Below are 58,948 nucleotides of genomic sequence, written 5' to 3' on the forward strand. Positions count from 1 at the left end.
AGAGCATACAGGCGACACACCTGGGACCGCTATGCTACTGCAGACCTTTTCTAAGTGTTTGAAATATTTAATAAAAGACTTTAAATGTCTCCTTCTGTACTGCCAGCTTATTGAAACAGAAATCATTTAGCCCTGGCCAGTTTGGCTCAGCGGTTAGAGCGTCGGCCTGCAGTCCGGAGAGACCCGGGTTCGGTTCCCGCTAAGGGCACGTACTTCGGTTGCAGTTTGTCCCCGGCCCTGGTTGGTCGTGCGGGTGGCAGCCATTCGATGTGTCCCTTTCACATCGATGTTTCTCTCTCTCTCTCCCTCCCACTCTATCTGTACAAAAAATGGAGAAATATCCTCGGGTGAGGATTAAAAAAATAAAAAATAAAAATGAAACAGAATTCATTTATGTTCTTCCCCAAAATAAATTGTGGTTGGGAAAACTTTAGTATTTTGTAGTTTAGTTTTTACATTGTCAGCATGGTTTGCACATGTCTGGTAACATCCGCCTCTGTATATAATTTTTTAAATGTCCAACAATCTTTTATAATGAAAGATTTTTCTAATCCTTTCCCTTTCAGTTTGGGGTTTTCATTGACCATAATTTTATTTTAGTTTCTGTGTTTGTTGTTCACATACCCAAACATGTATGGGTAATGGATTTTTTTTTAAAGCAAAATAGATATTTTTAAAATATCACAAAAAATCCTACACACACATGCATAAAATATACATACATATGCATATATGTGCATCCTGATTCCCAATCCACTTTTCTCATTCTGCATACTTCAGCAGCTGAAACTGTAAAAGAATCAACTCCTTGATACCTCCTAAAGATATGATGTCTGCTCTTGCTTTAAGAATGAAAACTCCTGCCCTGGCCGGTTTGGCTCAGCGGTTAGAGCGTTGGCCTGTGGTCCGGAGAGACCCGGGTTCGGTTCCCGCTAAGGGCATGTACCTCAGTTGCAGTTTGTCCCCGGCCCTGGTTGGTCGTGCGGGTGGCAGCCACTCGATGTGTCCCTTTCACATCGATGTTTCTCTCTCTCTCTCCCTCCTGCTCTATCTGAACAAAGAATGAAAAAGTGTCCTCGGGTGAGGATAAAAAAAAAAAAAGAATGAAAACTCCTGCCCTGGCCGGTTTGGTTCAGCAGTTGGAGCATCGGCCTCCAGACCAGAGAGTCCTGGGTTCAGTTCCCGCTAGGGGCATGTACCAAAAAAAAAAATGAACACTTAAAAAAATGATAACAGTTTCATGTCCTCCTTTCCAAAGGACAAAATGAACACATGGGACTACATCAAACTAAAAAGCTTCTGCACAGCAAAAAAAACAACCATCAAAATGGAAAGACAACCCACTTTATGGGAGAGCATAATTGCCAACGATACATCAGATAAGGGGTTAATTTCCAAAATATATAGAGTGCTCATACAACTCAAAAAACAAAGACAAAGAACCCAATTAAAAATGGGCAGAGGGCCCTGGCCGGTTTGGCTCAGCGGTTAGAGCGTTGGCCTGCGGTCCGGAGAGACCCAGGTTCGGTTCCCTCTAAGGGCACGTACCTTGGTTGCAGTTTGTCCCCGGCCCTGGTTGGGTCGTGTGGGTGGCAACCACTCGATGTGTCGCTTTCACGTCGATGTTTCTCTCTTTCTCTCTCCCTCTCACTCTATCTGAACAAAATAAACAAAATATCGAAAAATGTCCTCGGGTGAGGATAAAAAAAAAAAAAATGGGCAGAGGAACTAAATAGACACCCCTCCAAACAAGACATACAAATGGCCAAAAGACATATGAAGAAATGCTCAACATCACTAATCATCAGAGAGATGCAAATTAAAACAACAATGAGGTATCAAACAACAAGTGTTGGTGAGGGTGTGGAGAAAAGAGGACTCTAGTACACTGCTGGTGGGAATGCAGACTGGTACAGCCACTATGGAAAACAATATGGTGTTACCTCAAAAAATTAAAAAATTGAGCCCTGGCCGGTTTGGCTCAGCGGTTAGAGCGTCGACCTGCGGTCCTGAGAGACCCGGTTTCGGTTCCCGCTAAGGGCGCGGACCTTGGACCTCGGTTGCAGTTTGTCCCCGGCCTTGGTCGGTTGTGCGGGTGGCAGCCACTCGATGTGTTCCTTTCACATCGATGTTTCTCTCTCTCTGTTCCTCTCTCTCCCTCCCACTATACCTGAACAAAAAATGGAAAAATGTCCTCGGGTGAGGAAAAAAAAAATTAAAAATTGAACTGCCATTTGACCCAGTGATCCCAATTCTAGGAATATACCCTAAGAAACCTGAAACACCAATCAGAAAGAATAGATGTACCCCCATGTTCACAGCAGCACTATTTATAATAGCTAAGATTTGGAAACAGCCCAAGTGTCCATCAGTAGATAAATAGATTAAAAAAGCTGTGATACATATATACACAATGGAGTACTCTGTAGCTGTAAGAAAGAAAGATCTCTTATCCTTTGAGGCGACATGGAGGAACCTGGAAAGTATTATCCTAAGCAAACAAACCAAGCAAAAAAAGACAAATACCACATGATCTCACTTATTTGTGGAATATAATGAACCTAACAGTCTGAGGAATGGGGTAGTCCCAGAGACGTGGAAGTGGGGTACAGACTGACAATCCCCAGAAGAGGGGGTGGTGGGGGAGAGATAAACCACAGAACTTATATGCATGTATGCATGAACAATGAACATGGACAACAAGCTGGGGACAGGGCGGGAATGGATGGGGAGAGGGAATCAGTGGGGGGGAAAGGAGATACATCTGTAACAAAGATAAATTAATTAAAAAAATTTAAAAAGTTAAAAAAAAAAGATTGAAAACTCCTGTTTCGTGTCACAGATCCAGAGACATAGAAGGGAGTATGGTTCAGACTGCCAAACCTCAGAGGAGAGGGGCAGGGGGAGGAGGGATGAGATAAAGCAAAGAACTTATATGATGTATGCGTAACCAATGGACATAGACAACAATGCTTGGCGAGGGGCGGGATAAGGAGGAGGTGTCTGGTAGGGAGGAGGGAATGCATCTGTAACAAAAATAAATTTATTTAAAAAACTCCCCTCTCGTCCACTAGGTGGATTTTAGCCAAAGATCCTGCTTCAAAGGTAGTGTACCAACCACATTCAAACTGCTAACTGTAAGCTTTAGAGAGTCCACAGGGTGGCACTAGATACCTTTAATCAAAGCCCATAACCTAGCAAGCTGTTTCTAGAAAACAGGGACAGAGAAGAGCCTCTGGCATCAGCCAAGATTAAAAATTTAAGCTAATATTGAAGACATCTTGCTCCTTTCTGGAGGAAGGGCTGCCAGCCAAAACACATAAAGCTCTAATTATACTTAAAGACATCCAAAATGCCAACAGAAGTTATATAGACTACCCATGGTGGTGCATATTACTTCCAATGGCAAATTTACTCTGCTCCTCTGGACCTGCTCATTACAAGTATCTGACATCTTAACATGTTTACATATACTCTCTCCTAATACACACACCTCAATCTCTCTATCTCATCCCTCTCACACAGGCACACACATATACACACAATGGAGTATTTTCAGGTGATTGGGGAGAGAGATGTTGTTAAGGACTTATAATCACATCCCTATTAAATAATATTTACATTTCACAATAGTTGCCTTTCTTTTTGTGAATTCTCAATTTTCGACAGTTTATGAGTATCCCACAAATGGGCATAAAACTTGAGCTCTCAACTCAGGTGATAAAAATCTTAAAACTCATCCCAAAAAAGATCTATTTCTTATCTCTCTACAATCTTATATCAATTTATAACAGATTGGGCAAGTTCACTGCTAGTCTTTTACAGACAGGCAATTTTAAAGGATAATGCCCAGAGCTTAACCTTGAATAGATTTTCAGTGAACAGATAAGCCTCAGAAATGTCTGTAAAAAAGAGCTGAGAAGTTCCACTGGTTTAAGACTTTTTTCCCTTAATGCCCATTATTATGGTTTTCTTTTAAGCTAAAAATCTCTTGGAGATGATTTAATAAAATGTGCTGATGTCTTGAGTATTTTAAAACACACGGAGTCAATGTGATCTATTCAGTTCATTCAGAAACTCTTTTTTTGTGTGCAGACAAGAATTTTTCCCACGGCAGTAAGTGTATGTGTCTTGCATCCCGATTAAACCATAACAGCACCTTCCGGGCCTATAATTTATTCTTTAAAATGAACATTTAAGTTCAAAAGCACATTGCATTGTAAACCGGAGTGCTTAATGACCATACCCCAATAATATATTGTATTTTAAAGCTAATTACAAGAGTATTTTATACGTGAAATACCCAAAAGATTAATGGGTATATATATGCCTGTTGATATGTATTTATTATCCAGAAGCGTCAGTTACGATCCCGCTAAGCTCAACTTTTCTCCGAATTTGAAGGGAAGATAAAATTATAAATATATCAATAAAATGAAGAACACACTCCAGTGTCAGGCCACCTCCTGTGACATGGGGAGGGGGTAAGGTAGTGTGGGCTGCTAGGTCAATTCTGCAAGCCCAGGAGCTGACAAGACTCTGCCTGGGGTCAAGTCCACAGCAGATTATGTGCAGACTGATGAATGGTGAACCCACGGCCACCACACATCAGCATTGAAAACACCACCTCCGTGCTGACAGTGTGCCTTTCTCCTCGGTCTCCAACTCACAACCCAACAATCTGCAGACAAGACTCAGAAACTGTTTTATTAAATTGAACACAAAATGCCTGTTACAATAACGTCAAGCCTTTATCAGAAATCAGTACATGGTGAGGATACACAGCCAAAACAAGCCATCAACATCAGCAGTGTAAATTTTAAATAACTTTTTGATTTCTATATTCAATATGCAGAAGAAATAAAACCAAAAGAGCAATTTCACAATTCACAGTTGATTGGTTTTAATCCCACAACACTTTTGTCCGTTCTGTCGCCCCAGCACAGAAAAGATTTCCACTGCGGTGACTGGCACTTAGCCCCAACAGCATACACAGATGTTAAGCCCCTGTAGGACATTTAGAAATAATTTTAGGAAACAATCCCAATTTCACAGTTTTGGCTGGCATTTTTTTTTTTTTTTTTAGCTATATCCTTTACCAGACACATTTTTAGTGAAATAGCAAAACTGTTTTAAAAGCTTGCCATGCCATTAAATGAAGGGTTCTAACATCTCCCTTGGTTTTCCATGATTTTATTCTCTAATTTAAAACAACAACTGCACTAAAATGCAACCTTAACAGTGAAAGCAAAGTCATTTTTGCTTTTGGATCTAGAGCAGACATCCAAGAGAGGCGATGTATTGTCTTAGCAGATACATGAAATGCTTTAGAGCAGTCTGACATACTTTAGTAAGGCATTTCAAAGCAGACACACCATACCCAAATTAAATCATTGTGGGCAGCCAAGGATACCACAAGTGAACATCAACTAACACAGAATCAACATGAAATCCTTATAAAATGACACACGAATTCACAAAACCACAGAAAGGTGCTCAAGTACCAAAAGAAGGCAAACAATGACCAGCCACTCTTAAGAGTTTTGTTCCCTTAATGCCAGATTTGCAGAGTAGAAATAAACTTTACATGTTCTTTGCCCTAAGATAATATTGTTCATTCTGACACATGGGGTTACTTTTCCTTAAAAAAATAGATCATGTAGAGAATATACATATAATCAGTGATACAGAACATTTATTTTCACTAGTGAGGGGGTCACTTAAGCACTTACATAGAAAGAGTTATGAGTGAATCATGAAAGTCATTGAAATGCAAAAATAAATCGGATAAAACCTGCATTGGTTAGTATTCAACAACAAAGTGATATTTTTTAGCTATTCCATTGGCCTAATAAGGAACCAAGCCCATAAAAAATTCATTAAGTTCAAAAAGTCATGATATGCCTAAAAATGAAAGTCTAATTAATAAAAATACATATTTTTATTTTAAGGGCCCCAAAGGAAGTGTTATTTTAGAAGCCATGAACCTTATCAAACTAGGACAAGAATGTGAATCGAGAGCGCTGGAGTTTCCATCCCAACACAGCCACTACCCTTCATGCCCTGGAGGGAGCAAGTCACTGAGATTCTTTGTCCACAAAAAAATTGGTATAATAAAGGCATACGTCAAAAAAATTTTTTTCCAAACAGTACTAAAGCTAAAGGTGGTTACTGAGGCTCACAATTTCAACAACTCATTGGACAATACAATCATTTCCAGTCCTGCTAATTATGGCTAAAGAAAGCATGGGCAATTACCATTCTCAGGGAACTCAAAGATTTTAGATAAGTAATGGTTTTAACTTTCCAAACTACTTAATCTGCGGTTCTAGAGTTTTTTAAAACAGCTAATCGTCTGTGGGTTTGACGCTCTACTTCTGGTAGAACAGGTGCAAGTGCTGAAGGAAGTGTGGTACCACGAGAAAAGCAGCAGCAGCTTGAAATGAGGTATAAGCTGATTTAATAAACCCCAATCAGTAACTCACAATTCTTTAAAGAAGCTGCATAGTTCAGCAAACAACAAGGATAAGGGAGAAAGTCTTATCATGAAACTTTAAGACATATGACAATGAAGCATTTAAAATGACCAACAGGAGAAAACTTCAGTTTGAAAGTTGTCTTCCCTCACTCTAAGCACATACAAAATCAGAAACTGAAGGCCACAGTCCAAAGAAGTGTATGTTCATTGGCTCAGGCTATCAACATCATGAGTTCAAGGAACGTAAAATCTAAATTTATGATTGAGATGCTGTTTTTAAAAGATATTGATATTTAAACAAATATTAAACTCTAGTTAATGACACCTATTCTGAAGTGTTTAGGGGAAATGTAGTATCTGAAATTTACATTGAAATGTGTATTTAAAATAAACTGTGGAATGATGGATGAACAGGGAGATGGACAGAGGTGGTAATACAAGTATATAAAAGTGATTGTAGAATCTAGTGGTGGGTATATTGTAAAATTTTTTCAACTATGATATGTGTTTGAACATTTTCATAATAAAATGTTAAATTTCTACAATAAAATTAATTTAGCAGTGTGTTTTACAGACTCAAAGTACTCAGCAATTTTAAATTTTTAAAATTTAAAGCAGGGAAATTTTTGCTTTAAAAGGCCTCAGATCTGATTTATGAAGATGCTTCTTTTAATGTAGAGACAAAGTAATACAATTACTATTTATTGTACATGACAATATCTTCCCACACTTCATCTGCAATACATAATTCTCTCCTCTCTATAGAAGACACAAGTTTGAAAAAGAACACTGAAGTTTTACAAACATCAGTGTCAAGCTTCCCAATCCACCACACCACCATCCACTAAATATAAATGTAAGACAGATAAAAGTGAAAAATAATCTATGACTGTTGCCAGCCTATGACAACTGAATTCATTTTCAGGATATACGGTTCCTGATCAATACTAATAACAGTTTAACTCATTATCAAATTGAGACTGCATTAAGGAAAAAAAAATATGTAGTACACAGAATTCACACAGACCTTTGCTATTCCAAGCTTCTGTATTGAATGAACTGTGATTAATGGCAATAATTCTGTCATCTCTTCTCTCTGTGAAATGCTAAAACTTGCTAAAGGCACTCATATCTGGGCTTAATAAAGACAGGGTCACATGGGACCATAAGCCAGTATCTTTTTTATTTTTTTGGTAGCTACCCAGAAAGGGAGTTTACAAATGACCCTCCCATTCATAATGGGAAGAAAACGTCAAGAAAGCTATCAGAAGAAATGTTGTATGGGAAGCTATTTACACACCTATTTGTCCATCCAGTTAGATTGATAACTCACAACAGTAGGGATCCACCACCAAAAATAATAATAAAAGCAACAACAAAGCACTACTATGTATGAAACTCCTGAACAGCAATTTGGCTGGTTAAAAAAAAAAAAAAAAAAAAAGTGCTAAGGAAGAATATTTTTAAACATCTCTTCAACAGCCTGCATTAAACTTTTGCCTGTACTGACAAGACAGCTCTCTATTTCTAAAGTAACTCTATCATCCTTACATGCCTCACCAAGTTCTTCACAGAGTACTTCCAGCCCAAGTTCTGACACTGAGGAAACCAAACAGATTAGGTTCCACATCCACCGTTCCTAGGCCACTCTGGAGAGGATGCTATGCAGGATGACATGTCTCCCCTGACATAAGCAAACTCATTTTACATAGGTCACTGGGCAGCCCTCAAACTGGCATTGCTCCTCATTCCAACCAATTCAGGAGTGAAGGAATCATAAATCCCACAGCTAATCCTTAACATCTCTACAGAGGAAGATATATATATATAAACATTCGTTCCAAGTGTAGCTTAGTTAGGTAGCCATGGCAGGTGCACCAGTGGCATAGAACAGCTCTGCAAAATAAAGTGGAAGATCTCATGCTTCCTTTTAACTGTTCAGGTCAGAGGGACATAAGGATGACCTCAGCCACGTTTCTTCACTCAGTCTCAGGGTTTCAAAAACCTAAATGGTTTTCCAAGTGTACCAGCCCATTAGAAGGGGAAATAGTAAGGAAGAACATTTTCAAAATGGATGGTATACAAAAAGTATTCACTATGGAATTCAGTGCAATAAGAGACAGGCAGACAAATGTAATAAACAACATGCACATATTTACAAGTTGCAGTACATGATATACAAAGACAAGATCAACAAAGTATTTTCTGTTCAATGTGGAGTCAAAAGCAATACATGGCACATTCGGTTTTGTAGCTTCACTTTTTGAAAAAAACACTTCAAAGGCATATACAATCCAATTTTTTTAATTGGGACATGGAATTTTCCCTTTACAACTTCTTGTCCTCAATATCTTAGAAGAGTTTCTATCATCTTCTAACATTGATTTTGAATGACAATTTACACAAAGATATTCACAGAGCAAAGAGACTTGATGCCATGAGTTCTTGCAGATGATTACTGAAATCTACTTAATTTAACTGACTACAGATTTTCCGTTGTTTAGGCCTCGGTCCATCCTTGTAGACAGCATGTAAAAGACACAAACATCATTCCTGGGGAGCACAGGGTGCAGATTCTAAAGCACATTACAGAGTAGGACTGGACTTCACACATGAAATCAACAGAGATCACAGGTCACTGACTGCAGTAGTAACAACCTTCTTTGACAGGGCAAAAACACTGCCTATAAGGAATGCGAGAGTATGAGAAACTGTACGATGCAGAGATGTATTTATCTAGGCATTTCCTTTCTGACAGCCTCTGTCACCCTTGTTTCACCTATAGAACACAGAACGTTGCAAGGTAACAAGCCCAGAACACAACCCACTGTCATGGGGATTTGTAGGGGCTAATTTTAGGGGGGATGTGTATATAACCTCTATAAATGATCATGGAAGTTATTTATGAACTTCCTAGAGTTTAGAAATTAAGGAGCAAACTGAGTTATCGTAGGCAATATGGTAGCTAAAGTGTCATATAAAACAAACACATAGCTCTTTTTTAGTGCAAAGAAATATAGCAAGTAAGAAATAACACTATAAATCTCTTTTCTTTAAAAGAAAATGTGTTTATGCATTCCTAACATCCATTAAGGGCACTGGGAGACTGGAGACCTGAATACAAAAGGCCAGGAAAAAACACCAAGGCCTTAAATCCACTACTTTGCATGTATAATAAAATTGTTAAGTAGTGAGAGAGAGGAAAACCCTTCCTTTAATTTTATTTGCAAAGGAAAAAGTGAAAGTAGATGAATATCATTTTTACAAAATGTAAATTTTTATCCACAATCTGTTTCTGTATCTGAAATAAGAATTCAATGAAATCTCTATGGTATCACATAAAAGAATATACCTATAGTTTTATGTGTGTGTGTGTGTGTATGTATATAAATACACATACAGAGAGAAGGGAAAATGGGATTTTTAAATAATAGAACCTAGTGGCCAGCACTGTAATATTAAAATCTACTAAAAAGTTATATTTAGCAGCAAAATGAATAAATACTGACCAAAAACAAGTTCTAAATTGCCCTAAACTAATCAGCTGTATTTTATAGATTACTGCACAAAGGGTTATTATACTAAGAGTCACAGGTCTAGATAGACTCTCAACCGAACATTACTTTATTCTTCTGTTTGGGGGAGAGAAAAATTATTAAATAATTTTACTTTTCTAATACCATCCCTTCAATAGAAGAGTAACCTGCTACTGTATCAGAGGTAAACACAAATCTGAATTTTAAATATAGGTCCAGAATGTTCAAAAATCATTTAGAAGTATTAAAGAAAAGGAATAATGATTATAATTTTCCTTCTCTCATCTCTTTGCATATAGAATTCTCAAGAAAAAACAGGAGTTTGATATTTTTTAATTAGCAATATAAGCAATCAAGTGTGAATTGACCATAGTGCAAAGATACGGCTCAATATAAACTTCCATGTTGCATTTCAAAAGAAGTATGGATGAGCACCGGTCTTATCCATGTAAATATAGTAAGTAGATAAAATACAATTAATGAAAGTTCATAGAGTACACCATTAGTTAATCTAGACATACAATGGAGCTTTATTTTAAAAACAAAATACAAAACTAATAATACTGCTGTAATCATCAGATACCAAGTAATCTATAATGTATTTCTATTGACTTCAAGAAAGCTGAATTAGAAAGAATAAAATCCAAGTTGATGTATTTTTCTCCTAGAAATGATGATACTGAAATTTTATTAACTTTTTTAAATGTCCTCTCTATCTATGAAACAGAAAGGTAGTGGTATTTTTCAGGACAGCCAACTAACAAGACAGAGATGAATGTAAGTAAAATACAAGGATCAGTTTATCTACAAAGTCTGCCAAATCAAATACCCAGAGATCTAAACTTATGACTGAGGCCATCATATAAGTAACAAGTCACTATCAATGAAGTAACTCTAAATTGAGAAGTCAAACACATCTTTACATTTTCTAAAACCAGCTGAAAAATATTTTTTTTAAAAAAATATCATATCTATCTTAAATTCATTGGATATTCAAATGTGGGGCTTGGAAATCCCACAACATAGCTGGGACATGAAAATTAGCTTACTAGACAAGTTAATTCAACTCGAGAGGGAAAAAGGAAGAGGGAAGAAGGGGCCTTTAAACGTGCGAAATCCGTAACTGGAAGTGAAGTTTCACTGTTTGGAAGTCCACAAGCACAGCGGAAGTGTCTGAATCCAAGACAACCTTCATCTCAATCATGGGAAGACAAGATAAAGGGGGACGTCCTGGGAAAGACTCTAATGCAGTCTGTAATAGTACATCCTACCAACAAGACACTGAGTGGAGGTGGTGGTTCCGAAGAAGCCTTGGAAACTGAAATTTCTGCTTACCTGTTTTTACTGTGATCTTAAGAACTCAATAAAATCCTTTCCTTAATAGTACATAAAACTAAAATGGCAAAAGAGGATGAGATTTTTAAATAGTTAAAGCTCTAAGTGGTCAGGCTACTAACTGACCAGAACTTGGTCAAGATAAAAAATTATTTTTCGTGGGGTACGAGGTCACATGCTCTAAGTGACTCAACACAATTGACCTAGAAAAGCATCATGACCTAAGAAGCCCATTCTTGTCGTTCCCCAGTTTTGACATCTCACGGTACCACTGCAGGTTACATGTATTAACATTAAGCAGAGGAATGTACTCATATCAAAAGGACCACAAAGCAGGGCATGTTGACAAAAGGCAAATACCAGGCAGGACGAGCTGCTCTATCTGAATACAACAATCACTATACATAGCCCAGATTCTCCATCTCATTCCTGTACCGCTGTTCAGACACCTTGCTTTTATGCTGCTTGCTCTCTAAATGATGCCGGAATTCCACCTCTTCGCCAGCCCCAACGTTGCACATTGAGCAGTAAAACTGGCCACTTGGAGTGACACACATGGCCAGATCACGTGGAATTCTCTGCCGAGAGCGGCGATTGAAGTACGGACCTGCTAAAGCAAAAGATAAAAGTGATGTGTTCACTTCAAAATAGTCACTAAGTGAATGACAACAGTCTGATCAATCATCATTGTAATCTGTATTTCTAACTTAAAATTATAAAATTCACAGATTTCTAGCTTTAAATGAATGTGAAGTTAACGGACTTTTTAAATTACAATTTTATACAGGTTTGATACAGAAGTACGGAACGTCAGGCCCATGGGGAGCATCAATACCAGCGAATACATAGCCTCACCAAATTAGCCTGACCAAATACAGCAGGCTAATTTTTAAGTTGATTATTTTGTATGCCGCTTGAATGATATAAATATCCAAATGGCCGTGGCAGAAAAAAGGTCCCCCACCCCTGATTATTGTTAAAAAGTTACTGTAGCCCTGGCCGGTTTGGCTCAGCGGTTAGAGCGTCAGCCTGCGGTCCGGAGAGACCCGGGTTCGGTTCCCGCTAAGGGCACGTACTTCGGTTGCAGTTTGTCCCCGGCCATGGTTGGTCGTGCGGGTGGCAGCCACTCAATGTGTCCCTTTCACATCGATGTTTCCCTCTCTCTCTCTTCCTCTCTCTCCCTCCCACTCTGTCTGTACAAAAAATGCCAAAATGTCCTCGGATGAGGATAAAAAATAAAAAAAAATAAAATAAAAATAAAAACATTAAAAAAAAAAAAAAAAAAAAAAGTTACTGTAGAGCCAAACCCAAATTCTAAATGACGACATCTCTAAAAAGTAAATACAACTTTTAAAATGATTTAATTTCCCAGCATTATATGAAGTTTCATAATTATGTTAACTTTTTAATCCAAAAATTCTATTTCTAAGAATTATCCCAAGAATATATTAAGATATTTTGCATAAATATTTATTAACAAGGACATTTATTTCATCAGTATTTATAAAAAGCTTTGCAGGGGAGATGTCGGGAAAGAAGAATTCCAAAAACACAATTCGAAAAATTATGATTAAGAAAACCGTGCAGTCACTAAAAATAATAGAAACATTTTAATTACATGAAAATGTGATTATAATATGCTATTAAGTAAAACAAGAATATCACAAAATATAATCACATTTCTATTTTAAAGAAGTAATATGTAGAAGGAGTGGAATGACATATAAAAATGCTGATGTAATTATTGATCATTTTATTGTCTTTTTACAAAACTGACTTCCTTAAAACAACAATGAGGTATCACCTCACACCTGTCAGAATGGCCGCCATCAACAAATCATCAAACAAGTTCTGGTGAGGGTGTGGAGAAAAGGGGACTCTAGTGCACTGCTGGTGGGAATGCAGACTGGTGTAGCCACAATGGAAAACAATATGGTGTTACCTCAAAAAGTTAAAAATTGAACTGCCATTTGACCCAGTGATCCCACTTCTAGGAATATACCCTAAGAAGCCTGAAACACCAATCAGAAAGAATATATGCACCCCCATGTTCATAGCAGCACTATTTATAATAGCTAAGATCTGGAAACAGCCCAAGTACCCATCAGTAGACGAGTGGATAAAAAAGCTGTGGTACATATACACAATGGAGTACTATGCAGATGTAAGAAAGAAAGATCTCTTATCCTTTGAGACGACATGGAGGGACCTGGAAAGTATTATCCTAAGTGAAACAAGCCAAGCAGAAAAAGACAAATACCACATGATCTCACTTATTTATGGAATATAATGAACATAACAGTCTGAGGAATAGGGTAGACCCAGAAACATGGAAGTAGGGTATAGACTGACAATCCCCAGAAGAGGGGATGGAGGGGGGAGGGAAGAGATAAACCACAGAACTCATATGTATGTATGCATAACCAATGGTCATGGACACAATGCTGGGGACAGGGCGGGGGAGATGGGGAGGAGGGTGTCAATGGGGTAAAAAAGGAGAAACATCTGTAACAAAAATAAAATTAAAAATAAAATAAAATAAAATGTAAAAAATATAAAAATAAAATAAAATGTCAAAAATAAAACTGACTTCTTAAGTTAGACCATTAACTTATTAATTTTATGCTTTTCTACTATAATAAATATTTAAGGCTTTTCTCAAAATATTACTTTTACTGCATCCTACAAATTTTGGGGGGAGGACCCTACAAATGTAATATATTTTATTACTATTTGGTTCTAAAATTTCTTTACATTGATTTTTTAGAGAGAGAGAAAGAGACAGAGATAGAAACATCAATGAGAGAGAATTGGCTGCTTCCTGCACGCCCCCAACTAGGGATTGAGCCCAAAACCCGGGCTTGTGCCTTGACCAGGAATTGAACTGAGACCTCTCAGTCCATGGGACCTCTCAATCCACTGAGCCACAATGGCTGAGCTGGTTCTAAAAAATTTTAATATTTCATATAATTTCTTCTTTGACTCATGAGTTATTTCAAAGCGTTTTTAAATTTCCAAACAACTAAAAATTTTGTAGGTTTTTAAATATTTTTGTTATTGACATCTCACCTAATTGTTCTCTGGTCTGACCTAAAGTTTATTTCATCTAATATTAATACAGCTATCTCAGCTTCCTTCATTTCAGCCTTTATTTTTTCTTTATTGACTTTAGAGAAAGGGGAAGGGAGAGGGAGATAGAGAGATAGAAACATTGCTGAGAGAGAACATGACTGGCCGCCTCCTGCATGCCCCCCACTGGGGACTGGACCCACAACCCAGGCATGTGCCCTGACTGGGAATCAAACTGGCGACCTCTTGGTACATGGGTCAATGCTCAGTCACTGAGCCACCCCATCCGGGCAGCCTTTTTTTAATCTAATCTTATAACCTCTGTCTTTTAACTGAGAATTTAGTAAATTTACATTTATTGTAATTACTGATATGTGTTTAGGCTTTTGCTAATTATATTACATTATTGTTTCTATATGTCCCTATCTTCTATGCTTCATTTTTCCAATTACCTTTCTTTGTTTTTTGTTTGTTTTACTGTTCACCTGAATAACCACATACTGTTCACCTGGTATATGTATGCACTGGAGCCTGGGGGGTGGGGGTGGGGGTGGGGGACAGAAAACATCCCTAAAAACTGGTTGTTCTGAACTGAAAGTGTATATCAGAATCACAGAGGAAGCATTTTCAAAACATATGTATGTCTGGGTCCTACTCCAAATTTACTAATTGAAATCTCTAATTCTAATTCACTACCCTGGTTAAACATCACTGCTATAATGTTTTTTCTTTTCCCTAATAAATATGGATTTAATACAGTACAACTTTAAACCAAATAGCTCATTTTTATAATGCATTTTATATATATTCAGCTGGCAAATACCAGAAGAAATATAAAGGAACTATAATGAAAGATCTTAAAACTTAAACTATAGTTTAAAATAAAAATAAATAATATATTAAATAGAAAATAAATAAGACCTGAAATAAACACCAGCTTGAAAAGCTACTAGACCGATTCAAACAAAACAGCTTACCCCAAATCTCAGGGCTATCTATTACCATTCAAAGAAATAAAAATAAAGGAAACCATTTGCAGTAGGTAGCCAAGGTCTGTAGAAATCCACTGGATACCTGAATTATTCTGTACTGTATACATATTTCTCCTATTAGGCATCATTTTATATTCATTTCCTTCTTTCCGGGTCCTCCGTTGACCAGCCTCTGATGATTCCCTGGAGAAAAGAAATTTTAAAAGAGTGAGACTTCTAAACAGGGATCCATTTCAACACTTTCTCTCTACAGATAGTGAGCCTCACACAACACTTTGGCCTCAGAGAAAATGGCAATACCTACGAGAATGAGTTACTCTGAGCTTCCGCCAGCCGCAGTCTCTTGGCATGATTCTTCCCTTGATAGTGAGCCTGAGCCACAGCCGGAGAACTAAAGGAGGCATCACAGAGCTTACAGTAATCATTCTCTGTGGCCAGGATCACTCTGCCTCCCGGCTTGAAGGAGCCCGTCTGACATCAAAGACATAAGGAACAAGGTTAAAAACAATCTGGAGCTATTCCCTTCTTCACCTCAAAGTTCCTTCTAAGGCTAGGAGACACTTAATCATGGCTTTGCAGGACAACCATCAATGTACCAAAATAATGAATGGCTCATACTATCTCCAATGATTTAAAAAAAAAAAGTTTAAAAACTCAGCATGGAAGATTTAGGGCAGTATAGGTAAGGCCTAAAATCACATTATTAGAAAAAGTAAAGTCAGCCCAGAATCCATCAACAAGCATTTTCTGAGCACCTACTGTTTATAGGGCTTGCTACCTAATACAGACACATATTTAAAAAGTGAGCCCCTACACAAAGAGTCTACAAGTTAGCTACAGATAAAACATAATTAGGAAAATACAACCAGCAGATCCAAAACAACTGTATTCAGGTTGGGAAACAGTGCCTGAAAGACAGTATGCACTCAATAAACATAAACAGTATGCACTCAATAAAAAATGACAAACTAGATTCTGTCTGGAGGAGAAAAAAATATATACAGGCATCTGGAAATCATATCATCTCAGGACCAGCTGAAAGAAATAGCACTGTTTCACCTGAAAGAGAAGATTTTCTGGAGACAGATAGCTGTCTTCAAGCATCACAGAGGGCTATGCTATGAAAGAAGGCTAAGGCTGTTTGTTCAAGGGTGGAGCTGGCTGAACGCAGTCCCCAGCAGTGAGCAGCCATCCAGTTCTAGAGCAGCCTTCCAGAAACCGTAGTGACAACTGCACTGCCTGATGATCATTCTGGGAATTTTCCTGTCTTCTGATTCTGTGTTTAACATACCTCATTTACCCCCGCAAATTCTTGAGTATGGAGGAATAGCTGTTATCCATACTTTAAGTACTGGAAAACTGACACTCAGAAAAGTAAAATTATACCATGGTAGTTGTAAGTAGAGGTCTAAGATAAAAAAGAAATCCTTGGCCCACCACATGTAATGCCATGGACAACTTACTTAGCTTACCTGCACTTCTAACACACTTTCAGGTGAGACCAATGTTGCTGGCCCATGGATTACCCTTTGAGGAATGAGGCCAATGCCTCTAGGTTATTGCAAGCATTACATGAAGTCAGGGCTCAGGACTAGCATGAGGCACAGCAGGCACTTACCATGGGCACAAAATTTAAGAAAGCATAAAAAAAAAAAAAACAGCAATCAAGGTAAATAATATTTTAATGAAGTATTTTTTACAAATCAAACCTAATACAAAAAAAAAACAAAACAGTGAGGAACAAAATATCAAATATTAAAGACCAGTAGCTGTGCCATACCAAGCCATGTTGCAGCCTGGGGCAAAAGAAAAATCAGTGATACTTATCCTTTCTTTAAGTTTGTGACTATTTTGTTCATCACTGAATTTTTTAAATCAATTTTAAAATTTTTAAATCATTATCTTGACCACTGATTTTTTTGTCTCCCCCTTAAATGGAGTGCATCTCTCTCCCAACCCTAGTCCCAGCCCTGAATGAAACAACGCATGAAAGGGGCTTGGAGGGCACCTGGCATAATACAGACTCAATCAGAGTTATCATTTGTGACCACTGTATTGTTCTAAGGACAAATAATACTTCAAGACAGATTAAAGAGTAGATTTCATACGTCAGGGGATATTTGAGTACAGGAATATCTTTCTTGAAACACCTACTCTATGTTTCAAAGAATGAACGGAACTCTACTTTCAACCAGAAAGAGTTTATACAAGTTCTCTGCAAAGAAGTTTTAAAAAGAAAAGGTGGGCGGGGGTGGCAATCTCAGGAAACTGATCTTAATGGAAAGCAAAATATAACATAAATGGGATTAACTGCAATAAAGATATAAATGTTTAAAAATCTCCTATTCTATTCAAGGTTAGCTGGTTTTTATTCTAGCTTAGCTTAGACATTGAGGGTCATTTAAGCCAGAATTTTGAGAAATACATAGAGAAAGACTCATGAAACAATATTTGCTTCATCATTTCATGCATCACAGCCAAAGCCAACGTTCGTGGATTTTGGCATGCATTAAATCCAGCCGTAGAGTTCAAAGAGTTAAAAGCACCAAGTGGGACCTTTCAGGAACATTTGCCCAACTGTACCTTGATGGGCACATGGATAACAACTTTCACCCATGACCATCTGTTCACAGAACAGCTTCCACCCTGACACATGTCTCACCTGTGGAGGGACTGGAACAGCTGGAGTAGCCACAGGTTCTACCGCATTACTCATTCTGGCAGGAGGAGGACAGCTATTTGCTGCATAGTAATTTCTGAGTTTCTTACCATGATTTTTACCCTAGAAGTAAAATGAAATGGGTAATCACCCTAGGGAGAATTTGTCACCTTGAGTTAATATCTTCACTGAAAAAAAAAAAGAAAGAAAAGAAAAAGAAAGAAAAAAATCACAAGCAACACTACCTACATTTTATTCTTTCAGATATATGCAACACTGGGGTAAACAGACCACTAGCTACATTTGATTATTTGATCTTAAAGTAAGAGTCTATTCTTTGGTTCTAATAGGATGATTAAATTTATCTAGGGCAGATAAGAAAACAAAGCCAAAAGACATTAATTTCCTATATATTTCTAGAAAAGTATTACATTTTCCAGCGATCCATCTCCTCCCCAAACTTGTTGCCTTTCATACGCCACTGCCTAAATATGAATTTCATGATACTGTGATCTAATCTACTTTATGAGTCTGTAACAAAATGGACAATTCAATTATTTTTACAAAAATAGCTCTTACAGAGTATTTTTTTACTTTGTGTATTAGCTCATTTGCTGCTCACAAAAATCCTGTAAGAAGAAATTTTTAATGTTGTCCACATATGACAGCTGAAGAACTGCGATCCAGAGAGCCCGGAGGACTTGCCGCCAGCAGTTCCAGCAGGACCCAGCCGTGCAGCCAGAGCCTGAGGCAGGCCTTCCAGAGTCCCAAGCAACACCCTGTTTTACCACAGCATGATGCTACAGGATGCACTGTGAACCTCTATGAAAATGGATTTGCTTCTCCCACTATGTTTCCTTCAAGTTATTATTCACATGACTATACTCCTTGAACGGATACAAATTGGGGAGAAGGGTCAGTGATCTAAAAGCATTCTAAATGAGGGTTAACAAGTGTATTACACAAATCAAACTTGTAGGCATGAATTCACTATCTACTATATGCTAAGCCCTAGAAAGAAATAGGACAAGCGCACACTCTAGAGGTGACAGATACAGATGCAGTTAATAAAAGGAATGAGCTAAGTTCAACCTTCTGACCCCTAAAATGCCCTAAAGGAACCCTCACTATGGTTACAGTGGCCTTCAGGGAGTCAAACCCAGTGGTCATACCGGTGCGTTCATCATATTCTAACTCTAAGCAGCATGACACAATTGACACTCTCTCCTTCTATTTCTTCTAAGACTCCCTGTTACACCCCTACCTCTCATTCTCTAAATGCTGCAGTGTCTAAAGCCCTATCCTCAGCTCTCTTCTCTCTCCATCTACAAACTGTCAGTTATTTCACCCGGTTTCATAGCTTTAAAATATTATCAATAAGTGGCTGACTCCCAAAATGATCTATCTCCATCTCTGTTATGAACTCAATGTTTGTGTCCCGCCAAATATATTGAAATCTAATCCCAATGTGATGGCATTGAGAGGAGAGGCCTTTAGGAGGTGATTGGGTCTTCAGGGTAGAGCCTACTGAGTGCCCCTTTATAAAGAGGCCAGAAGTACCCCTCACCATCTACCTGCCATGTGAGAGTACAAGTCAGCAGTCTGCTATCTGGAAGAGGGTCTTCATCAGAACGCAACATGCTGCGCCCTGATCTCAGACTTCCAACCTTCAGAACTGTGAGAAATAAATGTTCACTGTTTAAGCCACCCAGTCTCTGGTCATTTGCTACAGCAGCCCCAACAAACTAAGACAATCCCTAACCTTCAGAGTCACCTATCCAAATGACTTCTTACCATTCACACTTGGCAGTCCTAAGAGGCATGTCCAACTTAAAATATCTAAAAAGGAACTTTTGATTCCTACCACACAGAACTTTCTCATCACCGTCACCACCACTAGTCATCCAAATTTCAGTAAATGACATCCAGTTACTCAAGAAAAGCCAAAGGGTCCTTTTCTTGATTCCATCCCTCCTTAAAATCAATACACCTAATCCATCAGCCAGTCCTATTAGCCTACCTTAAAAATATATCCTAAGTCATTCCACTTCTTTCCATGGACACTACAAATACCACAGTAATCCAAGCTACCAACATTTTCCACTTACAGCAACAACTCCTACCTGCTCTCTGCTCTCACTCTTTCCTCCTACAATTCTCCTCCCTTCTGCCAGAGTGGTAACTCTAGACATAGATCAGATCATGTCACTCTCTCCTGTAAAATCTTCCAGTGGTTTCCAGCTACACTTAAAATCAACAGATCTTACCCATAAGGCCCTACATGATCTGGCCCTGTTCACTCCTCATATTTTATTTTACACAGTACCCCTTCCCCCAGCCCATTATGCTCCTGCCTCACTGGCCTTCTTTCTGATCCTTAAACATAACAAATTCATTCTAGCTCCAGGGCCTTGGTACTTGCTGTTCCTTCTACCCACAATGGTCTTCTTTCAGATCACTGCATGGCTGGTTCCTTCTCATCTTCCAGGTCTCAACCTAGACCGCATTTTCCTCAGTCTGAAGTGTCATGCCCATCCCTACCTACTTCCCTCCACACACACACACACACACACACACACACACACACACACACACTTCATCACATTACCCCATTATCTGCATTTTCCTCAGTCTGAAGTGTCATGCCCATCCCTACCTACTTCCCTCCACACACATACACACACACACACACACACACACACACTTCATCACATTACCCCATTATCTGTCTAAAATAATGTTTGTTTACCCTCTGGAGTGTAGATTTCTTGGAAAATAAGAACCCTGTCTGTCTTGTTTATGGTTCTAGACCCAATGTCTAGAATAGTTTCTAGCATATAGCAGGCAATAAGTAAATATTTGCTGGACAAATAAATCAAGAAGTATAATGGAGATTAAACAAAAACTACTAGGAGAACACAGAAAAGGAATTTCTTACTTCCACCTGAAGGTGTCAGGTATGAATTCCCTGAAAAGGGGACATGTAAGTCATCTTTTAAAATGAGCAAAAGTTTACCAGCCAGTTAAGGAGTGAGGGGAAAGAAAATTGTGAACAAAGAAAATGGTCTCAGCAGAGGCCCAGCCTGCTGGAGAGATGGTCTTCAGGGTCTCTCAAAGAAGAGGTAGGATTTGAGATACACAGGGGGCTAATCCTTAATGGTTTTGTCCAGGATACAGAACTTGGACTTTGGTGGCAGCAGGGGACCTCTGAGGAACTTTAAGCAAAGTAGTGACATGACTGGATTGCATTTGATAAAGATTTTCCTGGGATCAGAATGGGAGATGAATTAGAGTAAATCAAAGCCAGAAGCTGGGAATAGAGAAAAGAGAGCCAAAGGCAAATACCCAGGATACTAAAATATGAGGATTTAGAAAATGAGAGAAGACTGCTTGGCCTATGAAGTAAGATGAAAATCAAACAAGGGTAGTATCATGGAAGCCTAGAACAAGGTGATTCAAAAGAAGAGTCTAGTTAAATGTATTATAACCCAGGAATTCTACTTCTAGGTATTATCAAACAGAAACACACATCTAAGGGGATTTTTATAAGAGTGTTCCTAGGACTTTTGTAACAACTGAAAAATGGAAACAACTTAAGTGTCGATTTACAACATAATGGATCATTTGTAGTCTATTCAGACAAGGGAATACTATATACTCAGTGAAAATAAACACTCTAGGGTCACACATGGCAATAACTCGAACAAAATGTTGATTTAAAAAATTAAGTCGCAGAAGATATTTAAGAATAATCTTTTTCATATAAAAATTAAAAAGATGAAAAAAACTACATATTATATAGGAAAACACATATGTAGCCAAAGTACAAAACAAATATGGGAACCAATAAGAAATACCAATTCAGTGTAGTGGCTACATCTGGGAGCACAGGAAGGGATACTATAGGGAATAGATATGGGGGGGGGGGGCACTTCAAATCATTGTCACTCTTTAAACTAGATGGCAAATATGTGTGTGTATTACATTGTTTTAGTATTTTTTTTATGTTTGAAGGACTTCATAATAATTTAAAACAATAACAAAATTGGGAGTGGTTCATCAGGTGAAATGCTACTGTGGGGTCAAGACACAGAAGTGAAATGCTTGTATTTGATAAGACAGAGGTCAAGAATAGTCTTGGTAAGAACCGTTTCAGTGGAGTAGTGGGGGATGATGGGTATATGAGTGGCTTAAGAAGAAAATGGAGATGTGAAATTAAGATAACCAGTATAGGCAGCTTTTTAGAAGAGCTCTACTATGTCAGGGAGCAGAGAAATGGAGGATAGAGTTAGAAAGGAAACTGATCAGTGAAAGATTTTTTAAAGATGGGTTTTATTGCCCTGGGCAGTTTTGTTCAACGGTTAGAGTGTCAGCCCACTGACCAGAGAGTCCCAGGTTCAGTTCCTGCTAAGGGTATGTACCTCGGTTGCAGTTTGTCCCTGGCCCCGGTTGGGATTGTGTGGATGGCAATCAGTTGATGTGTCTCTCTCATGTCGATGTTTCTCTGTCTCTCTTCCTCCCTCCTGCTCTATCTGAAGACAAATGCAAAAAAGTCCTCGGACGAGGATTAAAAAAAAAAAAAAAGATGGGTTTTATTTAGCCTACTTTGCATGACAACAAGAGGAAGTCAGGGGAAATAAAAACAGAATAGATGATGCAGAAGCTAAAGTATGGCTAAAAGAGCACAGTCTATGAAAAGGCAGAAGATGATGAGGTGTACACTACTAAGGGAGGGGTCAACTTTAGGTAGTATCAGGTATTTTCTTTTCAAAGCAGTATCCACAGTACTATTCAAGCCACTACTTCATTGATAACATAATGACAATATTGGCAGCTACAAACTGTTGAGCACAAATGTGACTGATAGTGTTCTAAACAATTCATAAGTACTATCTCATTTAACCTTCATGAAATCTCTATTTATTGGGTATAATTATTATTCCCATTTTACATATGAGGAAACTGAGCTGAAAGAGTTAAAAACTTGCCCAAGAGCTTCCAGATAGGTGGGTAGCAGCTCCCTAGACTTGCATCTCCCCACATATGCCATACAAACAATAAAGAATGATAAGAAAAATAAAACTACACACAAATCATGCCCTCCACATTAAGCAGACACAACAGAATGTCCAGACTTCAAGACAACTGTAGGGAAGAAAGAAATAACATCAAATGCCAATGAGTAATCAATCACTCGTGCTCCTGCGTAAGCCTCCAGTCAGCAGGAAGAGTCTGACAAACACTACAAGACGGAAGAGGCAGCTGGCAGAACACCTAACACTGGTGTGTAACTACCACCAGAAAAAGTAAGGCCCCTAAGTTTGTAAATACTACAGCATGATCCAGTCACTGACAGCTGTAAAGGAGCTTTGATGTACACATGATCTGAGTGACCTCGTCAAAGTGGGTTTTGGAAGAGAAAAGGGCAAAAGGAAGGGAGTGGCACCCTTCAGCAACTGGGAGGTAAAGGGGGCAAAGAAATAAAACAAGAAAAGCTAGCATTCTGCAAGACAAAAAGAACAAAACAAATCAGAGGACATACAAAGCCTCCCCTGAACACCCCTAAATTTAAATGTATTAAAGAACTGGACTTTGCTACAGTGACAGAGAGGTTTCCAATAAATTAAGGGTCTTATAAGCCACCAAAAATCCACAAAATGAACAGGTGAAAACTAATCAAGTCTATACAAAATAACTATCAAAAATCCCTAGGTGGTGTGGCTCAGTTGGTTGGAGCATCATCCCATGCACAGAAAGGTCATGAGTTCAATTCCCAGTCAGGTTGTGGGTTCAGTCCTGGTTAGGGCATGTACAAGAGGCAACCAATTGATGTTCTCTCTCACATCAATAACCACCCCCCCTTCCTTCCTCTCTCTGGAATCAGTAAACATATAAACATATCCTGGGTGGGTGAGGATTTTTTTTAAATGTACTACCAAAAAAATCAACACATCTCAGCAAATTAAACACTCACATCCCCCCCAAAAAAAAACCAACATGAAATAGAAGAAAACCATTAAGAAAATACTCGAAATTGATATAAATATAATCAAACAAGAATTTGGGTATATTAAATATCATTTTGGATATTCAAAATATACAAAGAAAAATGGGCAAAACACAGAAGTAAAAAGAAGGGTAATTAAACTCAGGGGGGTAACAAAACAATCATGTCAAAAATAAGGAGTAAATACAAGTGCCAAAGGAGAAAAGACACAAATGAAAATGTGTAAGAGGCAGAGAAGAAAGACAAAAAAAGCAATCAAGAAAATAAAAATGATATAAAGAAAAATGCAAAGGGTCAGAGAGGAAGCAATGGAAATAAAAGACAATAAAGAAGTAAGTTATGTAAAACTGGAGTTCCTAAAGAAGTAAAACAAAATGATCAAGCAGAACTAATATTTGAAACTGTAATTGTCCAAAATTGTCTAAAACTGCCTAAAAGTAAATATTGAAAAGGCATACCAGGTATCTGGTTAGGTTTGTTCTTCACAGAGATATTGATGTGGATTAAGGGAGGGAGGGCGGAAGGTGGGAGTAAGGGTGGGTGAGAATATTTTGTGGATAAATCCAGGTTTCTCACTATCAAAGAACATAGTTAAACATTAAGAAAGGAAGGAAAGCTAGAATAGCATCAGTCAATGAATGCTAAAATCAATGAATAAAAATATGATGAGAAATAAAATATCCACATAGTCTCAAAGTATCTCCCCATATGATATTTATTAAGCACAAGACAAAAAAGGGTAGCCTTACAAAGAAGAACCCTTACCCAGTGATCAAAGTCAACAGCACCAATGATGCAAAATATTCACATATGTCCCTCCCGATAGGATGCATTGGGAAGGACATAATAAATATCACTTCTGTGGTATTCTCGCCAAAAACAAAAAACAAATAAAAAAAAACCATAACCTTAATTTAATAAGAAAACCCAAATTGTGATGGTCTACAAAGCAGCTCTTCAAAAATTACATAAGCATAAAAAGCAAAGAAAACTAAACCTGTCCTGATTAAAGGAGACATAACAACTACATGCACAATTTCATCTTGCATTGGATCCTAGAACCGGAAAAAGGACATCAGTAGACAACTGGTGAAATGTAAATGGTCTGTAAATTACATAATATTGTTATCAGTGTTAATTTCCTGATTTTGATAACTGCACTGTAGTTATGTAAAATACAAACATTTAGAGAATCTGGATGAGGTGTCTGCAAGAATATTTTGTACTATTTTTGGAACTAGTTTATAAATTAAAAGTTATTCAAGCTAGCCCTGGCTGGTTTGGTTCAGCGGTTGGAGCGTTGGTCTGCGAACCAGAAAGTCCCGGGTTCAGTTGCCGCTAGGAGCATGTACCAAAAAAAAAAAAAAAGTTATTCAAGCTAAAAAGTCAATAAAACAAAACTTGCCCAAAGCCACAAGTAAACAGAACATGCCATTATGTTCCACTGCTACCCAGGACAATACAACAGTATTAAGAATTATCTCAGGGCCCTTGCCGGTTTGGCTCAGCGGTTAGAGCATCGGCCTGCGGTCCGGAGAGACCCGGGTTCGGTTCCCGCTAAGGGCATGTACCTCGGTTGCAGTTTGTTCCCGGCCCTGGTTGGTCATGCGGGTGGCAGCCACTCGATGTGTCCCTTTCACATGGTTGTTTCTCTCTCTCTCTCTCTCTCTCTCTCTCTCTCTCTCTCTTCCTCTCTCTCCCTCCCACTCTATCTGTGCAAAAAATGGAAAAAAAAAAATGTCCTCGGGTGAGGATAAATTTAAAAAAAAGAATTATCTCAGGTGCCAGAACTATTCTAAATGTCTTATACATACTAACTCATTATCATCATCTTTTCATGAGACAAAGAGAAGCTAAGAAATACTTCCAATATTATATACATCTAGTTAAGTAGTAAGACTACATACAATCTAACCCCAAAGTCCATAATTCCATGTTCTTAACTAATAGCCTATAAAACAGATGCTAGAAAAGGTAACAATAAGAAAACACAAAGCCAGGGACAGGTTTGGGGGGATGGGGAAGAGGGTGTCAATGGGGTAAAAAAAAGAGAAACATCTGTAACAAAAATAAAATTAAGAAATCAAGAGATCCTTCAAAATTAAGCTATGATTGTAAAAAAATGTTTTAATTAATATCAGGTTAGAATTCTAGAATGTCTCTCAGAAAATTAAAGAAAGAATTAAAGGAGTGATAAAAGAGAGAAGAGATAAGCAATATAAAGAATCCACCCAGCTAGTCCAAGATAGGCCTAATAGAATTACCAGAAAAAAAAGAAAATATAGAGAAGAATATTATAGAAGAATAATATCAGAGAAAATTCCCCAGAGTTCAAGAGAAATAGGAGTATGCAAACTAAAAGGATCTACTAGTTCTGACCAGGACAAATGAGAGACACACCTAGACACATCCATCACTGTGAAATTTCAGGTAACAAGTATAAAAAGGAGAGACTAAAAACTTCCAGAAAATATGACAGCCCAAAATTAAAGTACATCACCCACAAATCTGATAAATATAGAGGCACAATCAAACATTCTCAGATATACATGGGCTCAGAAAAATTTATTTCCCATTATGCCTTCACTCTATTTTTTTTTTTTTCCTCACCCGAGGACATTTTTTCTATTTTTTGTTCAGATAGAGTGTGGGAGGGAGGGAGAGAGAGAAACATCGATGTGAAAGGGACATGTTGAGTGGTTGCCACCCACACGACCCAACCAGGGCCGGGGACAAACTGCAACCGAGGTACGTGCCCTTAGCGGGAACCGAACCCGGGTCTCTCAGGACCGCAGGCCGACGCTCCAACCGCTGAGCCAAACCGGCCAGGGCCTTCACTCTATTTTTTTTAAATATGTTGTAATACACATTTATATTTAGTCTTTCTTCCTTCAAGTAATGTAAAGATGTACTCTAGAAAAGCAAGATTTAAAAAACAAAACAAAAAAATGTATATTTAGAAAATAGTAGCCCAAGTGAGACGGCAATGAAGACAAGTCCCAAACTGAAAGCTGTGCAGCACACTCGGGGGCAGCCAGTTGAAAATGGAACAGGTGGAAGGACTAATCATAAGAAAGAGATTCCAGACAACAGACAGGGTGACTGACAGTTTGTAGGGATAAATGAGGATATGGTAATGATACACTGGTGTAAGAAAAAGAAGAAAGTCAATGAAAAACTCTGGGAAATAGAAAAAGCTACACAATTCAATCATAATGCAAATGTGAAACTAGTCCAAATAAATCAGTGGGTTTCATGAAGACAAATAAAATGGATCATAAGCAATAAAAAGAAAGATTATAAATCTAGTAAATGGTTTTTTTAAAAGGCATTAAGATTTGCCCTGGCCGGTTTGGCTCAGCGGTTAGAGCGTCGGCCTGCGGTCCTGAGAGACCCGGGTTCGGTTCCCGCTAAGGGCGCGTACCTCGGTTGCAGTTTGTCCCGGGCCCTGGTCGGTTGTGCGGGTGGCAGCCACTCGATGTGTTCCTTTCACATCGATGTTTCTCTCTCTCTCTCTGTTCCTCTCTCTCCCTCCCACTCTACCTGAACAAAAAATGGAAAAATGTCCTCGGGTGAGGATAAAAAAAAAAAAAAAAGATTTGACTACTCAGTCTGTGGAGTAACCACTCTGTCTCACTTCTTGAGCAATTGGTGCCATTCACGAAAGGGTTATCCACTTGAACATTTCTTTTTAGCAGCATGGAATTGACAAGAAAAATATTCTGAGATGTCCAAATTTAAATTACTGCAAGTCAGAGGGTGGAAAGAAGAGAGGAGAGGTTAATCGGTCAATAGCTGCAGGCCAAAACCTACACAACACTACTTACATTCCTGAGTGTGTGTTGAAACTTTGAATTAACATCTTGATGGCTATTCTCACAATTATTTGAAGAGAACAGCCAGGCATCACCAACCACTAGGTGCCACCCCTTCTTGCTTACATGTGATCTTGAGACTGTTGCCTAGCACCAATCCGAAAAGAGCAAACACTTCCTTATGGTCAATCACCTATCCCAGAACTAGCCCCACTTCACTTTCTCCTACCCACTTTATCTATAGGTAATGTAAACTTTTTCAGGACAACTTACATCTTTCTTCCCCACAGTCACTGTAAAACAGCCCCTTCAATCCCGGATGGTGATCATATTGTCATATAGCCCTGCTGCTAGTTGTACAGGCTGCATAGCCCTAGGACCTGGTCCTTTTTCTAGCTAGAAGGTGGCTCAATAAACCTGTTCTTTCAGAAAAGCTTTTGACTGTGAAAGTTTTTGTTTAACAGAATCATTACATTGGAAACACAGAGAAGGAAACAGCTTCATAATGAACAGTTATTTCCCTACTGATATTAATGCAAAAGCTGAATGTGGATGTTCAACAATTGAAATCAACCTGCAAATAGAGCAAGGAAAACTTAATGTGATTATAGAATAAACAAAAATGTGATCAACCTTCACAGTGTCAAAGTAAAACTAGAGCCAACCCAAGATGGGAGGTAGAAAGGAGAACAGACAAGAAAAGGTAGGGGATGGGAGGAAAAGAAGAACACATGAGTACAGCTTTTCATTATAAGCGCTTTGTCCTCTAGGTGGTATTGTGAGTGAAATACCTTTAAGTATTTTAAAGAGGCAAATTACCAGTGGCAAATGCTACAAAGAGGTCAAGTGAAAAAGAGCTAGATTAGCCCAGCCGGTGTGGCCCAGTGGTTGAGCGTCAACCCATGCACCCATGCACCAAAAGGTTACCAGTTTGATTCCCAGTCAGGACACATGCCCAGGTTGTGGGCCCGATCCCCAGTAGGGGGCATACAGAAGGCACCCAATCAATGTTCTCTCTCATCCATGTTTCTATCTCTCTCTCCCTTCCTCTCCTTATAAAATCAGAAGGAAAAAAAAAAGAAAGAAAGAGAGCTAGATTTGGCTGTAAGATCAGGTGACCTTGGAAAGGACCACTTTTGCAGAATACTGGAATGGAAACCAGAGTGCAGTGGGCTGGGGAATGAATGGGAAACTAAGACCCAGAGAGGACAATTATACCCAGCAGAACTCTAAGGAAAGGAGAAGAGAAAGGATGCTCACAAGAGGGATTAAACGGAAAGGGACGGTTGCTGTTGCTATTTGATGTGTATGGAAAAAAGCTTAAGCATGGTTTTAATTTAATTGAGGTGAAAGGGTGATGACAAGTGATGAAATCCAGAGTACAGGGCAAGTATTTGGCCTTGCACAGAAGAAAGGATAGGTATTATTTAGAAATAAAAAATGAGGCAGAGGTGGACCTGGATGGGGAGGCAGGAAGATGGTGAGATCCCTTCTGTTTTCTAATGAAGTGTGTTTTGACCATCTCAGTCCACCTCAAGTTCATTTGGAAAACAATCAGATGGGAGAATCTTGAAAACTAGCTGAGATTAAAGTGTATGTTAAATGTTAAAATGTATGTGACAAAATCAGAAATTTAAATTTTGGGACAATATCTAATTACACTCTCTGAATTATAAATTATGATCACTACATTCAGCATCATAATGCTAGAAGTGCTTTAACCTAATGTGATAGGTTATTCGGCTACTAAATATTACAATAAAAATCAATGTTTATGACAAATTTTATTTTTGTTTTTGTTTTGTGGTATGTGCCCCTAGCGGGAACCGAACCCAGGACTCTCTGGTCCACAGGTCGACACTGAACCGCTGAGCCAAACTGGCCAGGGCTATGACAAATTTTAGAAATTTACTTTGAGCCCTGGCTGGTTTGGCTCAGCGGTTAGAGCGTCGGCCTGCGGTCCATAGACACCTGGGTATGGTTCCCGCTAAGGGCACGTACCTAGGGTACCTCAGTTACAGTTTGTCCCCGGCCCTGGTTGGGTCATGCGGGTGGCAACCACTTGATGTGTCCCTTTCACGTCGATGCTTCTCTCTCTCTCTCTCTCTCTCTCTCTCCCCCTCCCTCCCACTCTATCTGAACAAAAAAAATAGAAAAATGTCCTAGGGTGAGGCTAAAAAAAAAAAAAGAAATTTACTTTGAGTAACTAGTACTTTTCAAATAAATATGCAAATTAGCTGATAAATTGGCTGACTTTATTTTAAACTGTGGATGCCTTGGCAAAATGTACCCCTGATTTTTGCTTTTTTTTTTTTTAATTTCTGTCAATGACTTTCCATTCTAAAATGGTTCTTCCTCTGGGCATTTATGCTGCTGAAACAGTGTTGTGGTACTGCATGTGAGACTTGCCCTAAGTAACCTGAAGCCTGCAGATTTTAATATAATGAAGACATGTTATTCCTCCAAAGGTTTTATTTTAAATTAAGATAAAACTAAAAGCCATAATTTTGAGACTAAAAAAATAGGTAATCTCCTTAAAAATAAAAGAACTATTAAGGGTATTTTGAAGCAGACTGACCAGTTTATAAAGTTCTGGAAATAAAACTAGATCTATGGTGACCACAGACACACACATGGGCATTGCTAAGACAGCCCCAGCTTGGGAACACCAGTATATCAGGGAAAGATGGTAGTGAGCTTAAAGGGAAGTATTTATTGAGCAGTTTCCATTGTGTGTCCTGGGTTACTGGAACATGATACAGTCAGACTTTACTGGAACATTGTTCAAACCAATCGAGGTTTGTTTACAATTCCCTGGGCAATTTGAAACTTTGTGATTTCTACAGTGGCATCAACTAACTAGAATGTTTTGGGTAATGTAATCACAGTGATTTAGCACTTCACAAGAATGTGTATCTAGCATATAAACGGGCTACCACTGACCCCCTTTATCTCACATGTAACTGAAAGAATGAACTGCAGTCGTGGTACTGCTCTATATTAAAAATTACAAAGAAGGGTTTTAGAGTTCAAATAAAACATTACTTTCCTCATCTCATCAACTACTTTGTTCTATTAGTCTACAATCACTGCCATTCTGCCCATTCCAGGTTCTGGTAAGTCTTACTCATTGGTGTTATCCTTGCCTTTAATAGCCTTTTTAAATCACTGCCTGTTTTTTTTCAGTTGATTTTTTTTTCATTTTTAAATTACAGTTGACATTTGATATTATATTAGTTCCAGGTGTACAATATAGTGGTTAGACATTTATATACCTTACAAAGTAATCCCCCAGATAGGTCTTGCACCCTCCTGACACCATGGATAGTTATTACAATATTTTTTATTATATTCCCTATGCTGTACTTAACATCCCCATGACTATTTTGTAACTGCCAATCTGTACTTCTTAATCCCTTCACCTTTTTAACCCAGCTCCCCAACACCCCCACCCATCTGGCAACCATCGCTTGTTTGCTATATCTATACATTTATTTTTGTTTTGTTTATCTTGATCTTTAGATTCCACATATAAGTGAAATCATACAGTATTTGTCTTTCTCTGTCTGACTTATTTCTCTTAACCAATAATACCCTCTAGGTCCATCCATGTTGTCACAAATGGTAAGACTTCATTCTTTTTCATGGCTGAGTAATATCCCATATATCACATCTTCTTTATCCATTTGACTTTTAATTGGAGCATTTAATCCATTTACATTTAAAGAAATTATGGGTAGGTAGGTAGTTACTGCCATTTTATTGTTTTGATTGTTATTTGCAATTCTTCGCTATTCCTTTCTTATTCTTACTCTTTTTTTGTATGTTGGTGACTTTCTGTAGTATTGTGTTTGGATTCCTTCCTCTTTATTTCTCGTGTATCTCTTGTAGATGTTTGCTTTGTGGTTACCACATGATTCATATGTACCATGCTATACTTATAGCAGTCCATTTGGGGTTTGGAGTTGCTTAAATTCAAACACATTCCATAATCACTACCATTTTTACTTACCTTCTCCACATTTATGTTTTTCTCATTATTTTCTACTTCTTTTGTATATACATTTGTGTGTATCCCTTAATCTCCTGTTGTAATTACACATTATCATCCTACATTTTTTGCCTTTTAACCCTTGCACTAGAGTTAGCATTGGTTGATCAAGGGTTTTTATTACGTGTTTGCCTCTATCAGTGATAATTTTTTTTCTTGGTGATATTTTCTTATTTTTTTTCTTCTTCTTAAAAGAACCAGGCAGAAGTGAAGAATACATTAGATGGAATCAACAGCAGATTAGAAGACGCAAAGGATCAAATCAGCAATTTGGAAGGCAAGGTAGCAGAAAACAGTTAAGAACTGCAAAAAGAAAAATGAATCCAATAAATGAGGATAGTTTAAGGGACCTCTGGCACAACATCAATCATAACAACATTCAAATAAAAGGGGAAGAGAGACAGCAAGGGATTGAAAATGTATTTTAAAACAATAGACCTGGCCAGTTTGTCTTCGCAGTTAGACCATCGGCCTGTGGACCAGATCAGGGAACCTGGCCCTGGTCAGGGTCCTGTGGGAGGCAACCAGTCAATGTCTCTCTCTCACATCAATGTCTCTCTCTCTCTCTCCCTCCCTCCCATTCTGTCTGAAGATAAATGGAAAAATATCATCGGGTGAGGATTTAAAAATAAAATAAAATAATGACAGAAAACTTCTCTAACTTGATGAGGAAAATAGACACACAACTCCAGGAAGTGCAGAGAGTCCCAAATAAGATGAACTCAAAGACACATCATAATTAAATGCAAATGGTTAAAGACAAAGAGAGAATCCTAAAAGCAGAGAGAAAAGCAGTTAGTTACCTATAAGGGAGCTCCCATGAGACTGTCAACTGGTTTTTTAACAGGAACTTTGCAGACAGAAGGGACTGGCATAAACTATTCTAAGTAATGAAAAGCAACGTCTTACAACCAAGATTACTCTCCCCAGCAAAGCTATCAGTTAGAATCAAAGGACAAAGAGCTTCCCAGACGAGACAAAGCTGAAGGAATTCATCACCACCAAACCAGTTTTTTTTTTGTGGTACATGCCCCTAGCGGGAACCAAACTCAGGACTCTCTGGTCCACAGGTTGACGCTCAACCGCTGAGCCAAACTGGCCAGGGCACCACCAAACCAGTATTACAAGAAATGGCAAAAGGGACCTTTAAGAACCACTGCCTGTTTACGTGTCCTTTGTGAAGCTTTTGACACATCTTTCTGGCTAACATTTCTTTGCTTTCTTTCTATGTTGATTCACCCACTTCTAGGTTATGTTCATGCTCTTCTTGTTTATTATTCTGATTTTTGGGGTTTTTTTGGATCCACATTCTCTCATCTTGAGCAGTTCTATCTTGTTAAATCCAGATCTCATTTCTAAGATTAGCCTTCTTCTCTGCTCTCCTATTGAAATTGTACTTTTATATATTAACTGCTTGCCTTGTCTCTTTGTAAAAACCTTCTCCCTCTTTAAAAATTACCAATAACATTAACCGCATTCAAATCTTTATTTCTAAGCTCTTAGAAACATGTAAGTATTACACCCAAACTTTTCATTTTCTATTAGATTCTACTTTCTTAACACCCAATTGCTACTTCTTCACTCTATGTTTACTCTAGTTCTTGGCTGCTTAAATTGTCCCCTATGACAGCCCAGCCAGTGTGGCTCAGTGGCTGAGCATCGATCCATGCACCAAGAGGTCACCAGTTCGATTCTCAGTCAAGGCACATGCCCAGGTTGCAGACTCGATCCCCAGTAGGGGCCGTGCAGAGGCAGCCAATCAATGGTTCCCTCTCACATCGATTTATCTATCTCTTTCTCCTTCTTCCTTCCTCTCTCTCTAAAAATCAATAAAAGTACTTTTAAAAAAAAATTGTCCCTTATAACAGTCTGTCCCTACTCTTCCAACTTTTCCACTTAGTAATTCTGATTATTGAGAAATTTACCAAAATTTTATTTCCTTTTGCTTATATTTTCTAATTTATGTATACACTGTATCACTGACAGAGCTGCAATTAAATATAATCATTAGTCCTGGCCAGTTTGGCTCAGTGGTTAGAGTGTCAGCCCGCAGACTGAAGGGTCTCAGGTTTGACTCCATATCCAGGTTACAGGTTCAATCTGTAGCCCTGGTCAAGGTCGTATGGCAGGCAATCTATGTGTCTCTCACATCAATGTTTCTCTCTCTCTCTCCCTCTCTCACCCCCTCACTCTCTCTAAAAATCAATGGAAAAATATCCTTGGGTGAGGATTAAAAATTAATAAATAAAATTAAAAATAAATAAATAAATATAATCACTAATCTTGTCAACTAAAAAGTTCAGAGCACACACACACACAAATGTAGAATAAAAAAAAAAAACTAAATAAATGTTAATTCTCTTATCAACTTTTAGCCTTATACTCCAATGACCCTGCTCAAACTGAATTCTCTCTATGTATAACCAGAAGCATCCATCACTGTCTCCAGAAACCCAAAGTAATATTAGGAGGAAAAAAAAACAAGAGGTATAGTTATAATCCATACACACATATTAAATTACACATTGCCCAAGAATTCTCCCTCATAAAAGCAGACAACTCTTCTTTAAAGGACACACAAGTGTGTTTGATTCCGAATTAATTATTTATTAGGGACTTTATACAGATAAAAATCAAAAGTTTAAAACCCTGGTTTGATTTCTCAAAGCAAGTCTTAGGCTATAAAACTGAACATTCCACCAAAATGAATAAAGAGGAAAACTAACACTGAGTTTGGGTTTTAGAGGGATCATCCTAACAGGCTCCACCTAAATGGTAAAACAGGCAAAGCAAGACCCTGTATTAAACCAAGGTGGTGGGAAGTGGTACACAGAGGGAATGAAAACGAGGACTGGGGAAAGGGGGAAAAAAATGTAATAATAAAACCAGAAGATGACTCTATGAATTAATAATGACATGTGCCAAGATCTGAGAAATCTAATTAACTCAACACTCCACACCTGAAGGCAAAACAAACCCAAACAAAGAACTCCAGGAAAGCAACATATCATGTCTTCCCCTAAATCCCAGAGAAAAAAACACACCATCAAAATACTGATGGCCCTGGCCAGTTTTGCTCGGTGGTTAGAGCGTTGTTGGTCTGCGGTCCGGAGAGACCCCGGTTCAGTTCCTGCTAAGGGCACGTGCCTCAGTTGCAGTTTGTCCCCGGCCTTGGTTGGGTCGTGTGGGTGGCAACCACTCGATGTGTCCCTTTCACGTCGATGTTTCTCTCTCTCTTCCCCTCCCACTCTATCTGAACAAAATATCGAAAAAATGTCCTCGGGTGAGGATAAAAAAAAAAAAAATACTGATGTACAGTCACAAAGTGAGACAATCACCAGTCTTTAGGATCAAAACAAAATAAAAAAGATTCACTCGCAGAGTAAATAAAAACTTGAAGTTGGAAAAAGTTCTAGTGGCACAATAGGAAAAAATACCTATGTAGATCATCTTTCCACTGTACTAACTTATTACTGCAGGTATTCATGGAGAAGATGAAGAGTTAAATCAGTGATGACCCAGAGGACATCCTTTTACTCAGTGGTGTCTGGCCTCAATGGCTTCTCAGGTCGCATTTCTCCAAAAAAGGAATTATATGATTTATAAACAGATAACAATCTAGAATAAAAAGAAATACTGTATCTTCTCTTCCTAGCCAAAATTTAATATTCTATTTGTCTTTTAAAATTGTGTTTTCCACTAGCTATTCTACATAGAAGTGAAAGCTTTAAATCTTAGAAATAATTATCAGTTTACACTGAGAGGCTAAAAGAAATCAGAGTATGCTTCTTCTAAATGAAGGGTAAGCTCAATGCTCAAGTGACATTTTATTCTCGCTACAGAAGATACCTGTATTGTCCTTAGCAGTGACAAGATATATAAGAAAAGTCAGAGGTTAAAAAGGAAATGCATAAGATTCATAGACAGAGATTACCCTGAACCAATGCTAACTGTATTAGCTGGAAAAGAATATTTATAAGACTAATTCTTCCAAGCAATTCTGATGCTGAATTGAGCTTGGTACATCATGTGTCAAACGCCTGTTCTCCCTGGGATCACAGGTTTGTTCATGGGGTACATTTGCTTACAACAACAGGTAAGCTATCAAACACTACACAGCTAAATACAGGAGGTTAAGACACCATTTTATGAAAAATAATGTTTTCTTTTAAAGTAGGAACATTATGCTTTCAGTCAAACAAACAGTTGTTCACTAAGCCATCTTGATTACTACAGGCATACTGAGAGAGACAACTCTGCAATGGGCTAAGCCCTAAAATGTTCTCCCACTAAATGACTGTCTTTTCTTCCCTTACCTGATAATGAGCCTGGGCTTGCTGCGCTGAGTTCAAGGTGACATTGCAGAGTTTGCAGTAAAGGGGCTTACATAGCTCCTCCAGGGCAGAGTCTTGCTCCCCTCCCTTAGGTAACTCTTCTTCCCCTGCCAGAGGTAAGGAAGCCTCCTGCACAAAAGGCTTCTGCGGAGGATGCTGCAAGGTTCCTGTAGACCTGGCGGCCACTGACATAGGAGGAGAGGATGAGGGCCGCTTAGGCAGAGGAAGTCCGGCGTGTTGCAAGAGGATCATTGGGTAGAAAAGCCTTGGGCATAATCCAATGTGCGAGGAGAAGTCAGGTCTTCAAATCTGAAATAAAAGCAAAAACATACTTACTTAAAAATGTGATTTCAGCAATATGACATGTAATGACCATACCACCTGACCCCTTCTTCTACTTCTCCAACCCTTCTCTGGGACCACTGCCTCATCTAGCAGACTTCCCTGCTGTTAATCCACATTGACACGATGCTCTTCCACTGAAAACAGGGTTATAGATTTGGCTTTGTTTTGCCTGGCGCAGCTCCAACTTTGGTCCCTCTGGCCCTTTAACATTAATAGCACTGCATCCATGACTAATTAAATCTAAAAATCACATGGCTGAAATGGACATCAAAGGTCACCTAGACCAGACCCCTTCCCTGAGGCACACTTACACTTAAACACTCTTGATAATCACATATAGACAAATTCCACCAGCTAAGAATCTTAGCAAATGTCTAGTTTCTATCCAAACTAGTCTTTCATTCAAATTATGTATCTTAAAAAGGGACGGAATAAGGAGTATCAGTTTTCAAAATCCTTAAAGCACTTCTAGAACTAGCTGAAATATCAAAGAACTCTAAGAATAACTCAGAGTTACCATGTGACAAAAATAAATAAAATTGTACCTCCTGATCAACTACAATACTTAAAGAGTTGAGCCAATGATTCCTCACAGGAGAGGTTACAGACAACCTATAGGCCATGCAGCCACAGATAATGCTTTGCTTGGAACATACAGTGTTTTGTTTTGCTTTCATTTTTTAAATTGACTTCGTCATCAACATTTAAAAATCAAGAGACTCATGGCTTCTCTCTTTTTTTTAGAGAAAGAGAGAAACATCGATCAGTTGCCTCCCATGTGCACACCGACTGGGGACTAAACCCATACCCTGGGTATGTGCCCTGACCAGTAATTGAACCCACGACCCTTCAGTGCATGAGACAATGCTCCAACCAAATGAGCCAACACCAGCTAGGCCAGTGGTTTCTTTTGACAAAAGTACGATTTGGCAACACTTGGCACATGATCCTACAGAGGTAACAATAGCTGGTTACTGCTGAAAGTGCAGTGTCCCCACGAGCCAAACCTGCCTTCTCCAGGCCACCTCAGTCCTTACTCAGCCAGCTGCCTGTATTGGTGTTACCTGCCTGTTCCTGGTACGCCCTTTAGTTTAGGGCCTCATCTCATATAGCCTTAGACTACATTCATGAGTCTCCTATAAAATGAGAATATTTTTTCTCCGTCTATAGGTCAATTACCTGCATAAGATAATGTATCAAGTAAATGTGCAATGAGGTAATGGATCACACTGCCACAAGCCTCAATATAATTCCAGTTCCTGTCTTTCGGCTATTTCTTTTCTCCTTCTTATTAAATAACTGATAGTCTCTATTCCGTTTCCCTCAGAAAATGTGTAATATATTCCAATCTCTCTTCAATTTTATCCATGATTTCTCTTGCCTCCTACCCAGATGGCATCTTCTAACCTTGAGTATCTCAAAATAAACTACAGTACACTGAGTTCCCATGATTCTAACCCAAATTAAAATCTTTATTTCAAAATCAACTATTCCTTCCACTCTCTCAATATTATTAAAACCTCCTTTCTTGGTCAATAGAATATCGTTGTTTTAAGCTGAAAAAAAAACTGCAATAGAAATGTGAACATTTTTATGACAACAATGGATTTACTAAAATTAAGCAAATTTTGAAACATTAAGAGTCTCTTTTACCACATTTAATAAGTATACATACGTGGAAATTATAATCAAGTAACAACCTTTATATTAAATCCAGAGTCTTGGGGCAGCAGAGAACATCAGTGCAGTGGGGAAATAATGTATTTAAGAGCAAAGTACATAAATTATTAGTCATAGTATTTAACAATATTTCTCATTAATCATAACATGCAGAAAAACAATAATATTATCTTTTTCTTAAGCAGAAATATGCTGTCTATATCTCTGGAAATATAAAGAAAAGCAATACAGATTTGAACACTTAAAAAGTCAGGTTCTCTATAATCACATATTCTTCTCAATTAAATCATGCAAAGACATTCAGAAAGCAAAGGCAGATATGTAGGCATTTTTAAAAGAAAAAATAAGGAGACAAAGACATCTTTTTTCAAAAAGATTAACTACTTAATTATAATTCATAATATTAAAAGACTACACATACTACCTGTACAGAGACACACCATTACCAAATTGCCATAAATAAGCTGCCAGTTCAGAAGAGAAATGGTGAAGAAGGGCGTCAAAACATCTAGATAAAGGAAATCAGCAATATAAACAGATAATCAAGTGCTACGTATTGTTTAGACATGTCTGGACTTGTTTTATGAAAGCTCACTCCCAACTGAGGAAATTCTTGCACATGTCTCCCCTAGTGTTGCCTACAGAGTTCCATCAAAGGCCCTTCTCCAAGCACAGAGGTTCAAGAGGCCTCCTTCCAGACGTGATAAAATCTCCTGAATTAAAGAAAAAATGTTCACCAAGTAGACTTACCGATAATGGCACTTTATAATTTTTTAAGAATAGCTAGAAATTCCAAAATTCTTTCTTGTAATAGTCAACAATCAAAAGGATAATGTCAACTTCTAAACAGAATGCATGACAATTACATCAAGTATCACTACATTTTCAAACAAAAATTTGCATAAAACATAAATCTACAAGTAATAAAATCAAGCCTTCAGTGAAAGCATGAATGGTGGAAAATAGAGAGACCAAGGCATATATGACTCAGATCCATTAAACTGCATTAGACTGGGGGGAAAAAAAAACTAACTTGATGGCTAATGTAAATAAAATATTCCTCAGATCAAAAAAGCCATTCAATTTGATGCTGAAAGTGGCACAAATGAAGGATTTATGGTAGTTAATGTCCCAGTTTGGAAGGGGTTGAGGGGACAATAAAGAAAAAAAATCAAAGCTTCTCGGAGTACCCTGTTTAAAGAAAGGGAATGATCATATCATAGTGTTCATGATTGGACTGGGGCCTACTCTTCACATACTGTTTTAACGCTAATCACTTTCTTATTTGGAGAAAGCTACAGAGGAAAGAAAACGGAATAAAGAAACAGGTTACTGGCACCTCAGCACACTAGGAAAGTCTGTAATTGGAAATTCTGGAAATGAGGGAAAGACGGTGAGCATTATTCAGAGGTCATCAGAACGCAGGCAGGACTGCGAGAAAGACAGAAACATCATCAGCTGAGGCAAAGTATATCATAGTAGGAAGACTCAAAAGAACGCAGGGACCTGGAGGAGAAGAGGCCTTGGAGAACTGGCGAACGTTTTCCACTCTCAGCTGTGACGGTGCCTAATCCCAGGGCACCGTTTACATGTTTGAATCAAAGCTACAGACACTTCAGCACCGCCCACATACACCTAACATTCCTGAAACGTGTGTGCACACCCGGGAGCGCACACACACGCACCTCGATCCCGAAGATGCCATCACGAAAGATGGAATCCCCGTCTCCCACGAGGCGGGGCCAGCGCGAGCGCCCCGGCGGCTGCACGCCCAGAGGATCCAAATAGAGCACGTGAGAGGCTCAAAAACAAACTGATAAATAAAAACAGCGCAGGCCTGTCACGTGGAAGGCAGGTGGAAAGACCGCAGCCGAAAGGACCGCTAGTACCCGGCTCCCGGGTTCGTCCTGAACGCCCGGAGGCTCCGGATCGCTCGCACTTACCGGAACCTCCCGGACGCGCCGGGAGTCTGGGCGACGCGCCCGCCCGGGACGCCCGCCGCCGTCTTCCCTGCGCGCCCGGCTCGGCCAGGCTCAACCCCGCCTTCCTCCGCGCAACTTTCTCAGCTGGCCCTGCCGAGCCCTCTCCACAGCTGAAGGCTGACTCAAAAGTCAGTCCAACCGGACCCACAGGGAAACAGCTGCAGGAAGTGACTGCGGAACCGGGAGGCGGCGGAGGAGGAGACTGAAGGCGCCGGCCCGGCGTCGCCACTGCGCATGTGCCTGGCGGAGCTTGCTCCGCGGCGGAGGCGGCGGTGGCGGCGGAGGCGGCGGCGGCGGCGGCGGCGGCGGCGGCGGCGGCGGCTAAAGCAGCCCGGGCGCGCGGGGTGAGGGCGCTGGGTGAGGTGTGGACAGGTGCGCACAACGCGAGCTCAGGGGCTCTGGGCGGGAATGGGGAACAAAGGCGTGAGTCGAGAGGAGGATGCACCACCATTCATCTCAGCAGACAGGTCTTGAGAGATGGTCGTCGCATACCCTGGAAAGTTGATTCAGAGCAGAAGCCTGGGCAGAGCTTTTGCAACGTTCCTCAGTGTCATTGAGATCCAAAGCTCTTTCTTACCAGCCGCGCTCTCAGTCTGTTGGCTGCAGGCTAAGGAGGCTTAGTGGAGCTGCCAAACGTCCAAGACCCTTTAAACTGCAACAACAGAACCTTTAAACTGCACCTCTCCCCAGGATGGAGGAAGAAGAGCATGGCTGCCGACTCAGTGGTCTTCAATCACACAAGAATACACACACACACACACACACACACACGCCTTATCCCCTATACTGGGCAAGATATAGGAAGACTGTCCCCTGACTTCTGGAGCCTAATCTGCAAGACAGGAAGAGATTGGCTAATGCTACAATGTCACATACTCTCATAGTCAACTTTGACACCTTCAGGGTTGATACTGAGAGATAAGCTATGGAAATTCTAGTTCCAAAATTCTATTAATTTGTGAATTCTCCCATAGAAAGAATTGCAGGAATTTTTTGTTATAGTAAAATATATACGTATATATATATTTACTATTTTCTTCATTTTAAGTGTATAGTTCAGAGTCAGTAAGTATATTTTTACATCATTGTATGCCTATCATTAGTTAAAATGTCAAAAAGATCTAAATTAGCAAGAATTTAGAGGCTACCCTCAGAAGAACAGGGGGAGTCATATGATACAGTGATTACATTTAAATCAGAAATGATTTGGGGACAGGAGAGATTTGTGGGTAACAGAAGTACATGTGGAAGTGGCTAAATTAAGTTTTCTATCCTTAGGAAGAACAAGATCTCAACACTGAGACTTGTTATTTTTTTTTTTAATTTTTTTGCACTCTTGAGTTTTATGACTTGATATGGCATACATAACTAGTATATTTGTACCAGCATGGTTGATCAAATAAATGGATAAATGAATAAATGAGGTGTTTCTGTTTCCTCCTCTTTATAATAGGGATTATAGTGCCTGACAATTATAATTCATAGAAATGTCTCTGGTATAACTATTATGTGGGAAACACTGAATTTATCAGGAGGAAACTCTCATATTAAAACAAAGGTAGCCCTGCCCTGGCCGGTTTGGCTCAGCGTTTAGAGCATCAGCCTGCGGTACAGAGAGACCCGGGTTCGGTTCCCGCTAAGGGCATGTACCTCGGTTGCAGTTTGTCCCTGGCCCTGGTTGGTCGTGCGGTTGGCAGCCACTCGATGTGTCCCTTTCACGTCGATGTTTCTCTCTTTCTCTCTCCCTTCCTTTCTCTCCCTCCTACTCTATCTGTACAAAAAATGGAAAAATATCCTCGGGTGAGGATAAAAAAAATAAATAAAACAAAGGTAGCCCTGGCCCCGGGTGGCTCAGTTGCTTGGGCATCATCCTGTGCACCAAAAGATTGCCGGTTGGATTCCAGGTCAGGGCACATGCCTGGGTTTTGGACTCAATCCTTGGTAGGGGGCATGCAGAAGGCAGTCGATTGATGTTTCACTCTCACATCGATGTTTCTTTCCTCTCTCTTCCTCTCTCATATCTCTCTCTAAAATATTTTTTAAAGAGAATTATTTTTCTTATGCTAGATCCCATACTGAGAAAATCCACCTTTTGTATTAGCTTATTTACTAAGATGATGGTTCTAACACAATTTTGGTGTCATGGCTTGAGCCTGTGGGTAATCTAGACCAGACATCTTTATGCTGTCCCCAAAATCAGAAGAAAATAAATATAAGTACTCATCTGGCTCCATGTACTGATGCCATTTGTCAGGTCAGATCCCCTCTGGAATGTAAATTTCCACAATCCTTTGAGACTCTGTATTCTTTACTCTTATACTCAGGCCCTGACACAGTACATGTTCCAAATCTACTTCTTTCTTTAAATCATGGCTGGAAGGAAAATACTGTAAATATGTAATACTGTATTATTTTGGAGTAAGCCTCCAAAATTCTTTGTCTCTTGCACCAACTGCTCTTCAACACAATCCTTCTTTTATAATCAAAGCAATACAATACAACAAAAATCTCAAATCAAGCAAAATAATCTCTTAGGCATTTTAATAATATTATACACTTTCTAGCTTAAAAATAAATCATACAGGAATAGTGGAAAGATGGCAATAGCAGTGGCATGATTTTTTAATCTCCCTGAGGCAGGTTAAAAATTAATTTAAAAATTGGACAAATTTTTTACTAGCAAAACCAAGTCTATAGACAGCCACTGCAATGAATTATCCCCACACCTCAAAATATAAATGACAATAGGAATTATCCACCAAGAGCTATAAGAGTTGTGTGGCATCAGCAAGAGAAAGCAGAGGAAACTACAGGGCAATGGACAGACTGAGAATACCCAGCTAGCTGACAGGAACTTACTGGAAGGCCCATTGGGCTAATTTGAGAACAGTGGTGGAAACTGAGAGGAGCTTTGCACATTTCTAAGAACAGATGCATGCATGGGTATGTGGTGAGTTCTGAAGGTACTGAAACAGTTAAGGGCTCATAAACTCAGAACTACCTAACCCGAACTCCAGTTCCAAACTGAGAAGAAAATGCCAAAAATAGAATCCACAAGGTATAAGTCAGAGAAATAGGAAAGAGAATATCCAGAATGGAAGAGGTCAAGGAGCCAGGAGACCTTGGAAAGTAAACCAGCACCTAGTGAACACTACTTAAGGACAAGACAAGAGTGAGCTCTGAGCCTGAAGTTTGAAAGGTATCTTAAACCCCCCATCCATCAGCTTCTAATCGAACCTGTAGGTTCAAATGCCAGCTTGAAAGAAACATGGAGGCAGAGAAACATATTAAACTACATGTGGGGATGCACTCAAAAAAACCCCCGCTGGAGGACAAACGACCTGATTTCTCCCACAATTAAATCACACACCAAAAATGGGCAGGGAATGAAGGAGGAGATTTTTTTTTTAAGTCTTTAATATGCAGATTAACATTTCTCTCCAGGAGGAAGAAATCTCAGTATAATTAGGAACGCCAAATGCTGGATACTCCAGCTCAACCAGTCAGGTAGACAGAGAATCCTCCCTCACATTTTTGTTCCCTTCAGTCCTCAACGTACTGGGTGAGGCTCACCCACAATGGGGAAAGCAATCTGCTTTATTCTGCCAATAATCAAATGCAGTTGTCTTTCAGAAACACCTTCACAGACAACTGAAATAATGTTTAAGCAGATATGTGAGCAGCTGGTGATCCAGTCAAGTTGACACACAAAATTAACAATCACACCATGTAAAATAATGAATGCTGTTTTAAGTTGCTAAATTTTTGGGTAATCTGTTATACTGACATAACTAATATAAGCCTCCCCCTTTTTAAATTCTTTAAAATATATATAGATATATATACAGAGAAATATCTATGTATATAGAGAAATTACTTTGATAAAAATATATGCCTCCTTACTCTTTTTTTCATTTAAAAAAAATTAACTTCAGTGTTTTTTTATTGTTGAAAGTATTACATATGTCCCCCCTTTTTTGCCATTGACCCCCTCATTCCCGCTCCCACTGCCCTCCTGCCTTCCCCAGTCTAGTGTCTGTGTAGATTGGTTGTGCATATATGTATATAAATTCTTTGGTTTATCTCTTCCCTTCCCTCTCATCCCTCCCCCCCATCCCTCTGAGGTTTGTCAGTCCGTTCCCTGTTTCCATGATTCTGGATCTCTTTTGATCAACAGCTTAATTTGTTCATTATGTTCCACAAATAAGTGAGATCATTTAGTAATTGTCTTTCTCTGACTAGCTTATTTTGCTTAACATAATACTCTCCAGGTCCCTCCATGTTGTCTCACAGGTTAGGAGATCTCTCTTTCTTAGAGCTGCATAGTATTCCATTGTGTATATGTAGCACAGCTTTTTTATCCACTCATCTATTGATGGACACTTGGGCTGTTTCCAGATCTTAGCTATTGTAAATAGTGCTGCTATGAACATAGAGGTACATATATTCTTTCTGACTGGTGCTTCAGGCTTCTTAGGATATATTCCTAGAAGTGGGATCACTGGGTCAAATGGCAGTTCCATTTTTAATTTTTTTAGGAAACACCATATTGTTTTCCACAGTGGCTGCACCAGTCTGCATTCCCACCAGCAGTGTGCTACAGTCCCGTTTTCTCCACACCCTCACCAGAACTTGTTTGATGATTTGTTGATGGAGGCCATTCTGACAGGTGTGGGTGATACCTCATAGTTATGTTAATTTGCATCTCTCTGATGATTAGCGATAATGAACATGTTTTCATATGTCTCCTGGCCATTTGTATGTCCTGCTTGGAGAAATGTCTATTCAGGTCCTTTGCCCATTTTTTAATTGGATTGTTTGTTTTCCTTTTGTTGAGTTTTGAGTACTCTGTATATTTCTCCTTACTGTTTTCTTTTGTTTGTTTTTGCCGCACCTGACCAGTGTGGCTCAGTGGTTGAGCATTGACCCATGCACCAAGAGGTTACCAGTTCGATTCCTGGTCACAGCGCATGCCCAGGTTGTGGGACAAATCCCCAGTGTGGAGCATGCAGGAGGCAGCCAATCAATGTTCTCTCTCTTTGATGTTTCTATCTATCTCTCCCTCTCCCTTCCTCTCTCTCTAAAATCAATAAAGAAAAATAATAATAAATAATAAAAATAAAAAAGTTTTTGCCTCTTCTTTGCTGTTTGTTCTTTCTGATTAACTTTAGAACCACACTGTCAAATTCTCCAAGAAAAACTCCCACTGGGATTTTAATCTGAATTCAATCAACGCTGTAAACTAATTTAGACAGAAGGTAAAGTTTTACAATATTCTCCTTCCACTCTACAATGATTCAAGACATGTATGTCCTCCACTGAAATTTCATGCTTATCTTCATAATAAGTACAATATTTGATATATTATTAAAATGGGTAAAATATGCTTTTTTTTGCTTTAGTGAATGAAATCTATTTTATTTTAAATAATTGTTGATGGTATATAGAAAAATTGTTATAGTCTAATATACTAAAGCTTTTAAAATAAATTTTATCTGCTTGTACTATTACTAAAATGGTACATTCTTCCTTGTGGGCAGATTTACCAACATACAAGAGAGAAATGAATACTTTTATGGTGAAAGCAGTCATATGTATTCCTTTTCTGTAACCTGTGACTGTCAGATTACCCAATTTAGTTCTTAACATCAGCAAGCAGTGGAAATAATTAGCTATTTTCTTAAACACTCCATAATTCTTTCCTGACCTAAAATCTTTTTTCCTTTCACAACCTACACAACTTTTCTCCCAATTCTAAAAAATACTGAAGTTTTTTATTTGTTTGTTTGGTTGGTTGGTTGGTTGGTTTGGTTTTGTTTCATGAATACATCTCCCTTATGTAGACCAGAAACCAACTGTTTCTTTGCCACTGACATCCATAACATGAATTCAATTTTGAACACACATTAAAATAAAGAAAGCCAGCCCTGGCCGGTTTGGCTCAGAGGTTAGAGCATCGGCCCTCGGTCCAGAGAGACCCGGGTTCGGTTCCCGCTAAGGGCATGTACCTCGGTTGCAGTTTGTCCCCGGCCCTGGTTGGTCATGCGGGTGGCAGCCACTCGATGTGTCCCTTTCACTTCGATGTTTCTCTCCCCCCCCGCCCCACTCTATCTGTACAAAAAATGGAAAAATGTCCTCGGGTGAGGATAAAAAAAATAAAATAAAATGAAATAAAATAAAGAAAGCCAAATCATACTTCTTCTGGACACTTCACCCTTGAAGTCACTATTCTATTTGGGAGAAATATCTATTCATTATGCATCTATATATTCTTACCTGTGCCATTTTGAGTATGTGCTTATCAGTGCTACCCAACACTGGGAAAAAGGATACATTTATTTAATGGAGAGGCAGTGCACGCACTTGTAATAAGAGCCTACTGTGTCAGGCATTGCGCCCATGGCTCTCGTACCCTATCTGTTATAATCCTCACAACTGCAATGAGGTATGTATAAATTTATTCATTTTACAGATGAGGATAATAATTCTCGGACTTCCGGTCAAGATGGCATGTAGGTTAATGTGGTATCGCATCCTTCCATAACCACATCAAAGTTACAACTAAACTACAGAACAACCATCATTCAAAGCCACCTGAAATCAAGCTGAATGGAAGCCCTACAACTACGGAATTAAAGCAGCAGCCACATCCAGACTGGTAGGAGGGGCGGAGGTGGACGGGCTGGTCCCACACCCATGTGTGGCGGACAAAAATCAGGAGGATACCTCAGCTGGGAAGGTCCTCCCTGAGGACTGAGGGGTCTCCGTCCCACACCAGGCACCCCACTCAGGGTTGCAGTGCCAGGAAGAGAATCCCCAAAACTTCTGGCTGGAAAAACCAGCAGGAACTGAGGCTCAGGGAGGCTGAGGCTGTTGGAGCCCCAGGCAGCTCCTCTTAAAGGGCCCGCGCACGGACTTATCAGACTCTCTCCCTCTAAGCTTAGAGGGGAGGCAGTTCGAGGGGCACCAGAGACATAGAGATAAGAACTGAGCTGTTTGGCATTGGAGCGAGGGCTGGAAAGGGGGCTTTCTCCTGGACAGACGTGCTGTCAGAGGCCTTTGTTCCTTTGGTGAGCCCTTCCTGGGGCAGCAGACAGCTGCCATATCTGGGACTCCAGCAACCTGGCTCACACTGGTAGCCCCGCCCTGGTGATTCCCTTAGGCCCCGCCCCGCCCAACTTTCAGGCCCACCCAAGCTGTTGCCAGTTGCTTTATCATAGGATTGGCCTGTCTTGGATCCTGCTTCAGGTTTTTCTAAATTCTTTCAAACAAGCAGTATCTGGTCTCAGCTAGCCCCATACCTCTCGTTAAGTAATACATAGAAACAAACACAGAGAAGCAGCCAAAATGAGGAGACACAGAAACAGGTCCCAAATGAAAGAACAGAACAAAACTTGAGGAAAAAAACTAAGCAAAGTGGAGATAAGCAACCTAAACACTGCTTATAAGGATGCTCAGTGAACTTAGTGAGAACGTCAGCAAACTTAGTGAAGGCCTCAAGAGCATAAAAAAGGACAAGTCAGAAATGAAGGAGGCACTAACTGAAATGAAGAATAATTTACACAGATTCAATAGTACAGTAGGTAAAGCCAAGAAACAAATCATTGATTTGGAATATAAGGAAGCAAAAAAATACCCAATCAGAACAGCAAAAAGAAAAAAAAAATACCAAAAAATGGGGATAGTATAAGGAGCCTCTGGGACAGCTTCAAGCGTGCCAACATTCGCATCTTGGGGGTGCCAGAAGGAGGAGAGAGAGAACAAGAAATCGAAAACCTCTTTGAAACAATAATGGCAGAAAACTTCCCTAACTTGGTGAAGGAAACAGATATACAAGTCCAGGAAACACAGAGGGTCTCAAACAAGATGAACCCCAAGAGGCCCACACCAAGACACATCATCATCAAAATGCAAAAGGTTTAAGACAAAGAGAGAGTCTTAAAAGCAGCAAGAGAAAAGCAGTTAGTTACCTACAAGGGAGTTCCCATAAGACTGTCAGCTAATTTCTCAAAAGAAACTTTGAAGGCCAGAAAGGAGTGGCAAGAAATATTCAGAATGATAAAAAGCAAGAACCTACAACCAAGATTACTCTATCCTGCTGTCATTTAGAATTGATGGCCATTTAAAGAGTTTCCCAGACAAGGAAAAGCTAAAGGAGTTCATCACCACCAAACCATTACTATATGAAATATTGAAGGGTCTTCTTGAACAAACAAAACGGCAATGAATACATATCTATCGACAATTGAATCTACAAACAAAATGAACAGGCAGAGCAGAAACATTCTCATAGATACAGAGAACATTTTGTTGGTTGCCAGATGGGAGGGGGGTTGGGGGAATGGGTGAATAAGGTGATGGGATTAAGAAGTACAGATTGGTTGCTAGACTGACAAACCTCAAAGGGAAGGGGGGTTGCGGGGGAGGGAAGAAATAAACCAAAGAACTTATATGCATAACCAATGGACACAGACAACAGTGTGGGGAAAGGCAGAGGGGGGCAGGAGTGGGGAGGAGGGGGTCAATGGGGGAAAATGAGGAACATCTGTAATATATTCAACAATCAAGATAAGTTTAAAATAAATAAATAAAATATTTCTCAAATATTACATTATAGTTTAAAGCTATTCAGCTTAGGTCTCTCTGACTCAGGGTTTCTCAGACTCTATGTACACAGATCTTGTGGGCATCTTGTTAAAATGCAGATAATGTCTCCATAGGTCTGAAATTAGGACTGAGATTCAGCACTTCTAACAAGTTCACAAGTGACTGCTAATTTTCTACATCTCTTTGAGTAACAAAACAGATCATACGAAATTTAAGACATGACTTGTTGAAAGCAGTACAGTCTTCAGAATTTGATCATCTGGATTCAAATTGAAATGCAGACACTTACTATCCTTCTAACCTAGCATAGATTCTTTCTGAATCTCAGTTCTGTAGTCTGAAATATGGAGAAAATAAGACCAGCTTTATAGAACTGTTAGATAGAAAATAATATATGTCCAGTACCTGACACATGGTAGAGGCTCAGTATTGATTTGCCTCTTCTTGGGAACTTAGAATATTGCTATAGTCAGTCGTTCAATAGGTGTATTTCTTGATGGGAAAAACAGAAAGACAACAAAAACTGATTTGGGCAGAAGGCATGGTAGAAGCATCTTAGAGACTGCCTAGTAGCCCAACTTTGGAAAAGGCAGCCAACCAAGGACCCAGATGCTACCCAGAATCAATCATATCTCTCTCTCTTTCTCTCTCTCTCTCTCTCTCTCACACACACACACACACACACACACACACACATCTTTTTATCTCCTAGGGCAAACAGACTTCATTCTGCTTCACTGCAGTCTTGTTTCTCACAAGTTAGGGACGCCTGTGTTCCAATAGTTTCCAAGCCTTATAACTTAAGATTTCCACCATAATAAAAGATGAAATCTCAGGCTCTATCTTTCTGTACCAGTTTTTTAAATCCTTCATACAGAATTTACTGGAACAATAGGAGCCAGATGTCCTCCCCTGGATCCCTTATCTCTAGTCAGAGAGGTAGGGGCTTAGAGAAGGGGGTATTGCTGTAAAGTACTGGGTACTTCAGTAGGTCAAGTGGTGATTACTGCAATGAAAGACACTTAAATGCCAAAGGGAAAAACTGGACCAGGAGTCAGGAAACCCAGATAGTTGTCCTGACTGTGACATCATTTCCTAAGTGACCATGGATAAGTAACTTAATAGCTTTGGCCATCACCTTTCTTATTTACATAATAAGCACTTTGGATTAAATAGTATCTGAGGTCACATCCAAATATAACATTTTATGAGCCTATAAATATATTGTTAAAATGTAGAATATCTCCAAGTTTAAATGCTAGCTTTTTAAAAAATCTATCAAATGGAACCATCTTCTATTAGTATTTTCCAAGCTGTCAAAGAATGGACAATTCCAGGATTAGTATTCTTTAATATCCGTCAGTGCCCTTGAAGTTGATGAAACTACTTGTGATTTGTTATAACCTCTCCCTGGGCTTTACTGTCAATTTTTTTTCTTTTTAAACAAGACAATTCCACCCTCCCTATGCTTACCAAAACATGGGTTTGGAAAACAACCACCACAGGTAATAAAAATATATCCGTGGTTGTCAAGTTTCAGCTGAAAGGTATCGATAGAAAAAGTCCTGCTGACTAGCTTCCAAGAGGTTGCTGTTACTTTAGTGGACTCTATCACCTCATTCATGGTTTCATTCATTTGGCAAATATCAGTTGAAGTCTGGTACGTTTCAAACACTGGTTAAAGTGCTGGAGATATAGTAGAACAAAGACAACTATATCTCTGCGTTCTGGATGCTTATGTGATAATTAAAAAGATAAGGAATAAATACCTAATAAAGACATGGATAAAATACAGAAATTCTGACATGCCCAATCTCTCCCTTCCTCTACCATCAGCCATGGTAAATAAGGCATTTCAGCTTCATTTGCCATGGGCCATTGCCTTCTTCCAGCTTCTAAAAGTCATACTAACAATGAGTTTGGGTCCTTGTCAGGATGTTAAATCTCAGATCCCAAGACGATAACTTTTTTTTTTTTATCAAGTCTTATATTTTAGCCACTTTGATCAAGAACCTTCCCCGGCTCCAGCTAGTACATGCTGACTAATTTTGCAGCTCCTTTGGGGTATGGTCTCTTTCTTCTCATGTCAAGTCCAGCATGTTCTTGATGGGTTATGCTGTGACTTTGGGTTACTGGCCTGGAAGCCAGGAGAGAAAGCAAAGGCAGATTCTGAGGGAGCCTCTGATGCTTTGCAGAGGAAAGGCCTCTGCTGTGTTCTCCCCCAGGGGGAACAGGGGAATAGGAGACAGGAGGGCTTGCTCTGATAGGGAGGGCCATCTCTGGAGGCTTGAGGATTCCGAGGTATCTGGGGAATCCAAAAACTTTGGGGTTGTCCACACAAATGTCCTCATCCCATGTGTCAGAGACCCAAGTTTTCCACAGCCCTGACTTTGGCAAAGCAGTCCTGCCTTAGTTGAACAGTCACTTGTCTTTGAAGCTTGGTGACTCAAACTGTTAAGCCCGGAATATGATTTTCAGCAATTCCTGCTCTCTCAGTGCAGGAAATAAAGACCTTCTGAAGTTACCCAAGAGGCCCAATGACCTTCACACTTGGTTTTCTAGTGTTTGTTAAATGCCCTCAACATTTTTTTTTATCCCTCTGTAGGGCATCAATGCAACTTAATACCAGCTAGTCAATTTCATGTCCTTTATGCTTTGTCTGCCCACCACCACCAGGGAACTTTTCAAAAGCATGAATTACTGTACCAGTCAGGGTATTCTTCTCTACCAGAACTCTTTCACCAGTGGGGAGAGTATTAGTGACTTGGCTGCCATCTTGTGCTAAAAATTACCTTTGCCTCACTTACCACCTGGGACAAGGTTGTCAGTGCCAGACAAATGGTGAATGATCCAGTTCCCAATCTCCACTGCTGGTTCCTTTCTGCATCACTTCAGGTCCTTGAGTAAGCAGATGCTATGGTGGTATTAGGAGTGCAAGAGGTTCATTGGAGGGTGATGTCTATGAAAGTCAAAGGAAAGGAGGCAAAATTGGGCAGAAGAAGCCTTCAAACAACAGTGCAGATCTGACAGGCCTATTACAACTCTTGCATCCTATTTTATGTTTGCTTGAATATAGAAACAATGTTTTAAATTAGTTATTGCCAGTCTTGTAGTGAATATACAAAACGTTATAGCAGTGAACACATCAATTTTTCAAAAGTGGATTGAGACGAGTTTCTATCAAACATGTTTTCAATTTCTTGTCAATTTTCTCTTCTCCCTTAAGGTAACAACATTTTGGAGACTCCAGAATTCCATAAGTATGTGAAGAGAGATGACAAGAGGTGTTTTTTTTGTTTTTGTTTTTTTGTATGTTTGTTGGTTTGCTTTTACTACATTACAGACTATAATGAGAAAACATCAAGAAGAGACAGTCAAATGCAGCTATAAGGATAACAAGGTGCAAGCAGATATTCCAGGCTAATATCAGACAATCTGTGAGAACAACTCACTAGTGAAATAATAAAGCCTAATAGGCTCCTTAACCCAGGGTCAGCATATATTACAATTTTGGGATTACTTGTCAAAAGACATTTTCAATGAAGTGATATTTTTACCAATAAATCTATAATTTTTTTATCGTGTAAATTTAAAAGTCAAATGACTCATGATCCTCAAGATCCTTCTTTACAGCCCTGGCCGGTTTGGCTCAGCAGTTAGGGCGTCGGCCTGCGGTCCTGAGAGACCCGGGTTCGGTTCCCGCTAAGGGCACGTACCTCGGTTGCAGTTTGTCCCCGGCCCCGGTCGGTCGTGAGGGTGGCAGCCACTCGATGTGTTCCTTTCACATCGATGTTTCTCTCTCTCTCTCTGTTCCTCTCTCTCCCTCCCACTCTACCTGAACAAAAAATGGAAAAATGTCCTCGGGTGAGGATAAAAAAATTTAAAAAATTAAAAAAAAAGATCCTTCTTTACATACCCTTAAATTTTCTTTTTCATTGAAGCAATGACATTGTTTTCAGTAAAACTATTCACAGTTTATCATTTTCACCATCCTGTTAAACATACAAATTAAAGAGGCCATTTTTTTTATATGAAATGTTCTCCATAAAGAATGCAGTATTAGCCCTGGCTGGTTTAGTCAGTGGTTAGAGCATCAGCCTGCAGACTAGAGTCCTGGGTTCAGTTCCTGCTAAGAGCATGTACCTCAGTTGCACTTTGTCCCCAGCCCCATGGGATTGTGTGGGTGGCAGCCAGTCGATGTGCCTCTCTCATATCTATGTTTCTCTCTCTCTTCCTCCCTCTCTCCTTCCCTCTCTATCTGAAGATAAATGCAAAAAATGTCCTCGGGTGCGGATAAAAAAAAGAATGCAGTATTAGGTAATAAATTCATGAGATAAGCACCCCCACAGCTTTGCATGTGATGTACTTCACCCCATTCATTAATTTTTTTAGTTATATTCTGTTCACTAAAAATTCACACATCTTAGTAAAATATTTTTGTTTGCACTTTGCAAATAAATATTACTTCACAATATTCTCAACATAAACAATAGTAAACAAAAATAAATGAAAAGCTATATCAATATTTGTCTTCAATATAATATATCGTATTTGCTTGGGTACATGTTTCAAGCATTTGAAAATATGTCCTTTGATGGTATAGTTCAAAAAAGATCAATCATTTCAGCTTAGATACCAATTTTTGAAACAAAACATATTTTGGCCAAATCTACAGTACCAAATCTTCATCAAATTTTCTTCTATTTAGTAGCTTCTTTGCCCATAGAATTCTAAAACTGACTTTAAAGGCAGTCTTAATTATTTCATCTTTGTGTAGATCTTTTAGTGATTTTTCTTTATAATTTGTGTGGTTGTGTTTAAAAGCCACTGGAAGATGGGTGGTTTTTATGCAGTTACTCTGAATTCATCCTCCTAAGTCATGCTAAGTTTCAAGCTATTTTACAACCGCATAACAATAAGACTCGTGCTTACAGAAGCATCCATGGCAGAGACATTCACTGCTCACCAAATACACATGTCCTTCTCTACATTTCCTCATATACTTGCCCATGTGACCAGCTTTGGCTGGGAAAGAAAATAATGTACGTTATTTCTAACTCAAAGCATTGAAGAGCTAGTACATGATCTTGCGATCTGGAAGCCATGTTTTGAGATGACAGTCACAATATGAAAGCAGACTAGATACCTGAGTCCCTATTTGGAACAGAGCTTCCCTGGAGAGTTACTGGAGCCACAATCAACTGGTCAAGTGAGACAATTGTACTCTTTGTATGTTTTTTTGTTAACTAACAGTAGCCACTGTATACTTTGTTACACATTGTACACATTGCATACTTTGCTGACAGAAGACGTTGTACACTGTAATTTTGAGGTTAATTTGCTATTACACATTACCTAGCATCAAAGTACATTTTATATTTTTGGATCAACTGCTGTTTCTTACTGCTGACTTTCACTATGATTGAAGTAATGCTAACTCTATTTTTTTCTACCAAAGAGGGAGTCTTCAGAGACAATGCCATTTGCTCATAACCTTTAATCATTTCAGTTATTTTCTTTAAGTATGAATAGGTTAGCCCGGCTGGTATGACTCAGTAGTTGAGCATGCACCAAGAGGTCACCAGTTGGATTCCTGGTCAGGGCACATGCCCAGGTCATGGGCCCAATCCCCAGTGGGGGGCATGCAGGAGGCAGCCAATCAATGTTCTCTCTCATGAATATTTCTCTCTCTCTCCTTCTCCCTTCCTTTCTCTCTAAAATCAATAAAGAAAGAAAAAATTTAGATTAAAAAAAAAAAAAGTGTAAATAGTGCCCTGGCAGGTTTGGCTCATCAGTTAGAACGTCGGCCCGTGACCAGAAAGTCCCGGTTCGGTTCCCTCTAAGGGCACGTACCTAGGTTGCGGTTCCTCCCCGGCATGGGTTGGGTTTGTGCGGGTGGCAACCGGTCAATGTGTCTCTCTCACATCAGTGTTTCTCTCTCTCTCTCCCTCCCTCTCTCCCTTCCGCTCTATCTGAAGATAAATGCAAAAATGTCCACGGGTGAATATTAAAAAAAGAAAGTATGAATAGTTTACATATTGATAGGCTTTAAGCTTATTAATCAAAATTTTCATTTGCTACCACCAATGAATGAATGGCCCTAATTAAAAATAAAATTTTAAATGTATAATATTACATTTTTTAAGAAGACAAAGCGAGGCATTACAGTAATTTTTAAGGTATGATTTCAGGCATATTTGTATTCATTACAGGGAAACTCACTGCCATGGAACATAAAACCAAGCAAAATTTCATATTTTTAAACAAAGTATCTGTTATGGGAAATTATCTTAGGAAGTTGAGCTGACTTGTGAGAAAATTATTCTCTATAATAAAAATAATATATAAATACATAAACAAATACATTTAGGGGTCTGACAAATAGCTACCTCATTCTTCCAAATACTAAAAATGTGAGTGTCCGCAGGCTGAGAAATCGCATGATCCAGTTCTAAACACTACTTCTGTGGTAGGGGCAAGGGGTGGGGAACAGGGAGAAAGGAGGCGAGCTCACAGCAATAATGCACCCCGCTGGCAGAAGGAAGGAGCAAATAAGCCAAGTTTACTCAATGGTACAAAAGTCCAAATTTCCCAGTAATTTCTAGCAGATAAAAATATTAAAGTACACAAGAATTAAACAAATACAAAACATAAAATTGATTAAAAAAAATAAAAAAAGATAACTCCTGATTTTTTTTGTTGATTCATGTGACAAAATGTTTTAATAAAAAATACTCACAGTCTTCCTCCAAAATCTTCATGTAAATTTAATGCTTCAGAAAATATGTATAAATACATGTTAATTCTTTGGTTTTTAGTAACCCTAGCATACTACATGTAAATCCCAAAAATAAAATTACCCCCATTTGAGAAGTATTGCTCCACTTTCCCTAGAGATTATCCTGTATTATGCTAGCACATTTTTTAACTTTTTTCATCACCATTTATCCCCTCTGTCCTCTTTCCCCTCCACCTACAGCCTCCCGAAACCACCACACTGTTGTCCATGTCCGTGAGTTCTTTTTCTTTTTTTGCTCAGTCTCTCCACACAACCCCCCAACAACTCCCCTCACCAGAGCTGTCTGACTGCTCTCTATGAGTCTGTCTCCATTTTGCTTAAATTGATGGCATAAACACAAAATATCACCAAGTGAAGCACTGATGATGGGAATCTAAACAATCAACTGGTGACACTTTGTGTTTGTGCCATCAATACAGAGGCATCTGAATTTGGGTTGCTAGAGCAGAATACCTTAGACCAGGTGGTTCAAACCAGAGATTGACTTCTCACAGTTCTGGAGGCTGGGAAATCCAACATTGAGGAGCCAGCAGGTTCAGAGTCAGGGGGTGGGGGGTGGGGGTGCCCTCTTCCTGGTTGGCAGATGGCCATCTTCTTTCTGTGTCCCCACATGACAGAAAGAGGTGGGGCATATCTCTGGTGTCTTTTTATAAGGGTACAATTCCCATCATGAGGACCCCACCCTCGTGACCTCATCTAAACCTGATCACCTCCCAAAAGCCCCACCTCCTAATAGCACCACACTGGGGCATAGGCCTTCAACATATGACTGTTGCAAGGACACAGCCATTTGGTTCACAGCAAAGGGTAACAAGAAATATTCATATATAATTAATACTAGAGCTCTTTTAGGGATATTTGTCTTTTTGGGTTTTTTTTGTTTTAAATAAATCCTCATAGGAGGATTTATTTTTATTGATTTCAGAGAGAGAGGAAGGGAGAGAAAGAGAGAGAAAGAGAAACATTGATGTGACAGAGAAACATCGACCAGCTGCTGTCGGTAGGCACCTCAACCAGGGATTGAACCTGCAACCTGGGTATATGCCCTAACGAGGGATCAAACCTGCAGCCTTTCAGTGTATGGGACAATGCTCCAACCAACTGAGCCACACAGGCCAGGAAGCTTTTGCTTTAGGGCATTTTCTATAATTTCATACAGTGTCACCTTTATGTAGTTTTATGAAATAAATTTCTTTCATATCTCAGCCTAGGGGGGGGAAAAACTTTCTTTTCCCTATGAAACTGCTCTGTTTTCTTAAGTTAATAACACTGAAAATTTTAGTTTGATCATTGTGGAGACATCCAAAAAGTTGGCCCCCAATGATCCCCATCTCCTGATATTCACATTCTTGTGTAGCTGCATCCCACAGTGTAATAGGGTTGGTCTGTGTGACCAAAGGAACACTATAAAAGTGATGATATGGGGGTAGGGTGTGAAGGGGGCCTAATATATGGTGATGGAAGATGATGTGACTTTGGGTGGTAGACACACAGTGTAATACATAGACCATGTATCATAGAAATGTACATTTGAAGCCTATATGATTCCATTAACCAATATCACCCCAATACGTTTAATTAAAAAAAATAAATAAAAGTTAAAAAAAAAGTGATGATATGTCATTTCCAAGACTCAATCATAAAAAGCAATATGGTTTCCTCTCTTACCTTCTCCCTTAAATCACTCTCTCTGGGAAACCCAGCTGCCACGTTATAAGGACACTCAGGCTGCTGTGTGGAGAGGCACCCTGAGGAATCCATACCTTCTGCCAACAGCCAGTGAAAAGCCGAGGCCATCAGCCCCAGCCAACAGCCATGTGATGAACTATCTTGGAAGTAAGTCCTGCAGCCCAGTCAAGCCTTCAGATGACTGAGCCCCAGCGAACATCTTCACTTCCACCTCATGCAAGACCCTGAGCCGGAACCATCCAGCTACAACTCCTGGATCCCTGACCCTCAAAAATAATAAATGTTTTTGTTTTTTAAATCCTCACCCAATGATATATTTTTTCATTTATCTTCAGATAGAGTGGGAGAGAGAGAAACATCGACGTGAGAAAGACACATTGACTGGTTGCCTCCTACCTGACCCTGACCAGGAGTAGGGACCAAACCGCAACCGAGGTATGTGCCCTTGACCGGGATCAAACCTGCGACTCTTTGGTCCACAGGCCAATGCTTTAACTGCCAAGCCAAACCAGCCAGGGATAAATGTCTGCTTATTTTAAGCAGCGAAGTTTTGAGGTATTGTTATATCATGCTAGATAATTTGTCAATCTGCTTCCCTCTTTGTTTTTGTTTTTAGGAATCCCAGATACAAATTCAAATATGAGACTCATCTCTAAAATTTATACAAGACTCTCAGCATGTATTTTTGTGTTCTAATGTTATTACCTTATTTTTATTTTTCTCTTATTTCACTTTTCCCTTCCATCTATTTAATTTGATTATAATGTATGCTGTAAACTACCTCAAATAGTTGTTTTGGGAATGAGGCAAGATATTTTTATGACCAAATTAAGAAATATAATCAGAGGAAGCTAACAGGGTATAAGCAAAGTAATGAACATTGTGTGTTAGATCTAAGATTGAAGCTGTCTTCAACATGGAAGAAGCAGAGCTATCTGAGGCTTTCCTGATGGAACACACATTCTAGGTAGGAGAAAATAAAAATATTCAACAAAATTATGTTATTTGAAACAATGATTATACTGTTATCCTGAGTAGTGATTCTAGCGCATCAATTAATAAAGATATTTTCGCCCTGGCCAGTTTGGCTCAGCAGTTAGGGGTCCAGAGAGACCCAGGTTTGGTTCCCGCTAAGGGCATGCACCTCGGTTGCAGTTTGTCCCCAGCAGCCCTGGTTGGGTCGTGCTGGTGGCAACCACTCGATGTGTCCCTTTCACGTCGATGTTTCTCTTCCTCTCTCTCTCTCTCTCTCTCTCTCTCCCTCCCTCCCTCCCTCCCACTCTATCTGAACAAAAAATGGAAAAATGTCCTCGGGTGAGGATAGAAAAAAAAAAAAAGAGTAAATATTTCCCACCAAAAGAATGTGCTACAAAATTTGAAGATGATGTGAATAAAGGTGACTTTACAAAGAAAGAAAGAAAGAAAGAAAGAAAGAAAGAAAGAAAGAAAGAAAGAAAGAAAGAAAGAAAGAAATTTTCACCTTCTTCTAGAAAGAAAGACAAATAAGAACAATGCAGTCAATTTTCCATTAAATTAATTTGCCTTAAACATGACTGTTTATGTTGAGATC

General features: G+C 39.2%; 1 protein-coding gene across 3 annotated transcripts; it reads right to left on the bottom strand.

The window, feature by feature from the left end:
* Positions 1 to 4,699: 4,699 nt before the first annotated feature.
* Positions 4,700 to 40,292, bottom strand: ZMAT3 (zinc finger matrin-type 3). 3 transcript variants are annotated; one of them, XM_036243374.1, is made up of 7 exons: positions 40,245 to 40,292; positions 36,259 to 36,585; positions 18,073 to 18,192; positions 15,715 to 15,881; positions 15,493 to 15,593; positions 11,799 to 11,959; positions 4,700 to 5,007 (listed from the first exon to the last, which is right to left on the bottom strand). In XM_036243374.1, the coding sequence occupies exons 2-7, from the start codon at positions 36,526 to 36,528 to the stop codon at positions 4,975 to 4,977; spliced, it is 852 nt and encodes a 283-aa protein (XP_036099267.1). In that variant the 5' UTR covers positions 36,529 to 36,585; positions 40,245 to 40,292; the 3' UTR covers positions 4,700 to 4,974. The 3 variants fall into 3 exon arrangements, with proteins under 3 accessions (XP_036099267.1, XP_036099266.1, XP_036099265.1); XM_036243373.1 differs by lacking the exon at positions 4,700 to 5,007 and having other exon boundaries at positions 9,760 to 11,956; XM_036243372.1 differs by lacking the exon at positions 4,700 to 5,007 and having other exon boundaries at positions 9,760 to 11,959.
* Positions 40,293 to 58,948: the final 18,656 nt, after the last annotated feature.

Source organism: Molossus molossus, unplaced genomic scaffold, assembly GCF_014108415.1.
Source record: "Molossus molossus isolate mMolMol1 unplaced genomic scaffold, mMolMol1.p scaffold_m16_p_5, whole genome shotgun sequence".
Taxonomy (NCBI): domain Eukaryota; kingdom Metazoa; phylum Chordata; class Mammalia; order Chiroptera; family Molossidae; genus Molossus; species Molossus molossus.

Excerpts from the sequence above, each read along its gene's own strand:
- ZMAT3 (XM_036243372.1), bottom strand. The coding sequence starts at position 36,528 with ATGATCCTCTTGCAACACGCCGGACTTCCTCTGCCTAAGCGGCCCTCA. Across the intron at positions 18,193-36,258 it reads AAGCCCAGGCTCATTATCAG|GGTAAAAATCATGGTAAGAA; the intron begins GTAAGGGAAGAA and ends TTTTACTTCTAG. Across the intron at positions 15,882-18,072 it reads CTGTTCCAGTCCCTCCACAG|ACGGGCTCCTTCAAGCCGGG; the intron begins GTGAGACATGTG and ends CTTTGATGTCAG.